The sequence below is a fragment of the Microtus pennsylvanicus genome, chromosome X (genome assembly GCF_037038515.1).
Source record: "Microtus pennsylvanicus isolate mMicPen1 chromosome X, mMicPen1.hap1, whole genome shotgun sequence".
In the NCBI taxonomy this organism is placed as follows: domain Eukaryota; kingdom Metazoa; phylum Chordata; class Mammalia; order Rodentia; family Cricetidae; genus Microtus; species Microtus pennsylvanicus.
The window spans coordinates 30,006,310-30,078,398 of NC_134601.1; the positions used below are offsets into that span (position 1 = coordinate 30,006,310).

The 72,089-nt window shown below is 41.1% G+C and overlaps 2 protein-coding genes and 1 non-coding gene across 4 annotated transcripts; 1 reads left to right on the forward strand and 2 right to left on the reverse strand.

The window, feature by feature from the left end:
* Nucleotides 1-1,622: 1,622 nt before the first annotated feature.
* Nucleotides 1,623-20,300, forward strand: Plp1 (proteolipid protein 1). 2 transcript variants are annotated; one of them, XM_075956641.1, is made up of 9 exons: nucleotides 1,623-1,688; nucleotides 2,796-2,943; nucleotides 5,034-5,180; nucleotides 13,537-13,723; nucleotides 14,431-14,692; nucleotides 15,743-15,911; nucleotides 16,372-16,445; nucleotides 17,260-17,325; nucleotides 18,225-20,300. In XM_075956641.1, the coding sequence occupies exons 3-9, from the start codon at nucleotides 5,177-5,179 to the stop codon at nucleotides 18,294-18,296; spliced, it is 834 nt and encodes a 277-aa protein (XP_075812756.1). In that variant the 5' UTR covers nucleotides 1,623-1,688; nucleotides 2,796-2,943; nucleotides 5,034-5,176; the 3' UTR covers nucleotides 18,297-20,300. The 2 variants fall into 2 exon arrangements, with proteins under 2 accessions (XP_075812756.1, XP_075812757.1); XM_075956642.1 differs by having other exon boundaries at nucleotides 1,626-1,688; nucleotides 14,431-14,587.
* A 5,686-nt stretch (nucleotides 20,301-25,986) lies between these two features.
* LOC142841842 (U6 spliceosomal RNA) lies at nucleotides 25,987-26,093 on the reverse strand. The gene has a single exon (XR_012909108.1). It is a non-coding gene; the product is annotated as a U6 spliceosomal RNA (small nuclear RNA).
* Nucleotides 26,094-46,533: 20,440 nt separating this feature from the next.
* Rab9b (RAB9B, member RAS oncogene family) lies at nucleotides 46,534-54,845 on the reverse strand. The gene is made up of 3 exons (XM_075957881.1): nucleotides 54,663-54,845; nucleotides 49,409-49,478; nucleotides 46,534-48,342 (listed from the first exon to the last, which is right to left on the reverse strand). The coding sequence occupies exon 3, from the start codon at nucleotides 48,298-48,300 to the stop codon at nucleotides 47,695-47,697; it is 606 nt and encodes a 201-aa protein (XP_075813996.1). The 5' UTR covers nucleotides 48,301-48,342; nucleotides 49,409-49,478; nucleotides 54,663-54,845; the 3' UTR covers nucleotides 46,534-47,694.
* Between the last annotated feature and the right edge of the window lie 17,244 nt (nucleotides 54,846-72,089).

Sequence of the window (72,089 nt, forward strand, 5' to 3'; positions counted from 1 at the left end):
GGGGCACTTGTCCTAAGCTCCAGCAGCATAGCATGCACTTACCTGAGGCATTTAGTTCTCAGCAGGGAAGACTGAGGTTTCCCCTGTTTCATTCTGGCTATTGACCTGGTTTCCCGGGAAAGGTCCATTAGCTTCAAGGTTGGACAGTCTGCTCTGTAGCACCCCAACTTGGAGCTGCAGCGTCACAGCTCAGACCCTTCAGCTGGCACTGCAGATGGGTTTGACCACGTTCCTCTCTGAAAGGTCCAGAACATTTTCTTTATTGCTTTTGTTGTAACCGGAAGGGGTTGACTCATCTCTGTAGAGACTGTCCAGGGATGTTGTAGCTAGAAGAGGTCTAGGCAGCTGCTAGATCCCATCCCTCGGGGGACAGATGCAGCCTTTAGTGAAACCCGGAGGGAGGCAGAAGACTTTGTGCTTCTGGCAAGCTACCTCCTGGGTGAAGGGCTTCTTGGTTAGCATGGGCACATGTTTTCCCCCATGGAAAGCAGACCTAGGCAGCCACTCCTAACCCCTGCCCTAAGAGGGTTTCCTGAAGACCTCAACTCACCATGCCATCCTCATAAGCTGTGTATCAGAATCCAGCAGGCAGAAGGGTGTAGGCAGGGTGAATGTCAAGTGGGACAGTGGAGGGCCAGCTGTACCACTGTGCTAAGGGCTCCTGAAAGCAGCAGAAGACACCTGAATGGCCTATGGACTGTTGTCTGACGGAGTTTGCAGATGAAACTTTCAATAAAGTAGACATAAAATGTACGTAATTATCAACTACAGCCATGATAAAGCACATGGAATAAAAAGGCTTCTCTTCAGCTCCAGATTTCCACCCCTTTCTCAAGGCTAGGTACACCCTTCCAGAAATAGACATCCCTATTGGGAATGGTTTCCTTTTTGTTTCTGGCTTAGTCTGAATTTTAACCGTAATGACTCTTCTTTTTCCGACTTCATATTTTAGTCATACCCAGAGTAGCAAAAATAATAAGATAAACATGCATGTTTTTATGCAGGTGTAATAGTTTCAAGTTTTGGCTGATGTTATTTTATCGAATGTTGCTACTACACTTTTCTGGAGTGGGCACAGCTCGGGGATTGTGACATTTGGCCATGAAGATTTCTAAAATAAAGACTCTTTAAAAAGCATCCCTGCACTTTAATCCCAGTACTCGGTGGCAGAGGCAGCACATCTCTGTGAGTTCAAGGCCAGCCTGGTCTACAAGAACTAGTTTCAGGACAGGCTCCAAAGCCACAGAGAAACCCTGTCTTGAAAAAACAAACAAACAAAAAAAGCATCCCTACAGCTGGGGATGCAACTTGGTAGTGTTTGCCTAGAATCTCAAGGCTCTGAATCAACCCTGAAGCAACACACACACACTCACACTCAGTCCTGCTGTTACAGCCACACCTAACAAGCACCCAACAGTCTTTCTGTCATATGGCCCCCTCCTGACTCCCACTTCCTTCAAATCCAACAAGATATATAAAAACCACTGCATTTCGAACATTCTCTTTGTACGTTGCTTTGAGGAGTATGAAGGTTAGAAGCTTGGGCCATAGCAGCTAGAAGCCCGCCCATCCTCCCCCTTGCTATTCTTGTTCAGGAAAGAGGCTCTGTATTCAAACATTCTTTCAGAGCCGAACAATTGTCCCAGCATGTTCCAAGCAATGAATCTGGATAGAGGTATCTTCTAAAGGTAGTTTTGTCTCTTGCCTATTAGGGGGCTCTGGGAAAGCTGCTTTTGTGTTCCCCCATTACTCAACTGGAAAAAAATAAAATATGTTCCTTAGAGTTCGGTGAGCATTGATAACTACAGAAATAATTTTAATTCTGCTGCTGTTATAACTCGGTGCATCTTCTTTATAGGGGCTGCTCCAGTAAAGATGGCCAAGTTTTCAGGATTCTAAGTGGGTCATGTGGACAGCTGCTTTTTCCACACTGCTACTGGCTTCTTGGCATTCTTCGGGTGCTCTTTTCCTGAGTTTGTCTGAATATTTTGGCCTTTAAGCTGCTTTCTTTACCCTATGCCAAGCTATTAGCATGTCTCCCTTGTAAATACCCACACAATTTACCAGTCACTCCTGTCTGTCCTTGCATTGCTCTTTGAATTACCAGAAAAAAAGAGTAGCATCCTCCACCCCTGCCCCCTGTCCCCCACACCCTGCATGATCAAAGAATGTGACATCTCTGGTCCTCAGCCCTCACTTCTCTTGGCCAGAAAGGCATAGCCAAGCCAGTTGGCATAAAGTTGGGTGTGGAAAGTTCTATCTGCATATGCACAGGACTTGATACATTGCCTGCCATTCTGCTAGATTTCTGTGCCAGGACTGGGGGGAAAAACAGTTAAAAGCGGCCACTCATCTTCCAAATGTGGCCTATAATGACATGGTCTTGGGTAGGACAAGAAAAGACTCATTTCTAGATTCTCAAATAGCACCAGATGAGATCAGGAACTCTCTGGTACTGTGCCTTCTCTGTTTTCTTTTCCGTCTTCTCGGTGGACACGGAGAAGTGTCCCACCAGATTAGGTACTTGTGTGCTTATAAGGTTTTCAGGGAGAATGCCTTAGCTCAGCAGAGCAAAGAAAAGTTGCCTTCTTTCTGACCTTCAAGATCTGGTACTATGTGACAATACAGGAGAGAATGGAGGTAGTAGCCAAATATTTTATAGATAATTGAAGACAGTCACACAATTAAACCAAGCCATGGTCAAGGAGGGCCAGATTCCCTAGTGGCACTACAAGAACAGTGTGAAACACGGTGTTTACTAGTTTAATACAATCCTGCTTTGTTCTTCCTCACAGGTCCCCAAAGCTGGCCGCCGACTACGACCATGAAGGCTGCTGGTGCCCTCTGGAGGAATTTTTGTGCATTGCAGAAGCCCAGCTGGAATGGAGAACATTTTGTTCCACTTACTTAGAAGACCCAGTAAAAGCAGAACCGCAGGAATAGGTAGGGTAGATGGAGTTTATGGGGCTGGGAGCTTCTTTGAGACCTGAAAGAAATCCTCTAAGGATTGTATGGAGGACTTAGAACAAGGATGCAGAGGGAGTGTCCAAGCAGAGTGTCAGTCATATGGACAGAGCCACTACAACACACTAGATCTGAAGGAACTGGGAACCTTAGGGCACTGGGAAGGAGTGTGACATAATCACCTGGCTGAGTGCCTTTCCTAGCCATTGGCATAAGAGCAAGGCAGAGACGGGAAGATCTGCCCCTGGGAAGGAGGTAGAGAGGGGGTGACAAGAGAAAGAGATGAACTGAACTGTAAGACAGTAGAGATGGTAGACGAAGAAAAGAGGCCTCCGGAGAATATAATGGATAAGGTGGTGTCTGGGAGTTTACTGGGGAATTACTTTCTTCTGAGGATATAGTCAGTCCCAGAGATGCTGTTGAGAATAGATAGGTGTAGAAGAGGACTCAGACTGAGCGATTTCCCCTGTACATAGATCTGCCTTGGCTATTTGAGCTACAAAGAATTTTGTTTCTTATGCCGTACATCAGAATGCCCAAGTTTAGGGTCAGTTACTTTTGCTATCATTCCCCTCCTCCAGGGCCATTACTACAACTGCACTGCCGTGGCAGGCAGAGTCTTTGTCTGGACGGCATGCCTCGAAAGGCATGGGCTTGAGACCCTCAACAATCAGCCATGGCCTTGGTCTGGTCTGCCCTGGGAAGCCGCTACTTTACTGTTCTTCAAGAGGAATATACAAGGCATATACAAGCATCCCTTCACATCGGGGCTTGTGTAAGAGCAAAAGATTTGTTCTGGAGCCAGTATTGTATACTGTGTGGTTCTGGACTCCAGTGTAACTAGCCAGAAACACGGAAAATCACAACCACAAAAGACGTTCATAACACACAATATTTGATCTCTTTCTCCCAAGAAAATTTTAGGTTCTGCATGGCTTTCCCTCTCTGCTGTCTCTTATGACAAGACAGAAGACCAGGTTCAGGAGGACATCCTTATTTCTTAGGAGGATAGAGAGGACAGTCTCTGCTCTTGTTATAATCTGACGACTTGCCCTGGAGCCACTCAGAAAAAGACCCTTGCTTCTAGATCAAGAGGGTTGTGACTGGCTGTGGCTTTTTAACTGAGAGAGAAAATTGACGAAGAACCCACATCAGCACTTAAGGCTCACCTTATCTAGAAAGTTTTCTCTAACTTTCTATTTGGCAGTCGGGTCCCTTCACAGTCTCCAGAGACCACTCTTACCAGTGTGGACGTTTCATATATTACTCCTGTTTTCACTATTTGATCTTTTTATATAGACGTTTCTCTGAGGCAAGGACTGTATTTTTTCTCCACCCCCCACACCCGATTGCTGCACCCCTTGCCTCCCTGTGCCTTGTCTTCACTTCCACACGAGAACGCTACATTTCCTGGGCAGAATTTTGACTAGCAGATTCCCAGATTACGATAGTGTCTTGTTAGTTCTCCTTAGAAATCACCTACAACTTCAGTCTGACCTTTGTCTTTCTGAGAACTTGGTACAGATCTTGCCCTCTCCTTTGTGTCTCTGTTATCAAGCTATATAATCATTATAATTTAGGAGGAGGAGGAATGCTTTCTGCTAACAAACAGAGGGACGGGAAAGGTTCTGGGGTCAAGGGCAGCTAGGAGTAAGGATTGTTTGGGGCATATTTGGTCTCGGAGCATATAGGTCTTTCATCCAGACCGCATCGTCAGGGCTACTATTTCACACAGCTTCAGCGTGCTCGATTGAGGTCTGGCATATCAGACAGACCCAAGGATCAGTTGGAGTATTGCAGGACCCCTCCATTTAATTCCCACCTCCAATTCACATTTCTAGATGTCTTTGTAGCAAAATGAAATTCTAGAGAATCTTTAGAAAAAAAGAAAAAAAATATGAAACAACTGGAAGTAAAAGGCAGAAAGAGAAGATGGAGCCCTTAAAGAAGGGAGTATCCTAAAGGAGGAGGGGACAAGGGGAGGAGAAGGGGAGGAGGAGAGGAGGAGGAAAGCAAGCCTGTCTCTTTAAGGGGCTTGGCTGTCAATCAGAGAGCCCTTTTCATTTCAGGAGGAGAGGACAAAGATACTCAGAGAGAAAGAGTAAAGGACAGAAGAAGGAGACTGGAGAGACCAGGATCCTTCCAGCTGAACAAAGTCAGTCGCAAAGCAGACTAGCCAGCAGGCTACAATTGGAGTCGGAGTGCCAAAGACATGGGTGAGTCTCAAAAACTTTAGTAGCAAAGATGCAGGCACGGGAATTCAAAAGAGAATTTTCAATTTTGGGGCTCTGGGTTTCTAGTGGTTTAAATAAGTTGTGTTTTGGCACTTGTTTTCTGTTTTAATTCTTTAACATTTAATTGTATTAATTCCTTCTCTGCTGTACTGAGCATAATGCTTTATTGTCAACAAATTCCATCAGTACACATGAAGTCCCACAGATGTTTGGAGAGAATGCCCAGCAGGATGGATGCGACCATGTTGCTTCTTAACCTTTCACTTCCCTTCTGCTTTCTCCTTTCCACGGATCTTAAGGACCTGGTTATGGTGGGGTTATCTGGAACCCCTGGTTCCACTGGAGGCAACTTGAACATTGACTAATCCTCAGATGTATCAAATACGCACTTCCGCTATACAAACTTCAGAGCCTGTTTGGCATCAATGGAATGGAGGAATAGGGAAAATTGAACTCAGGCATGGCAGTGCCTATGGTGGGCATTCCAGGTTCAGAAAATGAAAATACAGTCCACAATAGTTTTACCATTGTCAATAGATATGGATTATCTGTTGTCTATGTCTAATCTATATCTATCAGGAATAGATATGGATTGTATGTGTATGTATGTGTGTGTGCGCGCACGCGTGTGAGTGTGTGTGTGTATTTTCATGCAGCTCAACATTTCTAGTAAGTATCATGGACTTAGCCTGAATCCCTGCTGTAACAAGAAGGTTTCTGTCTCAGGGCTCTTGTTGGCTGAGCCCGGAGGGCTTTTCTATGTTCCATAAGTATGGAAGCTGTGAAGTTCTGGTGTCCAGCAGTGTCTATTCAGAGAAAGGTGTGTGCAACATAAGGGTCTTTGCCTAGGCAAGATGCTGCAAATAATGTACATTTTGCTCATGTTTGGGAAAGATAAAAGTAGCATCTTGAACACATCCTGAATGAAAAGAGGTTCAATTGCCCAGTGTGGTCACCATGCAACATAGTAGCCAGTAAATTGATAGGATCCACAGACGTAGTTTTTCAGTTAGACTGAACTGTTGTTAACCTTGGTTTTTTCCCCATCTCAAGTCACTGAGGGAGCTGTTAGCAGCGTATATGTTGGTAGAATAGTTAAAGAGGGTGGCATACTAGACTAGAAGTCCAAATAGCTCAGTCTCTAATGAACTCCACAAAATTGGGCATGTCACCATGAATCACCACCTCATCATCTGGAAGACAGGGGCAACAATAACTGTTTTGTCTGCTTGCAGGGTGGAAGATGGAGTAAGAATGCTATGGCAGTCCTGTCGATGTAGACAAGTTCTGTATCCATTGTAAATTCTCATGACACCACCTCTTATGTAACAATGCATATCTAGGCTGGTGCTTCCTCTTTCCAAGGTTGTTGGGCTTTCTTTGTGCACACCCAGTATGTTTGCGTAAGAACCATTTGATCACCCGAATGCAGCAAGGTGAGAAGAATTGTGGGAAGAAGTCAATTTCTGCTCTGGACCAGCAACCCTATCTGTTGTGAGTGCAGCTGATTGAGTAAGTTGTTCCCTCCAAATAGAGAGGTAGTGCAAGTTGAATCTTACTTCCTTGGGAGATAAAGCCTTGAAGAAAAGACAAGAAGAAAGAAAATGACAGAAGCTAGATGATTTCCACCAGAGGAAGGTCAGCACGCATGTGCGCGCGCACACACACACAAGGTGTCACTAAGGATATATATTTAGGTAAACAATACATGTACTAGGGATACATGATGGGGTAGCAATTGCCTCCACAGTCACTCAATAACACAGTATCTGAGGCAGTGTGACTATTCAACCATATCTGACAAGACAGTGACGTGCTATTGCTTCGGCTGTGGAGTACACTGCTGTTTAACTATTGCGGTAGGCAAATCAAATCATAGAATCTGGAATTGAAAGGAACATTGGAACTTATCTGAGGTGAAGCCATACCTATAACACCCTAGGAAGCTGAGGCAGGAGGATCACTAGAAATGGCCAGCTAGACAACATAGTGAAACTCATTCAGAAAAAGTTATGAGAGCCAGCCCTCAATGCAGAATTTATTTCTTTGACAATAAATTAAACATATATAAGTCTCTGCTTAATCACCACCAGAAACAGGCAGCTTATTACCTCAACCACAAAATTTCTTAGGATTGGAAATGACAAGGGCTGAATTCAGTAGTGTCTGAACAAAAGGTTTACAGACAGTGTAGCGGCTTATTAAAACCTTGTTCAGACTTGGCAGGGAGATGCTTCAGATGAGTCTTTGGAATAACTATGGAAATGAAAAAGAGCCATAGTGGATATTTTCTGCTCAATAACAATGCCATCACTGAGCAGCAAAACATCCACTTCCTCAAGCTTGCTGTCATCTGAGAACAGTGGCTGTTACCCTGGCAACCAGACTGCAATGCTTCCTTCCCTCCAAGAGTGGCTTGGAAGTACAAAATGTGGAGGAGGCAGAGCGGAGGCTGAGTTCTGCCAGGTACTTGAAGACTATCTGAATCCCATGAAGGCATCACAGAGTGCCCGCAGATTTTGACTGGCATGCTAACTGACTCCTCCTAGAGACTGAAATGATAAAGGGTAGCTAGCCTTCACCGCACCGCTTCTTATCTGGTTCTGCCTAGCCAGGAGCTCTTGAAAAGCTACAGAGATTAAGCCATTGCCCTGCTTTGAGGGGCTTCACCTTGGCCCTCAGCCAGGACACCAAGAAATCTAGTTCACATCCTGACAATAGTGTTCTCTCGGAGCTCTCAGTAGTAACATCTTTAACCTAGGGAGGGGGTAGGAACATCTTCAGGCCCCACCCAAACCAGTGACGCATTTTTCCCTGTCCTTTGGTGTGTGTGTCTGTGTGTATGTATGTGTGTGTGTGTGTGTGTGTGTGTGCGTGTGCGTGAGAGAGAGAGAGAGAGAGAGAGAGAGAGAGAGATTGATTATATAGCTTTGAAAGTCATCCCTTGGTTACAGTTCTTTAGTCTTAAAAGAAAAAGAAAAATACCATCTCTGCCCATGGAACTTTAGGTTTAGAAAAGCTCATGTCAGGGCCGTAAGCTGATAAGGAAAGGTCATACGCCATGGTCACTGAACAGAACTTTCTCATCTTTTCCCATTCACAGACCCTACCCAATGTCAAAGTTACATCAAAGGTTCAGCAAGCAAGTCTTTCCTTAGCCTTTGCCAAATACTTAAGAGTAATCTGTCAATGACCTCAGAACTCTTTGCTGTGCAAAGCTTTGAAAAAGAGCCAATGGCATCCCAAAGAAGAGGGTGAGGTTCTGCAGGTCAGCTTCACACTTGAACCAAGGAAAGTGGGAGATCTAGTAGCATACGGTATGGCTACATTTGTCTCTAGTGACAGATCGTTCTTCATTTCCCCACAACTGGACAAGATAGAGACTCTGTGTGTGTGTGTGTGTGTGTGTGTGTGTGTGTGTGTGTGCGTGTGTGTGTGTGTGTGTGCGTGTGTGTGTGTGTGTGTTAGTTTCTGAAAAAGAACATTAGAAGTAAGGTGGACCAAATGCGGTTCCTGGTGGTTGTAGTGGTAGTTACCACTAGTAGAAGCAGCGGTGATAATAATACCTGTTCGATAAGGAGGTTGGAGTTCTTTTTTTTTTTTATTTAACTTTGTCTGTATGACTTGACTATCAAGCAGGCTTGCAATCTCATGTCCCAGTGCTTATTGAGCTTTTGACTGTGCTATAAATGCTAATATCATGCAGGAAAGACAAAGTCATAAGCAAGGCTTTGTCCTAACAAGATGAGACCAGAAGCAGAAGTCTTTTCTCTGTCGCCTCCTAATAATTGTTGTTTTACTTCTAGAACCAAAAGCAAAAGTCTTTGTCTCTGTCGTCTCCTAATAATTGTTGTTTTACTTCTAGAACCCTACCCACTGATCGCCATCTATCCCTAGTACCAGTCACAGCTGTTCTAGCATCTTGGCCATGTTAATGGCTATAGGCTCTGATCAAGGAAGCCTCTGTTTGTGGGTTGAAGTTAAGGGGTGGATTCTGGGAGGAGGGGAAGACTGCAGTGCAGATTAGAGACTTAGGGAGATGGGACCAGTTTCTCACTCAAAGAGCTTGCCTGTTGTTTAAGCTCTATTGTACAGGGTTCTTCTATCTCACCCTTTGTCAGCTGGATTCAAGAGACAAGCTGGGAATTGTGCAGGCTACAATTGGTCTCTTTCTACCATTCCTTTCTATGAAAGCCCTTCCTCTCCTCCCTTTGATGAGTTCCCAGATTCACACTGAATTTCCATCATGGAGCTGGTCCTTGAGGTGTGCCCCGGGCATGGGAAAGGAGGGAGTGCTTTAGAGCACTTGGCTCCTACTTAAAGAATCAGAATCAGGACAGTCACTGGGATGGGCCTTAATCTGAGAGTCACAATAGTACTGTTGATCTCTGACAGAGAACACTGATGAGAAGGGACGTTCTATTACAGATTGCTCATGCTTGCTTGTTTGGGGGATTTGGAGATGAATATAACCCATTATTAACTAATGTCTTTACTTATATTTTCTCCACAGGATTTGGTTACATTCATTTTAACACTAGATAATAGGTAGCTTTGGTTTTCATTTAAGAAATTAATTTGATCTCCCAAACAAGAGTGGAAGCTTTCTGAGAAAAGGGACTTGGACTCTTAGTTTCTTCCTATTTCTTGAAGCATCTGTGTTACTAGTAATGCATTTAATGTTAGTGTCCTCAAGCCGCCCCAACACAAAGGAAAAGAAAGCATCATTAATTTTCTCCGTGATCAGTCATCAAAATGAGACATTTAAATCTCATTGAGTAGCAGTTGTATTATGTAATTCTTTGATACTGACTCCACTACATCACAAATTATACTTAGCTGGGAAATGACAGGATGCCTTTTAACATTCAAAACCCTCTTGACCCTGAGGTATTCTGAAACAGAGAGCTTATGGTTTTAGGCTGTTGCTCACATGTTCCCAAGTTCATTTCTTGGATTGAGAAAAATCGAAATGAACCCAGTGGACTTTTATTCAGAACGCTTTGATGAAAAGACAGTCTCTTATATGTTCTGAGTTTTTTCTTGTTGGAATTCAAATTTTGACTTTTGTTTGGGCAGATTAGCTGAGATTCTTCACTTCCGCTGAACTTGAATGCCCTTAGAACAAATATTTCATCTGAATTTTGAGGACTTTAACATCTGGTGCTTGTTTTGATGTTGTGAACTAGTTTATAACCTAACAGCAGTACATCTATCTCAGGGCATTTGTGTTGGATTCCACATTAGAGAGAGACTTTGCTAAAGTCTATATCCTTGTTTCCTGCTTTGAACATCAGTAGAGCAGAAAGGGGGTGTTACATTATTATCTGAGATCTAAGAAAACAAAGAAAAATGGGTGTAAAAAGATACAGTATCAGGTGGTGATTTCGAGTAGCTCCCAAAGTTTTCTCACCCAGTAAAAACATGGAATGTGACATTTTCTGGTTATTTTGATGACCACCAAATGATCAGGATGAGAAATCATTCTTTGTTTCATCACTTGATGATAAGAGGGGGAAACGATCTTAGTGTAGAGGATATAGAGGGGCATGGGCTAAAGCATTGAGTACATTTCTCTGTTTGCCTGGCAAGAGCTTGTATTCCTGATCACACCTGCCTCACCATTAGGCCATGCCCTGGTGAAAAAGCTGGGGTGAGTGAATGGGCACAGGATGACCACTTGCCAGGGTAGATAGCTCTCCTTACCCTGGGCTAAATAAACAGTCCTGCCATTGTTTACTGGATCTGACCCCCCTCCCCACCCCCAGACATGCAGGGCCTTGCAGAATACCAATGAGGCTCCTGAGATCTCAGGAGGAAACAAGGCTTCATTGTTTAGGGAAGTGATGGAGGGCTGTGTCCAAGGCTTGACCCTTTGCTGGAGAGAGAGGGAACAGTAGGGTCACTGACCTCCCCTCCCCCACCTCAGGCTTTAGAGACCTTCTTTACTAGAAGAGTCTAAGAGTCTGAGGGTGGAGAGGAGTTCAGAGGGCAGAGAATGAAAATGTTGGGGCTGTTTACTTCCAAGTGCTTTTCTTAACTTACTGGATACATGTAGTATCTTAACCTAATGATAAAAAGAAGATTCAATTTCTGGAATGTCTCCCCCAAGACAGTGGTGGGTTTCAGCTGTTTTGCTTTTCTTTGGCGTACTCACGCATGCATTGTACACACCTGTGCAAGTGTGCACGTGCACACATATCATAAGACAGTGGTGGGTTTCAGCTGTTTTGCTTTTCTTTGGCGTACTCACGCATGCATTGTACACACCTGTGCAAGTGTGCACGTGCACACATATCATAAGACAGTAGTGCACATCCTCTCTTGCAAAGTTCACATTGAGTAAACTTAGCATCTCCTCACAGCGGCAGAGCTACAAATTGATTGTCTCTCATAGAGGGCTTGAGATTGGAGAAAGCAAAAGGAACCCAGTTCAGCTACATATTTTGGCTTGGGCTTCTGAGCCTTACCTCTTTGAAGTCCAGGATAGGCTGTCTTTTCAGTGAATGGTGGGTAATAGGGCTCACTTATTCTGTGATTCTGATAAAGAGACAAATGCCTCCCTCCCAGCTTTTTCATGATACACATAATTTGATCTTTCAACACCTGTTGACATTATTCAACTTAGCTGTGGAAATCACAGCATTTTTAAGTATTTTTAATAAAAACTGATTAAGGGAATCAGGCAATGAACTTTTATTTCCCCTGGTGCCCTATTGTAGATAATTGAACTTGGTGTGGAGAAATACATGAATATAAAAGTTCAAACTTTAGAAAATTATTTTCATTCTATAATGGGGTAAGAAGTTACAACATACTTATCACAGACTAGTACTTTCTCAGACACATGTCCTGATTGTATGTACACTTAATATAGGAATAGATGCATAAAAATCAACTGGCCTATATATGTGTATATGCACACATTATTAAATATATGTATGTATGTATATTTTATATATCATACACATATGCATATATTGAATTTATACTATGTCTGTATACACTATCAATTAAAGGCCTTAAATTTTCATTTTTCTACTTCTTGCATATCTGGTCAAGAGGCCAGAGGGAACCACACGTCCCTCTGTCTAGTCAGTCATCTGCTTGGCACTTGGTCAGTTTTATTTCATATAACACCAGAACTTGGAACATAGCTACTTCCAGAGTCTGTGACTACTTTATGTACCTTTCTTGTTTCTCAGCAGCACTGGCAAGGGCTGAGAGCTCCCTGGTCTGGGATCTCAGGTATTCTTACCACCTTAAGACACCTGTGTTCCCAGGCCCTGTGTGTTCCCGTGGCCCAAGTTCCATGCCAGAAAGCTTCTGCGGCTATTACAGAAAGTCTCTTTGTGGCCTTACCAACAGAATCTCAGTGTGATCTTGAGGGTACAGGAACTGGACAAGCTGTGGTGGAGCAAACAGGCAAAGCATTGAAAAAATAATCAAGCCTTTATTAAAATATATTTTTGTAGAATAGGGCATCAAATACTCCAAAACTGAAGTTACAGGCAGTTGTGAGCTGTCTGACATGGATTCTGTAGAACACCAAGCACTCTTAACCACCAAGCCATCTTTCCAGCCCCAAGTCTGCAATCTTATTGTTATTATTTTCATTATTATTGTGTGCAAAAGCACCCTTCCCTGTCCTGTGCCAGTTTCTTTCTTCTCTGGGTTACTCCCTTCTATCTAGACCTAGAAATATACATGTGTGGGAACATCCAGAAACATGCGCTTTTCATTCTGCCGTCCACCTGGAATGCTCTTGCGGTTCAGATTGTGTCTGAAAATATTGACATCTATGGTTGGCACTCTTTCCTTTCAAATTCTAGATATATTTACTCTCAGGAGCCATTTACTTGGTTTCCTGGAATTGTTGGTGGAAAATATTATACCTATTTCATTCATTTTTTCTTCAGTAAAGTGGGGATTCCAATCTGGCAGTTTGTACCTTTCTGTTTTCATATCCCATGGACAGCGCTGCGCACATTTATTCCATAGTTGGTGACTAATGAAGCAAAGTCAACAGACTCCAAAAGAAAGAAAAGAGGGGTCAATCTTTTCACCTCCCTGGATTGTTACTTGAATTATTTGATTTCCTTTAAAAGCCCATATGGTCTGTGTTCTGAAGGTAAGGGTTCATTTTTAAGAATGAGACAAAATAATGATTCTGGGTCAGTCTCACATTCCAAAAGCTGAAAGCTGCAGGTTCACCTTTAGAACTCCCCAGATAAGCACTCTGTGTGCTTGGCAGCATGGGCTGCTCGGCCCAGGGCTGGGTGTGAGTGCATGAGTTACCTGTTATGCATACCTGACTCCGCCTCTCCTTCTTCCCTAGGCTTGTTAGAGTGCTGTGCAAGATGTCTGGTGGGGGCCCCCTTTGCTTCCCTGGTGGCCACTGGATTGTGTTTCTTTGGAGTGGCACTGTTCTGTGGATGTGGACATGAAGCTCTCACTGGTACAGAGAAGCTAATTGAGACCTATTTCTCCAAAAACTACCAGGACTATGAGTATCTCATTAATGTGTAAGTACTTTCTCACTCCCAGACCCATGTCTTTTCTTCCCCTCACCCTGTCTTGGAGGTACCAAACTCATCAGCATCTTAGTAACTAGGAGGGCACCAATGTAGAGCCAGCTGGAATTCCTGACCATCCCTCTGCATACAGATTCTCCCACGCCATGTTGGAAGCTTGTAGTGAGGGGACAATGTCAGGTTCAGAAAAGAGGTCTGCCTCCTCTCGCTCCCCTGTGTTTGCTCACACAGGGTCCTATTTCTGCTCGGTATGTTTAGTGTTGCTGGAATCATCTCCACAGTGGCAGGTGGAGGTCCAGTGATGGGGCAGAGTGGAGCCCTGGTCTTGGTCGGACACTGTTTTCGTGCACTCAGGCTTAGTGATGTCACCCCTACGCCTAGAGTTCGTCATGCATCTCCCGGCTTGTCTAGCTTATCTCTCCTTTGGAGTAGCACTTGGGGAGGGTCGGCGAGGAGGGGCAAACATGGTTCTCTAGGATGCAGGCTAACAAGGAATAGAAAAGGGGAAGAGAAGCACGTGCTTTTGCCCACCTACTCTCTGGCTCCATTTACTTCAACGAGGAAAAGGTGAAGGAACACAAGTGAAACCTAGTGGTTTCTCTCAAAAATGTCCAGCTACCTAGGCATCTACCTTACTAACGGACAAGACCTGTGCCCTCTGAATACAGTTGTCTGGCCTTTTCTGTCTGTCAATGCAGGATTCATGCTTTCCAGTATGTCATCTATGGAACTGCCTCTTTCTTCTTCCTTTATGGGGCCCTCCTGCTGGCTGAGGGCTTCTACACCACCGGCGCAGTCAGGCAGATCTTTGGCGACTACAAGACCACCATCTGCGGCAAGGGCCTGAGCGCAACGGTAACAGGGGGCCAGAAGGGGAGGGGTTCCAGAGGCCAACATCAAGCTCATTCTTTGGAGCGGGTGTGTCATTGTTTGGGAAAATGGCTAGGACATCCCGACAAGGTGATCATCCTCAGGATTTTGTGGCAATAACAAGGGGCGGGAGACAATTGGGCGTGACTCTGTGGCCTCATCCCCACCCAAGGTTGGGTCCTCTCCAGAGGCCTGGCTTTTGAGTGAGGAAGCGATGGCTACAGCCGAACGATATGGTCAGGAAGAACGTGGTGCCTGGCCGGCTTAGCCTCACCTTTCAAAGGTTCCCTAGAAAATTTTATCTCAAACTGAAAAGCATGAATTTTGTAGGATGTTTTATACAATAAGACCATTTCTAACCAATCTGTTGGTATCCCTTTATTTTGTTCCTAGCAGGGACTACAAGAGTGGACCGGATATATAAGAATCTAAAATGCTAGACTTGGAATTGAGACTTAGACACGTAATCTGAAATGGAGGGTGAACCATAGAAATGAAAGAATTGACTTGAAGTCACAGTGTTCTGGGATCCTATACTATTGAGGGTCCCAGAGAGGGTTAGGCTCCATCAGGATATTTCACACTTACTTTTGGCCTAGCCATGTTTTAGAAAGACATGCCTTGTTTTTTTCAAGAGTTAAAGATCTTTTGGGGTCTGAACATGTGTGTGGTATGCTGATGACCTTTTGTGACCAGCAGCTAGCTTAGAATGGTTTTAGCTCTGAAATTTAAATCTCCCATTGGCATTGTTCCGTGACTAGGGAACAAAACTCTTGTGGCAAAGAATGTCTTGTAAGCTCAGCCTAAGGCACAAAACGGCACAACTTTCTTTCAGGACTTTTTTATTTTTACTTCTTTACACCTTCTCTGCCCTCCAAATTCCTTGAAGCCCCTCTAACCCAGGGATCCGCCTCACTCCAACTCCCACCCACTCCCCCTACCCATCGTTACACTCTGGGCCAGTTCTCTAAGAGACACTGCCAATGACACTTGGCAGAACTGCCTTGCTCACTAATTTCATTTGAGGGGGAGTCCTGGAATCTGACTTCGTTGGCACTGCCACGCCAGGATCTCCCAGTTTGTGTTTCAGGATCTGCAAGCTGGTGCTGATTTGTAACTACCCTATGTCGATTGTTTTAGTTTGTGGGCATCACCTATGCCCTGACTGTTGTGTGGCTCCTGGTGTTTGCCTGCTCTGCTGTGCCTGTGTACATTTACTTCAACACCTGGACCACCTGCCAGTCTATTGCCTTCCCTAGCAAGACTTCTGCCAGTATAGGCACTCTCTGCGCTGATGCCAGAATGTACGGTGAGTTGGATGGGGGACTTTAGATTCCCTGGCATCTATAGAAGTACTTGTTTTGTGCTCAGGTGAGGAGGATGGTGATTCTGGAAATCTCCTGAGATGATAAATGAATGCATCTTAGTTTATTAATCTCTTTCCACTGAAACTGAGGTTCCCCCACCCCAGAAAGGGAACATGGAAGCTTTGGCAGTGTTCATTCGTTCGTTGGTTTCTTGGGTGTCCTTACTCGTTTTCTCTGACTGATTGCTGCTACCAACCCCCAAAACAGCACATTACAATCCTATAAGATTTCAGCATTATCAATACCACCTTTGCCTTTATGGAAATTTTAGGGAGCAGGACCACACTTAACTGTCGATATCAGGCTTACTGCCAGGATAGGGAAGTCAGAGAGGCTCTGGAGCAGGCCTCCTCATGGCCTCTAGCCCTGTGAAGTTCACTCTGGTTCATCTTTGCACCTTAGGTGTTCTCCCATGGAATGCTTTCCCTGGCAAGGTTTGTGGCTCCAACCTTCTGTCCATCTGCAAAACAGCTGAGGTAAGTGAATGATTCAGGTTATTTTGAAATAGATTGGCTAATAACACAGAATTTCTGGCCTATAACAGAAGTTTCTCCACATGACCATCAATTTCAAGGATTATAATATCTCCTTGTTGAACTTTGAATAAGCAGATTTCCCGTCTACAAAATAAAGGCTAAGTATGCCTGAGTCAGTGAGCATACTGATTAAAAGTAAAAGTACCTATTTTCCCAAGAACTGCATTAGAAATCTTACTTTCTCAGACTCCCCTCATTAAAAGAAAAATATATAGCTTTAGTAAAATTTCCCAAATGAAAATCTTCATTTTGGTTAAAAACTTAACAAGAGAATGGGTCATGCATAAAGACATACATGGGCTCTATAAAATATGTTCAGTGTGGAACTCCTTAATCTCCATTGAGAGGTGAAATCAGTACAGTTGAAGAAGAGAAAATGCTCCATCGAGAACAGATATATGCCGCGGAAGCAAGGGAATGAGAGCAAATCCTGGGGAAGAAGTCAGAAAAACAACATCTTTGAAAGGGAAGTACTGACTTTAGGATGTGGTATCCTGGGCACAACTGTAGGAAATGCGTTACTTCTGTGGGATCATTAATCTCGTTTCTGAGTCTTTGGGATGCTGCAGGTGTGAGATGCGCTGACAGACAGGCAAATGGGAGGTTGATGCTTAGGGAAGTGAAAACTTAGAGACACAAATTAACATACAGGCAAGATGTCAACCCGTCCAGAAGACTTCATTCACTATTATAGTGGATCACGCTTTTATTTTCTGATATAAGAAATAATTCTCTCACACTCATTTCCCCGCAGTTCCAAATGACCTTCCACCTGTTTATTGCTGCATTTGTGGGTGCTGCAGCCACACTCGTCTCCCTGGTAAGTTGTTCTAAAATAATATTAGAAAATAAGTGCTCCAGGGATAGCTTGAGTGCTATTAGGCTAAGGCTAGAAGAGATACTCCTTCCAACTTTGAAATTGGAGGGAAGCTCTGAGAAGGGACAGCAAGGTATGGGGCTCCATATTTCTACCACGGGTTGTCCAGACACTGGCAGAGTATGGAACCATCTCTCAAAGGATTTGCTGTATCCCGGGATCCTGTATAGTCTAAACATCTTCTGTAGTCGCTAGTGGATTTAATTACTCGGGGAAACTGGAAGGACCTCCTCACGTTAGAATTGTTATGACTTGCTGCAGTCCTGTGCCCCGGGTCCTGCAGGTAGTGTCGACTACAGTGCCAATGAAGTCTGCTCATTGCTAAGGCACTAACGGGCAAGGTGATTTACCTCGAGTCTCTGAGGTAGCAGTTAGCTACAAGGAGGATCTCCCAGAATTCTCCTCAGTACCTGGAGGATTTCACTTCTAGTCTGTAATATCAGTTGATGCATAAAACACAGGACGGCTCTGCTGCACGAAGTAGCTGTGCGTGGATAGCAAACACTATGGCTCCAAGTCCCTTAGACATGCTGATGTGACAGCATAGGCCCAGCTAGGGTCCTTAAGGAAAGGTCAGTGGTTAGCAGAACTGAGCTGTGGAATACGTCTTTATTGATTAGGTTATCTGTGAATGGACTATTGTTTAAGTGTCTATAGAAGACTTCTATTCACATATGTAGAAAAAGCCAAGGATATGGTTTTTAGGGGCTTTTTTTTCCAGACCATATCCTTTGATTTAGTTGTGGTTTTACTTCCACTCTCTCCCTCGTTCACAAAAGGTTTTGAGCAGGGAGACTTCCTCTTTCTGCTCTCACTTGTCTTCTCTCTTCTGTTCCCCACAGCTCACCTTCATGATCGCTGCCACTTACAACTTCGCCGTCCTTAAACTCATGGGCCGAGGCACCAAGTTCTGAGCTCCTGTAGAAACTCCCCTGTCTAATTGCGAGGCTCTAACCACACAGCCTACAGTGTTGTGTCTCCTGTCTTAACTCTGCCTTTGCCACTGATTGGCCCTCTTCTTACTTGATGAGTATAACAAGAAAGGAGAGTCTTGCAGTGATTAATCTCTCTCTGGACTCTCCCTTTTCTGTACCTCTTTTACTCATTTTGCTCCACAGCTGGTTCCTGCTAGAAGTGGAGAGTGCCTGAGAAGGCGCTTCTCCAGCTGCAAGTCACAGAGGAACGAAAGCTCTAATTCAATTTGGGAGCATCTCCTAAAGACCAAGATGTACTTCCTTCACAAAGGGCATTTCCATTGAGAAAAACAAAGCGGAAAGAAAGATTCTCAGGGAGAGAGCAGGAATGCCCTTGGTCTCCTTGCCATCAATAGGAGCCAGCTATATTCTCCTTGATGCCCCAAACCAAGAACTCACCCTTATCTTCCTATTTCCATTGAAGACAGAAGCAAAGGAAAGAATGCTAGCAAAGCAATAGCACTTGCCCAAATCTGCCTCCTGCAGCTGGGAGACAGGGGTCAAAGCAAGGATCTTTCACCCTTAGAAAGAGAGCTCTGACCCCAATGGCAGTGGACTATGTAAGCCCTAATTCAACCAACCTTACGGCATCAGGGAGCACAGTGTAGACAAAGGGGCAAAGTCTGTCCTTACACCACATTAGGAAGAGAAACAGTGCTGTCAGGCTCTGCTCACTCCCTTCTCCTTGATAACAGCTACCATGACAACCCTGTGGTTTCCAAGGAGCTGAGAACAGAAGGAAACTAGCTTTCATGAAATAAGACTGTGACCTAAAGAGCAGCAGTTGGCGGAGGCTAAAGGTGTAGCTTAAGATGGCTCTCGGCTAGATGCAAGATAGTTAACTCTTTGGATAGAATATCTTTTTTTTTTCTGTCGGTTAATTGTGTCCTCTGGCCTCTGGCATATCTTCACAATGGTGCTCTTTTCCTGGGGTTTTAGCTATTCACTAGAGCAGGTGATTTGAAGATCTTGATTAGTCAGAAGGATTCATGTCTTACCTTTTCCAATTCTTTAGCTCTTGTTGGGAGTTAGATCAGAAAGATCTGGAGAATGAGTTTTGATTGCAGTTCTTTTTGAAAAAAGAAACCTGGACAGTAAGCATCACAAAAAAATATTTCAAATTGTCTAGTCCCATGAATTTATTTGGATTTTCCACAAGCATTATGCCATTTGTAGAAATCGGCTTGGTAAATTTGAATCTCAATTTGAATAAGCTGTCCAGTATTTTCTTTTCTAACAAATGACAAATGACTTTACTTGCAAATGGCATCTTGGCATTTTGAGAATTAGGCTTAGCGTAGAAGTTATTGTCTCTTGGTATATATAGGTCACATAATAGATTGTACTAGCTGCCAGCTGTTCATTTGGTAAACTTCCATGGAGATCTGGAGACATGGAGAGGACAGACAGAAAGAACTAGAAACCTCAACTCCCAGATTTCAAGTATCTGGGATTTGTTAACTTTGGGATTAAAATTAAAAAAAAAAAACTCCGATCTATTTTCATTGAAGGAAAGGTTATTATAGATCTTTCATTACAGACTTCTGTCGTCCTTATTCCCCAAAGTGGTTTCTGCCATGTTGAAGAACTTGATAAGAAGACAGTGAAGACTTGTTCTTGGGCCAGTATGTAAGATAACTAGGGTATACAAGAGTGAGGAGAGGGGAAAGGATCTGTGAGAAACCAATCAAGATCAAGGAAAGTGGAATAATCTCTATCTTTTATTTTGTTTTGATTTAATAACATAACCAGCTGTTCCCTACAAACCTCACATGCATGCACACACACACGTACAAAGAGAGTTAATCAACTGCAAGTGTTTCCTTCAATTCTGATAGAGAATTTTGATTTTAACAACATAAAGAATAAACTTTTAGAAACTCATCTTACAAAATGTATTTTATAAAATTAAAGAAAATAAAATTAAGAATGTTCTCAATCAAACATGTTGTCCTTTGAATTGTTCTGTTTGACCTCGCTAACAAGGAACTTAGTTATAGCTAAGGTGCTCGTGTATATTTCAGGCCACATAGGTTGTTCTTGCACTACTTCTATGAAAAATGTAAGTTACTTCTTTTTATACCTAAAGACACTAGGAAATGGATGCAAACAGTTTGCCCAAAGAAACCCAATAAATGCTTGTCTGAACTTGAATATTGTTCTTTGAGACAGGGTTTCACTATGATCCATCTGTTCCTGTCCTGGAACTCTCGGTGCAGACCAGGCTGGCCTTGAACTCATAGAGATCTGCCTGCCTTAAGTGCTAGGATTTAGGCGTGTACTACCCTACTGGACTGAATTCAGGTCTCTATAACAGTTCATTTTGTTTTGCTTGTTTGTTTAACGCTTTATTTTTCTCTTGGGTTTCAGAGTGTTCTGCTTATGCGGAGTCAGTAAGATTTACTTTCCCAGTGTCATTGTGGTGCCCCAACACCTGGTGTATTTAGTGTTAAATTATTTTTTATCTTTTCTCAAAATTGTTTAGCTATTCCAATAGAGATACCATGGTGCTTCCCACATGAGTAATACATAGTTTCACTTGGGAACTACTAAATGAAAGGTTTGAAGTTGAATGTTTATAGAGCTGGGGAGATAAAACGAGGACAATATCAATTAAATGCGCTGTAGCAGTTGAGAATTCAAACAAATTAATGGTACCCACTACCCTGGGGAGCTTAGGCCATAGCTCACCTAACATAACATGGACAGCACTCTGATGACCAGCCGGAAGAAACCTAACTTAAAATTCGCTGTAGGTTTGTCTTGTACATGTGGCTGATAAGGAACATGAGAAAGGAGACTTTGGCTGTAGGCAACATGTTAGTCATCCGTTAAGGAGCTCTATTCAAAAGTAGTTCAATTGCAGCCCCTGATTTCTGCTTCGGCACAATTAATATTCTCCAAGTAAGTCTGGTTGAATGAATTTAAGACAAAGAATAAAAAAAAATACGTGATTTATTTTTAGACACTAGAAACAAGGGCACAGCACCACGTTTGGGAGAACCAACTGAGGGTGCTACGGAGTGAATGTATTTTTGCCTCAGAGGAGCAAAAGCCAGTTCCCAAGAAAGCTGTGTTCTCCATCTGTCCTTATTTAGTTCTGCCCTCTGGGATGGAACTATAGATGGAGTTTGCAGGCTCTCAGAAGCTGAGAGCATCTCTAGTTTATCAATTGAGCCCATTGTTCTTAGCTGCTCTCCCACACACCATAGACCTTCATTCTCTGAAATGAAAGAGCTCTCTTTGTACTCAGATCAGCTAAAAATTAAAATACAGCAGTATAAACAAGAAACATTTTCTTACAACACCGGGGTCAGTATTGAGTGCATTCTTACTGTGTGTGGAAGCCGCCCCTTTCTTTCAAAGAGACATGCTTTCATTCTCTATACATTCATTGAGAAAACAACTTTTTGCTAAACCCTGGGAAGTTCATGTTTGGGGGCTTTGTGGGTAGAAGGATCATACCGACATGGTCTTACACTCAAGGATCCCTCTCACCTTCATGCATAGCAGAAGGGTCTCCCAGAGTGGAGGAAGGGAGCATGAAAAATCAATCTGGTTGGTTGACTGCGATGAGTATCTGATTCCCGCCTTCAGTATGTGGGAGAGGCAGTGGTTAAGGGTCATGACTTCATGTGGCTTCAGTTTTCTGGGACCTTGATAAAAAAACAAAACTTCAATTTAGAGTTCTTGACAACTTGTGACTTGCTTTATGTCACCCTGCTTCTTGCCTTACATGTGACAGCATTTATGCATACACTGGCACAATGCCTGTTCTTCCTCCCCCTCACTTAGTCGTTTGAGGAGTCAGAGGGCACGTGGATCAGTATTTATGTGAACACGAGCTATTCAGCCTGCCTCTTTCTCTCAGTCAAGGCTAAATATGAGAAGCCAAGGAAGAAAGGGGTCACATAAAATAAGGTAGAAATGCCAGTACATGTGTAGAGAAAAGGTTTGGTATGGTACTCAGCATTGAAAGCTGTTTAATAGCCTTGAACTGTTTTGCTCACCAACATGAAAAGTGTCCAGCTTAATTGACTGTGTATGTATTATGGGAAGCACTGTCTTGAAAACACCAGCAAAGAAAACCACAAAGTTGTAGTCTAAGGGCTGCAGTATTGAAAACAATCTAATCCATACATGAAAATTCACAGCTTGTTTGAGTCCTAATGCATGAATGAACTCACATGCAGAACAACTTTTTAAAATGAAGGGCAATATGACTGGTCCACATTAACACAAAATGAGAATGTCACATAAGTATCATCCTATATCAAGAACTAATGACGGGGCTGGAGAGATGGCTCAGTGGTTAAGAGCATTGCCTGCTTCACCAAAGGTCCTGAGTTCAATTCCAGGCAACCACATGGTGGCTCACAACCATCTGGAATGAGGTCTGGTGCCCTCTTCTGGCCTGCAGACATACACACAGACAGAATATTGTATACATAATAAATAAACAAGAAAAAGAACTAATGAACAAACGTTGTCCTCTAACCTCCATAGGCATGCTGTGCCACCTGCATATACCCACATGCACACATTATTCACATAAGCATGTGAATAATTATATATTCACATGTAATATGAAAATAATACAATTATTAATTTTTATAATAATATAAATGATTGGGAATGTAAAATGCAATATTGTAATGTAAAAATTGAAAAGAAAACAAAAAAGTTAAAAGGGGCTCAGAACAATAACTTGGCAAGTGAAAGCATTAAGTGTACAAGCCAAATGATCCCAGTTTGATCCCTGGTTCCCACATTAGGTGGAAGACGACAGACAACTGACCCCACAAAGTTGCCCTCTGACTTACCCGTGTGCACCATGTCACATAAGTGTGCGTACTCTGACATACATCATGTGTGCACGTGTGCGCTCACATGCACGCACCACACACACACCACACACAATAATAGCAAAGTTTAAAACTAAGAATTGCCGGGTGGTGGTGGCTCATGCCTTTAATCCCAGCACTCAGGAAACAAAGGCAGGAGGATCTCTGTGAGTTCGAGGCCAGCCTGGTCTACAAGAGAGAGTTCCAGGACAGGCTGCAAAGCTACAGAGAAACTGTCTCGAAAAAAACAAAACAAAAAACCCAAAGAATTTCTACTTATAGGAAGACCACATTGCCAGATTCAAGTGGCTCTGCTAATTATTGATAGAAAGAACCTAACATATTATTTTTTAAACAAGTTTGTCATTTCAGTGTTCTGTATTTCTTGCGTGAAAACATAAATCATTCTGTAGAGCAAGTCCCTCATGATCTTTTTCTTCATCTCACTTGGGAAACACGAGTAAATCTCAAAGGAAGCTGTTGGGTGGGTGCTTACTGAATTTGTGTGTATGTATGTGTGTTTGTTTTAATAGCTGCAGTGATTTTAGACAGTTTTGATATTTTTCTCAGCCTAAACAATTTTAGTCATACTCTGACATAGTAATATTTTGATGGTTATTTGTCTCCGTGTCAAAGAAAACACAAACTGTCTAAAGATAATTATAACCCAGTCCATAGGCAACCAGTTCCAAGTCTAAGAACTGCCCTTGACCAAGTACTCGGTAAGATTCCATGCACAGTGTATCACACCTTAGTAAGGCAGAAGCTAGTTCTTGCTGGACTGTGTGTTTGTTTCAGTTATTTCTACTCCCATACAGGGATGGTGCTCTTATCCCAGCTCAACCTACTAATAACTTCTCCCTAGAACAGAGAACAGCTGTATCAGACATTTGTCAGTGTGTTACTTTTCTCTGGCAGGGTTAAAACACCCTGACCAAGGCGACTTACAGAAGGGGGGGGGAGGTATTTGGGGCTTAGGTTCCAGAGGTTTAGAGTTTGTAATGATGGGGACGGCGTGGCAATAGGCAGCGAGCATAGCAAGCGAAACAGAAAGCTGAGAGCTCAGATCGTTGGCCACAAGCATGGAGCAGAGGAGTGGTCTGGAAGTAGAGCGAGGCCATAGAATCTCAAAGCTCCTTATTGGTGACCTTCTCAAGCAAGGCTGTGGCACCCACGGCTCCCCAAACAGCACGGCCAGCTGGAAACCAAATGTGCAAGTACCGGAGCCTGTGGGGGACATTACTCATCCAAACCACGGCAGTTATAAAGTAGAAAAGCAGTGACTGTAGCTCAGTTCCTTCCAAAACTACTGAGAGAAGCAAAGAACTGCTGTCGGCTCATTTTTCTCAGCAATCTTCAAACATCCTTTGAACTGTGCCACCCCACTAAACATGACTTTGCTGCTTTACAGTGTGCTGTGTGGATAAGCAGCTGAACAGAAACCAAATTTTAGCAATATATATACCAGGATGACTTACATATACATTAAAATTTTGGGTTGTCTGGGTGTAATCTTATAAGATGCATTGAAATAATATCTCACTAATCTTTCCGATAGTAACAGCATATCCATATACGGCTATACTAACATTTAATATATACTCTTTTAAAGTGTGAGATAAATGTGAAATTGTTTATTAAATATGTTCTCTTTGGTAGTTATAGAATGTACTCTTAAACATGTTATTATTAGTATTTTAGTGAGGTCAGTATGACTGATTATGCTTCATTAACTATGAAACAATGCTTTATTATTCAAGAAGGCTGAGTTCATTTTAAACTGACATTTATCTTGAATGGTGTTATAGCTGAAAATGAAACCCTATAAAAATTCATGTATCTAAATAGATGCATGTTCTCAGAAAATTGTGTCACTGAATTTTCAGTCTTACTGCACATTTTAAAGATATTTTGCTGAACTTTGATTTATTAAATTTCATTCTCACCGGGCGGTGGTGGTGCATGCCTTTAACCCCAGCACTCAGGAGGCAGAGGCAGGCGGATCTCTGTGAGTTTGAGGCCAGCCTGATCTACGAGAACTAGTTCCAGAACAGGCTCCAAAGCTACTGAGAAACCCTATCTCGAAAAACCAATAATAATAATAATAATAACAATAACAATAATAATAAAAATATGATGATGATGATGATTCATTCTCCCTAACATCTAATCAGTGAAAGACCCTCAGAGTGGTCCTTCCCTTAGGAGGAGACCCCTAACCCAAGGAACACTGGCTGCAATTAGCAAGAGGTTTATTGGGTGGGCACAGGTACCTGTGGGCGGCAAAGTCCTTTCGGAGGACTTGCGTGCCTGCAGGCTGGGAGAAGGTCTTTTTATAGGAAAAGGGTGGCAAAAGCAGGCATATAGAAGCAATGCATGGTTACAGGGATCTCATTGGTCAGTTCAAATGAGGCGATGGGTTCATTTAGCGGACAAGTTTCCCGGAGACATGAAGGTCTGATAATAATAGCAGACTTGGCCCTATCTAGGGTACATGTAGTTTTTCCCAGAACTGTTCGTTCCCCTCCTAGGCCTGGTGTCTGACCACAGATATCCTGTTTTGGCCGCCTAGGAGTACCGACTTTACCTTGAACTTACATTTGTTTGTGTGAAAGCCTTGCAAAATGGCATTACAGCAGCTAAGCTGGGGTCTTTCATCAGTGACTCATAAAATAAAAAAGTAATAGTCAGTTTACTTCTCATATTCCTTGTGCTTCTAGAAAACTTTTGAAATTAATATACAAAGTATTAGATACCATTATGGCATTTTCAAGCAAAATCTTTTTAGAAAACTGTCAAACACTATGAATTTGCATGTCATTCTTGGGCAGGGACCATTTTAATCTTCTCTGTATTATTCCAGTTTTAGTATATGTGCTGTCAAAGTGAGCACCAGAGTAAAATATTTATACAAATAAGTTTAAACTGTTGTTATGGCTAAGTTTTAGGTGCGTAACTGGGAATCAGTCTACCAGAAGACCCAGAGCTATACCACCCTTGGGCATATACCCAAAGGATGCCCAATCCTACCACAAGGATACCTACTCAGCTATGCTCATAGATACTTTATTCATAATAGCCAGAACCTGAAAACAACCTAGATGCCCCTCAACCGAGAAATAGATAAAGACAATGTGGTACATTTACACAATGGAGTACTACTCAGGTGTTAAAAACAAGAACACCAGGAAATTTGAAGGCAAATGGATGGAACTAGAAAAAATCATCCTGAGTGAGGTAGGACAAACATGGCATCCACTCACTCATAAGAGAATATTAACTGTAAAGTAAATTAACTATACTGCCATCCACAGACCCAAAGCACTAGGTAACAAGGAGGGTTCATGGTGGGGGGGATGCAGATTTCCCTGGGAAGAGGAAATAGAAGGCATTTTGTGAGTGGACTTAGGGTAGGTGGGGATGGAAACATGAGTGATCAGGTTGGGGGGGGATGATGAGAGAGACTGCTGGGGGGACATTTCAGGGTCAGGTGCAGGGGAATCTCCCAGGAGTCTACAAGGAGGACCCCAGCTTAGAAGCTTAGACTCTTAGCAATAGCGAATAAGTAGCCTGACCTGTCTATCTCCTGGGACTAGATTGGTGCCAAGCCCAAATTGTCACCAGAGAGGCATCATCTAGCAACTGATGGAAACATGCAAACCACAGCCAAACATTAGTCAGAGTTTGGGAATCCTGCAGAGGAGGAGAAAGGCTTGTAGGAGCCAGAGCGGTCAAGAACACTATGGGAAGGCTCACACTATCAACTAACCTGGGCTCACAGGGGCTCACAGCGACTGAACTGATAACCAGGGAGCCTGCATGGGGCTCTGCTAGGAACTCTTTGCACATTTGTTACCACTGTGTAGCTTGGTCCTCTCGTGGGAATCCTAAAAGTGAGAACAGGTGCTATCTCTGACTCTTGTACAGGTTTTGAGGACACTACTCATACTGGGTCACCTTGTCCAGCCTTAATAAATGGGGAGGTGCTTAGTCTTAACTGCAACTTGATATGCCATGTTTTATTGATACTCAGGGAGATCAGCTCTTTCTTGGATGGAGACAGAAGTGGGGGGATTAAGGAGAGAGGAAACAGGGAGAAGGAATGGGGTGAAAGCTATTGAGGAAGGGAAAGGCTGTGGCTGGATTGTAAAAATCAATAGATGAGGGAACCTGAAATGATCCTATCCTATAGCCATACTGATGAATATTTTGCATATCACCATAGAACCTTCATCTGGCGATGGATGGAGATAGAGACAGAGACCCACACTGGAGTACTGGACTGAGCTCCCAAAGTCCCAATGAGGAATAGAAGGAGGGAGAAGATGAGCAAGGAAGTCAGGACCAAGAGGGGTGCACCCACCCACGGAGACAGTGGGGCTGATCTATTGGGAGCTCACTAAGGCCAGCTGGACTGAGACTGAAAAAGCAGGGGATAAAACCGGACTCTCTGAATATGGCAGACAATGAGGGCTGCTGAGAAGCCAAGGGCAATGGCACTGGGTTTTGATCCTACTTCATGTTCTGGCTGTGTGGGAGCCTAGCCAGTTTGGATGTTCACCTTCCTAGACCAGGATGGAGGGGGGAGGACTTTGGACTTTCCACAGGGCAGGGAACCCTGACTGCTCTTCAGACTTGAGAGGGAGGGGGAGAGGAGTGGGGGGAGAGGGAGAGGAGTGGGGGGACGGGGAGAGGAGGGGGGGAGGAGTGGGAGGCTGGGAGGAGGTGGAAATTGTTTTTTTCTCAATAAAACAAAAAGAAAGTTAAAAAAATAAATAAAAATAAAATTCACACACTTAGCAAAGAAATGCTCTATTACTTTTTTTTAAGTTAGGACAAATAGGGGATAGAGAGAGGGCTTGGTGGTTAAAAGCACCAGTTATTCTTAAAGATAGCCTGGGTTCAGTTTCCAGCACCCACGGGATAGCTTACTACAGCCCTTAACTACAGTTCCAGGAGATCTGGTTCCCTCTTCTGGCCTCCTTGGCACCAGGCACGCAGATAGTGTACAGATATACATGCAAGACAAAACATTTATACACATAAACACATAAAATAAAAATAAAAAAGTCTCTTTTAAAAAGTTGGGCAAATAGGTAACTCAGTTTTCAGCAACACACTTAAAGTTAGTAAAAAACTTTTCAAATAACCATTTTTTGTTTTATGTTTAAAACATTAATTTTTTACTTGTATTTGTGAGTGCTTGCTTGTATGTTTGCATACCATATGCATGCCTGGTGCCAGCAGAAGCCAGAAGAGGGCATCAGATTCCTTGGAACTGGAGTTAGAGATGTAAGCCACCATGCAGATGCTGGGAACCATACCTAAATCATTTATAAGAACAGTAAGTACTCCTAACTGCTGAGCTATCTCTCTAGACCCAAAGTATCTGGTTTCTTTAAAGTTATTTATTTTTATTTTCTGTGTATGGGTGTTTTGACTGCACATATATATGTGCTGTGTGTAGGAGGAGGGCCTGCTTGTTTGTCCTGGCTGCCCAGCTAGCTTAGCCCCAAAATAACCACACAGAAATTGTATTCATTAAAACATTGCTTGGCCCATTAGCTCTAACTTCTTATTGGCTAACTCTTTTATTAATTTAACCCATTTCTATTAATCTATACATCGTCATGTGACTGTGACTTACTGGGTAAAATTCCCAGCGTCTGTCTCCTGTGGCTACATGGCTTCTTCCTGACTTCTCCCTTCTTCCTCCCAGAATTCAGTTCTGTCCTCCCCGCCTACCTACATTCTGCCCCACCAACAGGCCAAGGCGGTTTCTTTATTCATTAATGGTAATCTCAGCACACAGAGGGGACTCCCACATCAGCTGTATGTGCCTGGTGGCCACCGAGGGCATCTGATTTTCTGGAACTGGAGTTACAGACAGTTTTGAGGCAACATATGGGTATTGGGAATTGAACCTGGGTCCTCTGGAAGAGCAGACAGTGCTCTTAACTATATTTCTCCAGCCCTAATATCTGCTTTTAAATACTCTATTTATGACATATGTCTATTGAAAAGAATTTATCTTTTCCCTTACTAAAAATGATCTTACCTTGATGACTGGAGTGAAAATACCAGTCTTTATAGTTGATATTAATAAAACAATTTTCGGATCATCTAAAACTAATATAAATACTACTTATAATGTATCACTGTTACAACTTCTGTAGAGTGCACACATCTCACATGAGGAACCACAATGTATCAAAACATTTGAACCGTTTCAAGTATGAAAAATACCTTTCTAGCCAAGTATACAAGCACACATATGTAATTAGAGCACTCTAAAAGCAGAAGTAGGAGTATCTCAAGTTAAAGATAATCTTGGTCTATTTAGCAAGTTCCAGACCAGCCTGGAATACATAGCAAAACCTATGTTTAAGGAAAGAAAGGAAAGAAACTAGGAAGGAATGAACGAAAGAACAAACGAACGGAAGAAAAGAATTCCACCTCTTTCCAACATCACTACTGCAATGCTTATAATTCTAATCCACTGATTGAGACCACATTTTAAAACTTCACTGAGTTTAATAACACACTTAACTGGAGAGGGAGGGGGAGAAGAGTGGGAGGAGGAGGAGAAGGGTGGGAGGAGGGGGAGGGAAATGGGAGGCTGGGATGAGGTGGAAACTTGTTTTTTTTCTTCCTTTTCTCAATAAAAAAAGAAAAAAATAAAAATAAATTTTTACTTTAAACATTCACAGAAGAGAATCATGCAGCAAGCCTAGTGTTACCCTTACTTAGCTTCAGTAACCATCAACATTCAGTAGCACTTTAAAATGAATTTGTATTTTAATATTGTCTGTGCACTCAGCTATGCGTTACCTATTCAGTCTACTAATGGTCTTAGATTTTCAAATGGACCCAGAGACTCATCTTCATTTTATTTTCCCAGCCTCCAAAGGACTGGGGAGCAAAGCTTAGAGCCTTAGATACCTTCCTGGTTTAAGCCAGACTAACAAGTATCATCGTACTATAATGGGTCCACAGTGACTCTTATGCAATTTCTCTGTTTCGTGATAGCAGTGACTTACAGGAAGGGTTATTTTCAGATGTAACCGTACACTCCAGAGGCTTTGCGCACTGTGGTTTTGCAGATCACTCATACTCACCAAGGGGCAGCACAGGGGATGCACTCTCCAGTCTCCATAACAAAAAGGCTGTGCTTTGACTGGTAGGGTTCACTATGCACGCATCACACCTGCTGACAGAGTTGTGCTTTGGAAATTGAGAGAGGGCACATCCATTGCTTTAGTAACAATCTGTTTCTGAGCATGGTTCAGGCTAATTTTAACCAGGCTATTTTGTCAGGTTCTTTTTCATTCTATTTCTCTTATCCTTTCTGTGATGGTGCTCAGGATGGTCAGAAGTGAAAGAAGACAGTTACAGATCCCTTCTTCCTTAGCCTTGATTCAAGCTCTGTAGTTCAGGACCCCTGAAAGTATTGGGCTTAGATGCGGTTGCCTGTGAGTTAATAAATGGACTCAAGCTTTGTGAATCAATTTCTGTCAACCAGATGAGTGTGATTGATATTCCAGCCCTAATAAAGAATTTCAGGAATTTTGTTCACTTTGTTGTATCAACATGGAAGGAATTCTGTCTGGGAAACATGTCTGAAATATTTGCAAAATGGAGTTTAAAGACTAGATACACCATATCTTTACTTACGACTGACAAAGGCTTTTAGTATTGTTCATACCATTCTGCTTAGAGTAAAAGTTAAGCTAATTCCCAAAGCTATTTTCAATATCTCGGACAACTTGAATTGTTTTAGGGAATATCAGGAAACATGATACATATTAGATTTTAATACAATTCTATTTTAAAGTCATATAGTTTAGATAAAATAAAACAATTGATGATGTTCAATTTTAAAATATTTACATATTATAGTTTTAAAATATTTGCATATTGCAGTTACCACAAGCATGGATCCATTGTAGGCTCTGTCTCAGGTTTTCTACCTCTGCTTTTCTGAGCTTACACATGAGTATAATGTCCGCAAGACTCAGTTTTACCATTATTTTTCATAGCCATGACCCCTCCACCATTATGTTTGGGATCCTATTCTCCCAGCCTGAATTAGTACTAGGATTGTCCTTATTCTAACTAACATTCATATATATTTCTCTAGTCTCCGTGTTGTATGGTTCAGACTTGTTGATGGGGGCTGCTCGTTGTTTCCCAGCCACTTAGACCTGAAATAATCACTCAGAAATTATATTATTTGCAATACTGTTTGGCCAATAGCTTAAGCGTATTTCTAGCTAGTTCTTACATCCTAAATCAACCCATTTCTATTAATCTGTGTATGGTCACCTGGCTGTGGCTTATCGGGTAAAGTTCCATCTGGTGTCTATCTCTGGCGGGGCTGCATGGCTTCTCCCTGACTCCGCCTACTCTCTCCTCCTCTATCTGCTTGGAACTCCTGCCTTGCTCTATTCCGCTAAGCCACTGGCCGAAACAGATTTATTCATTAACCAATAAAAGCAAAACATAGACAGAAAGACTTCCCACACCACAGACTAGTCCTTACCCACTGGTCTTACCACTTGTCTAAATATCTTATTCCTCTTAAGTGCTTCCTAATGACCCCTGCTAACCTGCCTGAAAGTCTATAAATTTGGGTTATGGTTGGACCTGGCTCCTGCCATCTATCCATATGACTGGATGTGACTGAATCTGTTTTGCCAGATAATCCTGGGATATGACTGATAACCCAGCATAAATAACAGCAAATGCTTTATGACCTCTACTATATACTGTTATTATTCTTATGACTTTGCAGATTTTCCTCATGATAAGCCAGGGGTGAGTATTATTATTATCATCATCATTCTGATTTTAATAATAAGCAAAGCATATTACCTCAAATTGAAAAAAAATGACACAACTATTACATAAACTAGGTAACTAGGTACTCAGGAGAGAGAGAGAGAGAGATTTTTTTTACTACACAACTTCTTAATGATTTTTCACAACATAAGGAAACACCATGGGGCACAGGGTGTTAAAATGAAATGGGGCTGGAAGGATTGCTTCTTTGGTAAAATGCTTGCCACACAAGTTCAAGCCTCAGAACCCACACTAAAAGAAAGATAGGAGCCAAGCTGGTCTGTAATCTCAGTACTGGAAAAACAGAGACAGGGGAATTACGGGAACTCACCTCCCAGCCAATTTAGTCGAGTCAGCAAACTTCGGGTTCATAAAGAGACTTTGTTTGAAAAAAAGTCAGTTGAAATGACTGAGGAAGACATCTGATGCTGGCATCTGGCTTGCACGTACATGTGTGCAACTGTGCATGCACACCTGCATATGTGCACACAGAGAGACACATTCACAAACAGTCTGGGTCTGCAGAGATGCCTTGCCAGTTAAAAGTGCTTGCTGTGAAATTATGAAGACTAGGGTTTGGATGGTAGCATCCACATAACAAGCCAGATGTCCTGCAGAAACCTGTAATTCCTGCTCCAAGGGAGCCTCTGCAGACATGAACACGTACACACTGAGAGACACATACACACTAATGAATAAATTAAATAAATAAATAGTATAACAAAAATTTCCTGTTTGTAGTGAGAAAAAGCCCAACAAGGGCAAACTGAGATTTGTACGAATAGAATGCTAAGGGCTAGAGAGATGGCACAGCAGGTAGGAGCACTGGCTGTTTCTGCAGAGGAAGGTGTTTGATTCCCAGCTCCCGCATGGTGACTGACAGCCATATGTAAGTCCAGTTCCAGGGGACCCAGTGTTCTGGTCTGGTCTCCGTGGGTGCTGCACCCATATAGCGCATAGATACATACAGGCAAAACACCCATACGCATGAAATAAAAACAAATCATTAAAAAATAAAATTAAGAATGGGATGCTGAGGGTCAGCAAGTACTAATTAGTACTTGGATTACTCAGTCCTCAGTGAAAAAAGAATGTCATAACATAAATGCCACTGTGCAGACAAGAAGAAACGTTACTGCCTTGTGTGTGAAAGAAAATTAAATAGTCGCCCTGGAATGGCATCCTCTTCTCTTTAGGACTCTTCCCAATCACAACTGTGCTAATCGGAAATGTAGAGCTTCTGTTACTCCTCAGAGATAAGAAGGACTAAGATACAGGAAGTTTCTACACAGAAACAAAACCTGATTTAGCTTTTGCTTTACTGGGAATTGACTTCTTAAGTTGTTCTTTGCAGTTAGATGTGACAAACTATTAGTGTGTGACAGATTAGTTTATAATGAGTTTATGGGAACAACACACACACACACACACACAAAATTGACCCCTTTTAAATGTCCAGTTCAGTGGATATTAGTATGTGCACGTGCCCACAATCAATTGTAGAACATTTCAGCCCCCCTCTAAGAAACCCCATATCCATTACCAGCCGCTGCTCATTATCTCACGCGACCCTCTCAGTCCAAGGCAAGCACTAATCTACTTTCTGTCCCCATGGATCTGTCTATTCTAAACAGCTCATATAAATAACAAGACATCATATTGTGATCTTTTGTGACTATTTCTCCCTTGGCATATTTTTGAGGTTTATCCATGTCACACATTTATATCAGTAGTTTATTGTCAAGGAATGCACCCCGAATCTTCTAAACAGTTTATATTCTGCTGTATGGACATGCCACCATTTTGTTTCTTCATTTGATGTATACTTGTGATTTTCCCAATTGCTCACTGTGGTGAGTAATGCAATAAACATTCCTGCACAAGGTTTTGTGAGAAAGTACTTTCTGTTCTCTTGGATTTTGTCCTAGCTTTATTTCTTTGCTGTGATAATACACCCTAACCAAAGCAGCTTGGGGGGGGGGGGAGTGTGCTGGCTAGTTTTATGTCAACTTCACACAAACTACAGTCATCAGAGGAGGGAGCCTCAACTGAAAAAAATCTGTCCCTAAGATCTGACTGTAGCAAGCCTGTAGGGCATTTTCTTAATTAGTGATCTGTGGATGAGGGCCCAGGCTGAGTAAGCCACAGGGAGCAAGTAAATAAGCAGCATTTTCTATGACCTCTGCATCAGATCCTGCCTCCAGTTTCCTGCCCTGTTTGAACTCCTGTCCTGACTTCCTCCAATGATGGACTATGATATGGAAGTTTAAACCAAACAAACCTTTTCCTCCGCAACTTACTTTTTGGTCATGATGTTTCATCACCCTAACTAAGACAGGGAGGAAAAGTTTAATTGACTTGTGATTCCAAACTTCAAGACGATGAAAATGTCATCATTTTCTGGAAGTCAAGGCAGAAACTCAAACAGCTAGTCACGCTACATCCACATTTCAGAGCAGAGAGATAATAAGTGCATCCTTTCTTGCCTGATATATCCTGGCTGTCCTGGAACTTGCTCTGTAGACCAGGCTGGCCTCAAACTCAGAGATCCACCTGCCTCTACTAGAGTGCTGGGATAGCATGTGCCACCACTGCCTGGTGTGCTTTCTTCACTCTTAAACAGTTAGGCTCCCAGACATGATATTGTGGGCAGCACCAATTCAGGGACTGGGATTTTCTGCATCACATATCAATCAAGACATGCCTACGGTCTAACCTCCCTCTTCTGTCTTCTCAGGTGATTCTAGACTGTGGTGAGTTGACAGTAAGAACTAACCATCACCACCTGGTCTACAAGAGCTAGTGCCAGGACAGGCTCCAAAACCACAGAGAAACCCTGTCTCGAAAAAAGAAAAAAAAAAACTAACCATCACAGACACATGCCCAAGAGTAGAACTGCACAGGTATGTGCTCATTTTATGCTTAACGTTTTGAGAAACCATCAAGCTGTTTTTCTTCCACATTCTATAAGAAGATTCCAATTTCTCCATTTTCTCATTAACACTTACTATTTGAATTTTTTAGTGAAGTAACCTCTTTAAGGTTTTGACTACATTTTTCTGATGACTAATGTTGGACTTGAAGGTGTCCATGCATGTGCTTATTGGACGTTTGTATATCTTTAAGAAATGTCTCATACTTATTCATTAGTTTGTTTATTTTTAAGCTGGGTCATGAATCTGTTTTGCCATGATTTTTTAAACTTTCCATTTTTGCTAAGAAACAGATTCTTTTCTCATATAAATTGTACTGATTATGGCTTTCCCTCCCTCTACTCTTCCCAAATCCTTTACCTCCTCTTCCCTCTGGATCCATTCCACTTCTGTCTCTGACTATAAAAGAACTAGCTTCTAAGAGATAACAAGCAAATAGAACCAAATAAAATAAAATAAGAAAAAACAAAAACCATCACTTCAAGGCTGCACAAGGCAACCCAACAGATGAAAAGAGCCCAAGAGAAAGCACAAGAATCAGAGACCCACTCCTTCACACACTCAGGCGTCCCACATGAACGCTAAGCTGATAGCTATAACATATATGCAGAGGTCTTGGTGCAGACCTGTGTCAGCCCTGTGCTTGCTGCTTTAGTTTCTTGAGCTCATGACTCACCAATTATATTTTACATATAGTACTGTAGCATAAAAATGGTTTTTAAATATTCTTTTTCACTTTATACGTTCCCTTTACATTTGTTTAGGTCATCTTTAATTCCTGTCAACAAAGTTTTGTACTTTTTAGCATATAAGTCTTTTTTTCTTTTTTGTTAAATTTTCAACTATTTCCCTCTTTAGGTGCTGTTATAAATGGAATTAAGGACTGGAGAGATAGTACAGCAATTAAGAGAACTTCCTGCCCTTCCAGAGGACCTGAATTTGATTCCCAGCACCCACATGGCTCATAACCACCTGTCACTCCAGTTTTAGGGGATATAACACTCTCTTCTGGCCTCCACGGGTAATAAGATGAAAGAGTGGGCCACAAGAGACATCTTTTTACTGTAGATGGGTTTTCTTGTGAGATTCCTAGAAAATTTTAAGTTTGGACTGGAAACGTGGCTTAGATGATACAGTGATTGTACACATACAGCTCTGCTTTCAAAGTCCAGTTTTACATAAATTGGACATGGTTGTACATGCATGTAATCCCAGAACTCATGAAATGGAGTCAAGAGGATCAGTAGTTCAAGGTCATTCTTACTAGGTAGTGAGTTCAAGACCAGTCTGGGTTGCACAATGAGACCTGAAGCAAAAAATAAAAGGAAAGTTCAAATTAAAGGTTTAAAGTTAAGAAAGGAGAAAGATCGTTATATGCTTTAACCATCTTCCTTACTATTTAACACGCTTTTTGAAATATCTCTTTGTAAAAGAAACATTGCGTCTATGTTGTTAGCTGTGCTGAGATTATTGACTTCATTTTTATATTGTATATTTGTTTGTTTATTTATTTATGTTTTACTTAAAATTTTTTCATACACTCAGCTCTCAAGAGGCTTCAATCTGATTCTAGCACGAGTGGGTCCTTTCCATCTATCTACATGTTTCCTGAATTTTCCATCTTTCTGTCTTGCCCCAATAAGATTATTGTCGTGGAATTTCATTTGTATTTTAATAAATAAAGCCTGTCTGACGATCAGAGAGTAAAACAGCCCCACTGATCAGCCTTACAGACACACCTTTAACCCCAGTAGCCACACTAGTTGCCATAGAAACTGAGCGGTGCAAGCCACACTATCTTGCCATAGAAACCAAGCAGGAGTGGTGCACACCCTTAATCCCAGCCCTAGACAGGAGTATAAAACAGGAGAAAACAGCTCTCAGACACAGTCTCCTTCTGAGATTCCTGGAGGCAGTACTGCCATTTTTGGACTGAGGTTGACGTAAGAGCCAGTGACTGGTTGCTTTGCCTTTCTGGTCTTTAGGTTGAACCCCAATATCTGCCTCTGAGTTTTTAATTATTCATGCTACAGATTATATAGAGGAAATCAAAGTGAATTGGAAATGAAAGAAAATAAACTTTACTTTTCAGGAAAACGGAAATGTGGTTGTTGCGATACGTACTTTATCCACATATACCATACATGGAATGTTCACTTTCCATACTACAGAATAGGTCTAAAAACAATCTCTCTTATTGTTTCTTTAATAATTCAGAAAGCAATTTTGGCCCTTACAACATCCAGGGGCCAACATCATGACCATTAATTCTCTTCATAATAATGAAATATAAAAATCCCAGCAAAGTAGACCATCAAATAAGCCTGTTCTCACTCTATAACTAAAAGGTATGGCAAGAAAAAGGAGCACCATGCGTAGATACAGTACCTTGCATACTTCATTCAAGGTGTAAAATATCTACTAAGACAAAGATCCCTAACAGTCTCGTCCATAGCATGCAGCGCCCCTGGAGGCTGGGGGTTGTAAGAGCAATCAATGCAGTGGCAGACTCACGCCACGCCAAGCCAGAACCGCCTCTTCCTGGATAATGCCTTTTACTAACATCAGTGGGGAGCAGGTGATAGACATTATTTTTCAGGTTTTTTTTAAAAGAAGTTTTACTATTTAGCTCAGCCTGGTCCTATGCTCATTATCTGTCCGCCTCAACTTCCTTAAGAGCTAAGATTTCAAGCATGCATTACCATACCTGGTTCAGATTAATATCTTCAAGGATAAGAAAATTGATCTCTCATGCCTATCATTTTTGTTAATCCTCGCACCAACTGGGTAATAAGGACAGCACTTTCTCAGTTGAAAATGGTTATATAATTATCATAAGATAAATGACCCATTGAATGTCAGGATTGGACTTGAGCTGGGGAGACTGTGTCTCTACAACACTGAAAATACTAAATATAAATGAGCTGTGTATTTTAAGTATTTAATGCTTCTTGTGAGCTTCGCCTCAACAAAAAGTATAAAACAATTCTTACAAATCAGAAGAAAAAAAGACCAATTGTGACTGTTTACAGTTTAAGTCATTTGTTTTTTTGTTTTTTTTTCTCCATCATGGCAGCTTTATTTTGCTTTTATTACTCAGATGAAATAAATCCAGTGTAACTTTCCCTGCCTTAGTTTAGAAGTATTTTATCTTTTTTATTTATTTATTTATTTATTTATTTATTTATTTATTTATTTATTTAAGATTTCTGCCTCCTCCCCGCCACCGCCTCCCATTTTTCTCCCCCTCCCCCAATCAAGTCTCCCTCCCTCCTCAGTCCGAAGAGCAATCAGGGTTCCAATGTTCCTTTCAATTCCAGATTCTATGATTTGACTTGCCTACCGCAATAGTTAAACAGCAGTGCACTCCACAGCCGAAGCAATAGCACGTCACTGTCTTGTCAGATATGGTTGAATAGTCACACTGCCTCAGATACTGTGTTATTGAGTGACTGTGGAGGCAATTGCTACCCCATCATGTATCCCTAGTACATGTATTGTTTACCTAAATATATATCCTTAGTGACACCTTGTATGTGTGCGCGCGCGCTCATGTGTGCTGACCTTCCTCTGGAGGAAATCATCTGGCTTCTGTCATTTTCTTTCTTCTTGTCTTTTCTTCAAGGCTTTATCTCCCAAGGAAGTAAGATTTAACTTGCACTACCTCTCTATTTGGAGGGAACAACTTACTCAATCAGCTGCACTCACAACAGATAGGGTTGCCGGTCCAGAGCAGAAATTGACTTCTTCCCACAATTCTTCTCACCTTGCTGCATTCGGGTGATCAAATGGTTCTTACGCAAACATACTGGGTGTGCACAAAGAAAGCCCAACAACCTTGGAAAGAGGAAGCACCAGCCTAGATATGCATTGTTACATAAGAGGTGGTGTCATGAGAATTTACAATGGATACAGAACTTGTCTACATCGACAGGACTGCCATAGCATTCTTACTCCATCTTCCACCCTGCAAGCAGACAAAACAGTTATTGTTGCCCCTGTCTTCCAGATGATGAGGTGGTGATTCATGGTGACATGCCCAATTTTGTGGAGTTCATTAGAGACTGAGCTATTTGGACTTCTAGTCTAGTATGCCACCCTCTTTAACTATTCTACCAACATATACGCTGCTAACAGCTCCCTCAGTGACTTGAGATGGGAAAAAACCAAGGTTAACAACAGTTCAGTCTAACTGAAAAACTACCTCTGTGGATCCTATCAATTTACTGGCTACTATGTTGCATGGTGACTACACTGGGCAATTGAACCTCTTTTCATTCAGGATGTGTTCAAGATGCTACTTTTATCTTTCCCAAACATGAGCAAAATGTACATTATTTGCAGCATCTTGCCTAGGCAAAGACCCTTATGTTGCACACACCTTTCTCTGAATAGACACTGCTGGACACCAGAACTTCACAGTATGTGCAGTAGGATCAAAAACCCAGCGCCATTGTTCTTGAGTTCTCAGTAGTCCTCATTGTCCGCTATGTTCAGTGAGTCCGGTTTTATCCCAGGCTTTTTTAGACCCAGGCCAGTTGGCCTTGGTGAGTTCCCAGTAGAACATCCCCATTGTCTCAGTGTGGGGGTGCACCCCTCGCGGTCCTGAGTTCCTTGCTCGTGCTCTCTCCTTCTGCTCCTGATTTGGACCTTGAGATTTCTGTCCGGTGCTCCAATGTGGGTCTCTGTCTCTGTCTCCTTTCATCACCTGATGAAGGTTAATATTCAGGAGGATGACTATATGTTTGTCTTTGGATTCACCTTCTTATTTAGCTTCTCTAGGATCGTGAATTATAGGCTCAATGTCCTTTATTTATGGCTAGAAACCAAATATGAGTGAGTACATCCCATGTTCCTCTTTTTGGGTCTGGCTTACCTCACTCAGGATAGTGTTTTCTATTTCCATCCATTTGTATGCAAAATTCAAGAAGTCCTTGTTTTTTACTGCTGAGTAGTACTCTGATATGTATATATTCCATACTTTCTTCATCCATTCTTCCATTGAAGGGCATCTAGGTTGTTTCCAGGTTCTGGCTATTACAAACAATGCTGCTATGAGCATAGTTGAGCATATACTTTTGTTGTATGATAGGGCCACTCTTGGGTATATTCCCAAGAGTGGTATTGCTGGGTCCAGGGGTAGGTAGATCCCGAATTTCCTGAGAAACCGCCACACTGCTTTCCAAAGTGGTTGCACAAGTTTGCATTCCCACCAGCAATGGATGAGTGTACCCCTTTCTCCACAACCAGTTTGAGTCATTTGAACCAAGCCATGGCACTGTAAATGGGAAATGTCTTGGACACAGGCATTTTGTTGGACTATCGGACTAGTCCGGTGCTTCGTCTCCTATATATGAACTAAGGGAAGGGTGGGCTAGCTAGGCACTTTCTACATGCCTTTTTAGTTCTAACAGTCTGGGTTCTAATTTCCATGACAGAACACTGGCAAGTCTTTATTGTCCCCTTGTGGGTGAAAGCTGAAGTTACTCTGACTGTATTTGTGTGAGTTAAGAGCAATCTGTCTATTCCAGCGAAAACTAAACCAGTTCAAACCAGCTGTTTGGTACTTTGCAGTGAAGTATCTAGATGCAAGAGTATTTTGACTACTGCCTGTGCTTTTTATTATGTTGATAATACTAAGACCCACGGCCTTTCTGAAAGAAAATAGTACTTACACGCTCAATACGATCTGGAGCAAAGAAGAAATAAGATAGGAATTTCCCTAGTTCCCACCTACCATAGTTTTCTATTTTACCATAACATAAGCTTTTCAATAATTTTAACATACTTGAAATATACCATCAACAGAATTAATAGGTGAGAAATATGAGAGGAATTACAAAAAAGCAAGGATATGGATATTATCAAGGGTTTAAACCCACAATATAAAAATGACTCCCTCAAATTCCTTAAGAAACAAAAATGAGAACTGAACCTCAGAGATAGAGCATTTGCTTAGTAGGCATGGCATGAATTCCATCCCCAGTGCAAAAACAAGACACAATAAGAAAGAGACAAAATGATGCCCCACATCCCAAATAAGCTAAGAAGTATAATGGTTCATTTACTTAAGAAAAAGAAAAATGATCAGTTTATATCTGCACAGTTATTACTCAGATAATAAATGCAAGTGCAAACATGAGTTTTTACTTTCATTGACAGAAGTGAGTATGGTTTGAGAAGATGATTTGTGTGGGTGTTTGAGAAAAATCAGTCTCTTATTCTACTAATGTTGATGTAATTTGGGACAACTTTCTAATGGACAATTTGTCATTATGTATTAAAAGCCATAAAATATTCATATTCTTTGATCTAGAAGTGTTAACTCTAAGAAATAAGCACAGATATAAAGCTTATTATTAATAACCTTCTTATCCCCTTTAGCTTATAAAAGGACACAATCTGACTACAAGTCTTACAGTGAATTCTTCAAAAAGAAAGCATGAAAACATTAAATACAATCCCTAGAAGAAAACATGCCCAGAAATACTCACTGTGTATTAAGTGAAAAAGATTGCACAGTGTGTGTATTACAATTAATTTTCCCTTTATGTAAATATATTAAAAGCCCACATAACAAAGATAAATTTGCTTATCTTAGAATACTATTATTAGAAATAAATGTTATTTATCCTGCTTGTCTATTTCCTTGGTTTTCTCACTTTATAAAGACAAGGTTCAAAATGTACACTGGTGGCACCATTTTCAACCCAGGAACAAAGAAAGAGATGATTTAAAGCTATCAACACACGTCCATGTATCACTAGGCTGTTAAGCCATATATTACAGGGCAAATGTGTTGTTTCTAAGGCAGCCAGGAACAATGTAATGGACGACAGAGGATCTGAGACTGTCTCTTACTTCCCCACCAGTGCAACACAGGAAGTCATGATCCAAATGTTTATCTCAATCAATATAGCTAATGTCCAATTAAGTTATTTCTTTCGTTAGCCAGTGCTTTCCAATTACTTTTTATCAACCAATTCTAAATAAACAAGATGGCTTGGTTGTCTGGTTAAAATTCGGGAGTGCTGGAGTGAGACTCATTACACATTTTTCAATGGTTGACAGGGCATGAAAGGAATTGACAGATTACCTAAAAATATGCATTTGCACACACAAAGCACATTATTTTTTAAAAGTATTTTTATGTGGCTAAATCAAAATGCTCTGTGTTTCCTTTGAGCAGACAAAACAATTTGTGAAGATGCGCAGTTTACTGCTTCCGTTCCTGTATGACTAAAGATGACAGCTTCTCATATCCACATGTGGAGAAGCTTATTCTCACAGCGAAAAGACTAAGGAACCTCTCACTCTGGAAGGAAAAAAAAAGCCTTGCCCCAAAATCACTGCAACTGCCACTCCAGCTAACTAAAATATGCCATTGATGATCAGTGTGTGTAAACTTCTCAGTATATGTTATTGAATAGCCTTTAGCTTCTAGGTTTCATGTATTTTAAAAATTATTTGTATACATGTATATCTGTTTGTGGGTGTGTGCATGTGACTGCAGATGCCCATAGAAGCCAGAGACTTTCAATAGCCAGGGAACTGGAGTTAAAGGGATTTGTGAGCCTCCTGACTCGGGTGCTGGAAACCTCTGCAAGAGGAGCATGCACTTTTAACTACTGAGTCATCTCTCCAGTCCCTAATATTTCTCTTAAAAATAATGTTTATTCTATTCTGTAAAACATGCCTAGCTCCTGCAATTCTCCTTTTACTCTCTTAAAAAGAGCAGACTAGCCAGGTGAGCGTGGCACAAGCCTTTAATCCCAGCACTCAGGATGCAGAGGCAGGCAGATCTTCGTGAGTTCGAGGCCAGCTCAGTCAACAGAGTGAGTTCCAGGACAGCCAGAAATACACAGAGAAACCCTGTCTTAAACCTCTCCACCCCACACCAAAAGAGTAGGTTAAACAGTAAAGGCTCCATTGGTGTGAAAAGCTAGGGTAATTAAAGATATTTGCTTGGAGGAAGGGAACATTAGTGACTACTCCAAAATATACAGATATTACTATGTCTGCTATGATCCTAATGTTTATGCTCACTCACCCCTAATTCATGTTGAAATCCTAATTTGCCAGATGATAGTATCAGGCAGTAGGGACTTGACGAGGTGATTTGGCTGTGGGGACATTAACTCCATGAATAGGACCAGTGTTTTGATTAAAACGAGACCCCTTCTGCTCGCCACACAATGAGAAGATGCCATTTGTAAATGAGAAATCGCCAGACACAGAATCTGCCAGTATCTTGGTCTTAGACTCGCCAGCCTTCAGAACCGTGCGAAACAAAATTCTGTTGCGTGTAATCCGCTGGCCTTATGGCATTTTGTTGTGTGGACTATGGCAGTGCATCACGGTTTATCTTCCCTGAAATCAAGCATGGGAAAAATCACTCTGTGTCAAATTCTGTCTCTCCATAGCAAGGAAAGAAACATATGAGAGGACTATCTAGATCGGCGACACTGAAAAAAATATTGTTGCAGTATTTCCTTAAGTAGTTAATATTAAACAGATATGCCAATATCAAGTCCCATCATAAAATTATTCAAACAGATACCTCAGTTTCCCAAAGAGTTTTTAATATTCAATTTTAGGATAGAACAGAAACCATATCTTGTATACCCTCCATCTTTCTGGAAAAATCTCAGCTATTGTTCCCCAAATAAGACTTCATATTATGGCTTAAGACATCAAGAGGAGATTTCCCGATAAGCAATGATTAGGGCAGAAAAATGTCAGACAGAAAGGTAGTTTTCCTCTTTGAAAATATCAATTCTGGAAGACAAGATCCTTTCCCCTCCCCTCTTTTTGTTCAGTGATGGGGATCATGCCCAAGGCCTCAAGCATGTTACAAGAACTCTGCTGTAAAAAAAAAATAAGGTAATGAAAAATTTATGACTTTCCATAGTCTCAAAGTCATATCATTGTAGAATTTTAAGTATGATGTAATAATTCTGGAGCAAGAAAAAATGAATAGTTTTGGCTCTGCAAAGGTATAATAACCAAAAGTTTGCTCAATCTGTAGCAGATAGAAGCAACGTGATGAACCATGTATGGTAGAGAGACTTGCATTCGTCATTTCAATGTCACTGAACTGGCAATATGGCTCAGCTGGTAAAGTCACTTGCCACCAAGCCTGATGACCTGAGTTAGAAAGTTGTCCTCTCAAGATTGATAATTACTGTAAAGTTGTTTTTGTTGGTGGTAGTGGTGTGTGTATGTATGTGTGTTTGTGTGCACATGAGCATGTGCACACTCGCATATGTGTGTTTCGAAATACATAAATACAACCTGCAAAAAAAAAAAGTTGTCCTCTGTTCTCTGCACACCTACTATGGTGTGCGCATGCATGCACGCATATAAACAAATAAATGCAATCAAAAAAATCCCTGTCATATGTGTTCTAGCCATTTGATGCTTAGTGTAACATTAATGGCCCAAAGTGTGATGGTCCTGAGAATAGAACATTTTTGGATTAAAAACTATCTTTTGTGTTCTGACCTGTTTTGTCTACATTTTCATATTCTTTTAATGTCTAGGCAACTTATCAGCCAAGAAAATAAAGACAATGTGAATATTCTGTTTATATTTTATAATAGTTTAACATTTAAAATTATGATTAAAAATCAAGTAGATTAAGATCAATGTTCTTCTGGTCCCCAAACTCTCCATGCATGGCAGAAGGGTCTAAAATAAAATAAAATAAAATAAAATAAAATAAAATAAAAGGAATCTCCAACCTCCAGTCTTCTGAGTTTGTTTCTCTATCACTATTGCATGATAAATAGGGAGCACCACTTGGAGTATCACATAAAAAATGATGCAGAGACCACATCAGGGAGCATCTGAGAGAGAGGCTTGGCTGACAGGTATACCTGCTATACTGAAAAGGCAAGAAATAAAACTCGGCAAGGATTGTATTTTGGTTATTCAAAATGCACTTTTTATTCACTTTGACACAGATGATTTTTTAAACAACTGGAACAAAATATCTTATCCACATTTTGAGGTGGTTAGCAGCACCTGCAACAGGAGGATTGTGGAACGCCTCAGGATAAAGTACAGACGGCTGAGGCAGGGACAAAGACACCTGGAATTCACCAATCCACTCAAGACATGGAACCTGAGGCCCCCTGAAAGCCAATATGTGACAAGAAACTAAATATAAATATTTTGTATGGAGTTTTAATGGACTATTGAAAAACAGTATGCTTCCAATTACAAGTACATTATTCCCAAAGTCTAGTGTTCAGTAAAAAACACCTATTGAAAATATTCCACCGCACATTCTACATACAGTCAATTTCAAAACACATATGCACAGTTCCTGGGACCACAGATGTCAGGTTTTGGTGGGGTTTTTTTTTAATCTTACCCAAACTACATGTCAGTACCCACTGAGTGTTACTCATCAAAATGCCACTGTTTTGTCACTTACTGCTAAGTGCTTGACATTGTGATGTAACTTGGTAGCTAAAAAATAAGGCGTATGTATGGCTACGAAGAAAGGGGCTTCAGCTTACCTGCCAATCAAATTAACACTTGCCTCAATGGACAGGATGCCTATGAATTGAATCCCCGTGTACTTTTAGTTTTACTCAAATGACCACATGCCACTCTACAGAGACAAATAGTTTTCGTGAGCTGATGGAGATCTTCATGAAGGCCTGAGATCTACAAATAGAAACTAGTGTAAGCAGAGTGCAAGAAGAAAGAGAAAGGCCCCGGTCTCATGCACTTAAAAACAATTACCATTTGTTAGTTCTGACATACAGAGTTTTTCACCCTAACGTGATTGTTGCAAAATGACTGGAGAACATTGAAACCAGTGTGGCTAGCTATAGGCATAGGCAGGATAGGGACCAATATTTAAGAGTTGTGGGGGTCCCAGCTCTGGCTTTGACTTCTGGCATCTAAATGAATTGGACAATAGGGTCAGGACTATACAATAATTGGAAATACTGAGTAAGTCTGGGTTGAAATGCTGTCCTCCTCTTGTCTATGTGGCCAAAAAGTACCAGAGTTCTTAAAGCACATAAGGTCCCACATGTAAGGCTGATTCCGTGTGTGGCTACAATGGAGAATTCTGGGCTGTCTTCCTGTGAATGCTCCCACCCCATCCCGGGCCTGAATCTCTTTTGGGGGGGTCTTATCTAACTGTCCCTCTCTACAGTGGGTCACAATTTTTATCATACATGTTTTAAGCATAGATTAAAACCTATGCAGCTCAACCCAGAAAAACCAAATGGCACACTCATAATACATTAATATATATTAATTATATAATAATATAATTGGCAGTCGTGGTATTCAAAAATTGTCAAACCATTCTTTGACCATTGTGTCTTTGGAATATTTCTATTAGTGGTTGTTGTTAAAGGCTAATCCCAGAATGGCTTGAGGATTTTTATGGCTCTCTCTATGGTCTTAACTATTGTTTTCAGAGAAATCCAAGCAGAACATGGCACTGACATCGTCTGTAAGTTCAGAACTTAAACCTGGAGGAACCTTATACCAAACATGTAGCCAGTACAGAAATTCTTTTTACAGTATTTTAACAGGTGCTCATCCAGGGACTACTTTTCCTAGGAGGGAGGTCACTATTAAGGCAGTCTATTTCACTTTTGAAGAAATCTAATAATGAGAAATTCATTCTAACCCAATGTTTATAAACCTCTGCTCTGTTGCCAGTTTTAATGTCAGACTTTGGCCAGCGGAATCGTCTGGTGAGACATCAGATCCTTCCCCTACAACGCACAACTGAGCGAAGGAAGCTGGGAGAAAAGCCCATTACTCTCCAATCTTTTCTGGAGCCTTCCTGAGCCAGCATGGTGAACCATAGGATCGTCTAAATTGTAGGCAGAGAGCACTGCACCCAAACTCACATACTAAGTAGCATCACTAAATTGATAAGCTGTCAAGGAAGCAACATCTCTATGCAGCAGCAGCAGACTTAGGAAGGAAAAGCAGGCCAACCAAGTATTTGCAGAGGGGGTTGGCATAGTTAAGCGTAATCCATTCGCTAGTGTCCTGTGACTCAAACACATGGATTAGAACCAAACTCTAGTGTCATTAGCGCAACGCTTACTGGGATGATTTTGCTTAGGTTCATATGAGAAGAAACCATACGTGAGGATTTGAACATGTCAGTGTGTATTTTTATACATCTACATTTCTAATCATCACCACCTTTTATCTAATTCATGCTTAGAAATCATCGCTTCCATTGTTATTTTTGCTGTAATACAGCTCAGAATCTTATTTTTCCCTTTGGTAGAAATGTCATAAATTGCTTGGCAAGAGTCTGGTGGTGGCATCTGCTAGCTACTTAATGGAACACTTTAAGCTCTTTCACTCCTTCATGCGGCTGGGTTCTAGGTTTAAACTGTGATTTAAAAACATGTAAATCTCTCAGGACTAAAATCAGAAATGTCCTGAGACACACAAGAAGGGGGAAATAGCAGAAATCACGCATAAATACACTTGGCTCAATAAAGCTTTTTTTTTAACTGCTCTACAATTTCAATTTGAAAGGTTCTGTTTCAAAAGTAGAACCTTATCTTTTACCCTCACACGCACGTGTGTATGTGTGTGTGTGTGTGTGTGTGTGTGTGTGTGTGTGTGTGTGTGTGTGTGTGAATACCACCAGAGGGCACAGTAGTTCTTACGCTACAGACTAACCAACTTACTGCACACTTTTGAACAGAGTCCCTACATCTAACAGCATGAAGAACTTGCTTTGGAGCTACTGTTCAAATCAACGGTGTGGCCTAGCATGCAATGTTCCAGTTGTTCCTCTACAGCTAAAACCTGCTTAACAGCTTCTTCAAAGGCCACTGTCACATTGGTATCATCTTTGGCACTTGTTTCTAGATAAGGATAATTTCCATTCTCCATGCACCAGGCTTTTGCCTCCTCAGTCGTCACTTGCCTATCCTCTTTGTCTACCTTGTTACCCAGAACCACAAAGGGGAAATGCTCCGGCTCCTTTACATCCGCATAGTAAATGAATTCTTTTTGCCAGTTACCAAGGTTCTCGAAACTCTGCCGGTCATCCACACTGAACGTCAGCAGGCAGCAATCTGCTCCCCGGTAGAATGGTGTTCTAAGGCTCTTGAAACGCTCCTGCCCTGCAGTGTCCCAGATCTGAAGTGTCACAAAGCGTCCATCTACCTCCAGATCTCGATTTAAGAACTCTACCCCAATGGTGTGAAAAGCCTGGGAGTCGAACTTGTTGGTCACATAACGGTTCATAAGGGAGCTTTTCCCAACTCCACCATCACCCAAGAGGATGACCTTTAGGAGAAGGGATTTCCCGCTCATTGTTGCAGCACCAAACAGGGAGAAGTTTGCAAACAAAAGAACCTGCAAATACATGAAAGGGTAGGAAGGAAAATAGTTAAACCGGAGACAAATCTACCTCATAGAAATTTCCCCTGAATTATAAGGCCCCTGATAATGATCTTACATGATCACTACTAAATTTAAAAAAGGGAAAGGAAGAAACCTCTGTTGATAAAATAGGAAAACCTGGCCTAATTTTTTGAGGCTTCTTACCTGGGCAAGGGATGGCTGAAAGCCATGAGTAAGCCAACTCATGGATGGCTCCATATTTGTTCAGGTGTGACACCGTTCTAGGGGAGAGAACCTAGGACAGGTGTGCCACTCAAACGCGTGAGCATATTAGCTTCTAAACGAGATACAAATGCGAAACTTATTTGAGGTTTTAATGTTTGCTTCTGGGGGACCTAACTGTTATTGGAAGGTATATAAGCTGTATTCTTGATTCTCTCAGTCAAGACCTGGGTAGCAATTAGAGAAAGTTGATTTTTTTTCTCTTTTCCATATTCTCTAAGTATTTCGTCCCATTATACTTGCATTGAGATGGATACTCTAATATTTCATATTTTTTTCTTCATGGTACAATGACACTTAAGTTTATGACAGTTGACTAGTATCAATGTAACAGGTATTATCCAAAAGAGCACCTTATGGTATTCTTGAATTTAGTTTTTATTATCACAAAACCAATATATGAAAAATTATGATAAAATCTAAAGCACCAATAATCATCATGTAGCATTTTTCTTTTACCTACATAAAATATTTATACATGGGCAACTTAGAATACATGTTAAAATAAAATATTCTGTTAGGTATTGTCACATTGGGTCTATGCTGGAAACTCAACAATGCTGATATTAATTGGGTAAAGTAATATTTATTATGCAAGAGCCTCAAAAGAAAGAAACCTAAATACTGATCAAAGAAGTGCATGCAAAAGAGATTCTAACAGCAATACACTTAAAAGGTCATTCAAAACCGTAATAGTCCTTAACATTATTTTGGAATTACTTTTAAAATTATAGTCACTTTAACAGAAGAAAATGTAAAATATCAAAATTCATAGCGTGATCTCATGAATACTTACCCAGCTGGGTTTTTCACAATTTCAGCCTTCTCCTTTGTCCTTCTTGTTGATTTATTCTTTTATTAGGGTTCTAAAATCAGAATGGGGAGCAAATTTTTAATAATATATAATGAAATGGAAATGAGTCTATAGAAAAAAATATATTCAATTCAGGGAGAAATCCCATAGCAATCTCAAGTAACCTGTGGGGAATCCTCACAAACACACTTAAAAGTTCAAACTGTTGCTGGGCGATGGTGGCCCACACCTTTAATCCCAGCACTCGGGAGGCAGAGGCAGGCGGATCTCTGTGAGTTCGAGACCAGCCTGGTCTACAGAGCTAGTTCCAGGACAGGCTCCAAAGCCACAGAGAAACCCTGTCTCGAAATACCAAAAAAAAAAATTCAAACTGTTACAGGTGTTTAACGTGATCATTATCTAAATGTGTAACTTCAATTTACCCTAATCTGATTGTACTCTGTGTGGTTTTTTTTTTAAAAAAAACTGTTTTGTGTTGTCTTTCGGCTGAATGCTCTATTCAATGTAAAAGTAAATAAAAGCAAATAGGTGATATTCCAAGAAGTAAAATTTGGTAGCGTGAAAGCAGAGAAGTTTAAGATAAATCAGAGGCAACTTTCCTTCCCTTTCTACCTACCAATAGTCCCACAAAAAAAAAAAAACCACCAGCGCACCCACCCATCTGCCTTGAGGCAGCCTGCAATTGATTCTCATAGTCAGAGAAGAAACCATTAATATGTTTATGGACTTATACTTTCTTAGCTAATTATTTGATTCATAGTTGATGGTATCGGTCTTGAAACCAAGGTTTTGGTTGGTTGGTTTGGAGACAAGTTCTCTCTATGTAGCCCAAGGTGGTCTGGAGCTCACAATGTAGCTTGAGATGGCCTGATTCTTCTGCCTCAATGCTCCTGAGTGATGAGATTACACAATCATGCCTTACTTGAACACAGGTTTTAATATTTAGCTGTCCTTACTACAAACACATTCGCTTAATATTAATAGTTAATTTGGCATATATTAATGAAGCAAAAACTAAAATAGTGGTCCAAAAAGACAAATAATTCCTATGCTTGTTAAGTATGTTTGTTGAGGAATAAAGAAGCTGTTTAAAAAAACAGCTCAGTTGTTTAATTATCTTATGTTGTTTTGCAAAGCTAATCAGGTATTTGTTGACTATCTAAATCAGTAGCTAAAATGGAAGCCACATCTCCTAAATTGCTAAGCTTTATCCTTCTTCTTAGGCTAAATCTACTCTATAGAATCTTAAATTTTCTACCATTTCTGTTTGCTTGATTTTTGTCCACACTTTTCTGCTTTCAAATTTCTGCCTTTTTGGAACTATAGCTCACGTGACAAATATTTCTTGAAATTATAGTGAACCAGATTTGTTAGCACAGTTTTTTTATTCTCCTTTTTGTTTGGCTTTGCTGGAGAAGGCCAAAGGACCTCAGTGGGCTAGGAAAGTCTTCTACCACTGATCTATGGTAACACTTCATACTTTATTTTTAATGTTAGTCTGCAATATAATTTCACAGTTCAAAACTCTTAAACTCTCAAAAAAAAAGCAACATAAGGAATTAAAAATTTGCATAAACTATATATGACTGTTCTAAATGGTAGATACCAAACAAATTTCCTTAAGTATCTAGAAAACAGATGGTAACGCCATTATAACTCACTAACTCATTTTCCTAGCTGTGGATAAACTCTTTAGATAGGCCAAACCCACAGTGAATATGGAAACTAAATGCCCAGCTCCAGGAATAATGATAAGTATTAATGACAATCTGAGAATTCTCTAGTTCGTAATGTGCACACATGGTTCTAGGTACATAAACTATATGGTATGGGGAAAAGAGGCAAAATAAGGTCCTCCTTGCTGCTATACCATTCCTTTGTTTTATGGAGTTATTCTTGTTCTTTAGCGTGTAACAATGCCTGGTGAACATCTGCATGTTGCATGAGTCTCTGTGTTGAAGGGGTCTTCAGGATCTTCTGGTATAACCCTTCTACTGATGTTTGAGAAAGAATTGAGTACCTACCATGTGCTGTACCATTACCAAGGGGATATTCTACATCAGTGATTGTCAACCTTCCTAATGCTGCAGCCTTGGAATATAGTTCCTTACGCTGGGGTGACCCCTCCAATGCCCAATTGTTTGGTTGCTACTTCATAACTGTAATTTTGCTACTATTTAAATCGTAATGTAAATACCTGATATATGCTATATGACCCCTTGAAAGGATCATTTGACCCCCAAAGGGGTTACAACCCACAGGTTGAGAACTGCCACTCCACAGCTCCACATCCTCCCCCATTTCCAATGCCCATTTATTTGCTAAAGATAGAAAGATACACAGTTTAGGCGGGTTTTCTTGCCCTTAATCATGATATCCTGCTGACTTGGCTTCAAATGCCCATTCCGACTCCTCTACTTCTAACTCCATGTTAAAAATTAGAATCCTGCTGTGTTGCCCAGGCTGGCGTCAGGATCGGGGTCTTAGACAATTTGGTAGAATATTTGAATGCACTGAGTTTGACCCTCCGCACCATATAAAACCAGGCATGGTGACAGATATGTATAGCTATAGCACTCAGGAAGTGGATGCAGGAAGATCAGAAGTTCAAGATCATACTCAGCTACAAGAGTTCAAGTCCATTCAGGGACAATAGGACTTGCAGAGAGGAGTGAATGCTTGACAGGTATAGAAAAGAGATAAGGGTGTGCTGGATGTGAGAAAAATCAGAATGCATTCTAGAGCTGTATAAATAGTCAATGATCAAATTTAATAAAAATTATTTGGGAATTTTGAAAAGGAAAATAAAATATTTTCCACTAGTCCTTTATAGTAAAAAAAAACAGAATATGAAAGTCCCCAGCACACAGAAACGGTTAATATTTAAGGAAATGGAAGCAATTATAACCCTTCAATCATTACATATTATATATTTGTATAAAATGATCGTATTATGCCCCCAAAATAGTCCACCTTTTATGTCTCGATAAAACAAGTTATTATTTGCAGTTGATATTATCACACTGCTTGATGTTGTTAACGGACTTCTTTAAAAAAAATGTCTTTCCTTCACAACTGATTTAAAGGTCCTCTGCTTGTGTGTATTTTTGAAGCCTCTTCAGTATGTGGTCCCAGAATACATCATAGAAATAAGCAATAAGTATTTATGATTTAACATATTAGGTAGGTACCCAGAACTAATGCCTTGGAATTTATGACAACAATCCATCCACGATCCTGTAGGACATCCAAAGGTTATCACATACAATGTAACTAAAAATACAAATTATGAATTTATCTGGATTCCTTTCTAGACAGGACTTAACAAATTCCACCTGTTGAAAGTCCATGGAAACTTTCCATTTCCCTATTGCTACACTCACATCTTAAAATATATATTTCCTACATTATCTCTATTCCTACCAAAACAAGAGGAGAATAATGATATCCACTTTGTTTTCAGTGGATGCTGTCATCCCTGTTATTATGTTTGAAGGTGGGGATAATTTATGTTAGTGCATATTCAAATTGAAAAGAGCCATGACAGTATAAAAATCAATTAAATCAAATCCCCTCCCCCAGGAAAAGCCAAATTTGGCCAAACATAGAAAGGAGAAAGCATTAAGCAGAGAGAGGACTTCTTGATAACAACAAATATATCTAACGTGAAGGTGAAATTCAGTGTGGTTCCCATATTATGCTAGATCTGAACCGAATATTCATTTTTCTTTTCTTTCTTTTTTATTTTTTTAATCCCTGGGAATCAAACCTAGGGCACTGTGCCTTAAACACTAATCTACACCTCCAGTCCTTGGACCGTAATATTTATTCTAATTTTGGTTCCATTCAGAGAAATAGCTGGCTTTGACTCAAATGTTGTCTTGGATAACAAGATGAATCAGGAATTCATATAACCAATATTCTTAGCTCCCTATTCTTCAGTGTAGTTGAGATCTTTTGAATCAGCTATGTTTGCACCCACACAGGCTTCTTAAGATTACGGTATTTAGTTGGGGGTGCTTGAGATTGGGAGCAGAGAGAATAAAACAAGGAAAGGTTGAATCTTTTAAAATAACGCATTTTATTATGATGACGGCAGCGCCAGCTCATTTTCCATGGGGTAGAAAGATGCTCACAATCAGTAGCGCAGGTTGTTTAGGAGCAAGTCTTGACAGGGGTGTGTACTGCAGGGCTTGGTGGGGGAAGAAGGGGGGGCAGACAATGGCTGAGAGTGGTCTTCACGGGGGAGGGAACATGCTTGGAGCTATGAGGAAAGCCCATCTTGTGGAGACATGCTGATTAGGGCTATTCAGTTGGCTGTTGAATCCTGAAATATTATTCAGAAATACTGCACCAGAGAAATGGGTGTGGCTTTTTTTAATGTATGTGAAAATCAACACAAGAAAGAAATGATTGATCTTTGAGACCCTCTAATTTAAATGGTGTAGGTTGGTTGCTTCCCATACAACCTGATGCTGAAAAGGGGGCTTGTTTTACTGCGGGGAAGCCCTGTGACGCACTCAATTTACTTTGCAGAGTTCAGTTATCAGCTACACCCATGCTACAAAGTCTAGATGCCATAGCTGTCTGCCACCGGAATGCTATTCCTAACTTCATGCTGGCATTTACATCATATATGCAGCCCAGTGTTCAGCGTGGAAATGCATGTCTAATCTTTCATTCCTCATAACAGTTCTGGGCCAATAAGCCCAAAGACATACTTGATAGGAACTTGGCACTGTCCCCAGGCCACGTCTTCCTTAATAGGGTGCCTGGAAGTAAAGGTTTTCAGGACACTAATAAAAGGTCCTTAGGAGACCAGGAATGCTGGCATAGCCACAAGGGGAACACTGCTTCAGTATTGGGAACTTAGAAAGTGAAACGTCACGCATAGTCCCAACTACCTCAGACCCAGGTCCTCTCACCTCATCCCCAGCTCCTAGAGCCAGTGGACTGTGGCGCATGCGCAGTGAACCACACCCGCTCCCCACGGAGCCCTGCGCCTCTCTGCCCCGCTCTGGTAGCCACTCCAGATTACTCAGCAACGCCCCCCTCCACCGTCCCCTACCTCCGACTACAATCTCAGCAGCTTCTAGGCCCCTTGACTGAGGGGCCAGTGGCCCCGGCGATGACCTAAGTTGCCCTTTCTCCCTCTTCCCCACAGGCCCCCCACCTCCTGGCCTCCCGGGTCCAGCAGCCCTCTCCCCCTCTTCCTATCCCCGTGCAGACACCTTACCCAACACAATGGGAAGGAGAAAGGACAGGGCTACCGATGCCGGGCAGTTCAGTTCTGCGCGCCTCTAGCCTGGCTCCTCAGCGACCAGGTCACAGCTCGCGCTGTCGCCTCGTCCTCAATGGGGCAGCAAGTGCAGCTTGGACCTCGGTGGCCTGACAGCTGCCGCTCGCTCCCGCCGCTGCCGCCGCGCAGCGTCTTCTCGCGCCCGCGCCCGCCAGGGGAGGGGGCGGGGCCCGCGCCGCCTCCCCGTGCCCCCTTCTTGACGCTGGGGACCCACTGTAGCCGCCTCCCGTAGGCTCTTGTGGAGAGTGTTCCCTGGCTGTCTTGCACTTCCTTCTCTTCCTTCATGCTCAGTTATCCAACCCGGATCTCCCTCATCTTTCTTCCCCTCCCAGCTGATTAGAAGCCACGGTGACAATGGACCATCAAATAACTGCTCTCGCGGCTTAGCATCTCTTCTGCCTAGGGCCTAAAGTCTCAGGCAGAGCTAGCTATAGCCTCATTTCCTGCATGACTCTTCTATTTCCCTCACTTACCAAAGGAACACACCGTTAACAAACGGTGTTCTTTTTGTATCTGCGTGTTCTATTTTGTTTTCGTGCCCAGAGGTTAGTACATACACCTTGCTTCAAATAGTTCGGGAAAACACATGAAAACAACACTTTAGTAGGCCCTGTTGGTACCTATTGCTCAAGAAATTCCTATGACGCTTCAAAAGAAAAGCATGATATTTGTAACTCGGTCACAGAAAAGGCATAGCCCTTTACGCCTTGTTATCAATTACTGTTCCAGAGAATCACAGACAGCAGTACTCGAGGTTCCAGGAACTATTACGAGGGTAGAATTCAATGTTCTAAATAATCCCAGCCACCCAGGCCCTCCTGATTTCCTGTGGCCCTCTGATATCTTTGGCTAGTTTGTGATTAACCCACCTCTCTTCGGCCTCAAAAACCGAAGGAAGGCAAAACTATTCAAGTAATTTACCCTGCGTTCCATCTATTTTTCAGTTATATTCATGTCTTAAGCGTCACTGCCTTCTGAACACCCATTCGTCCAGAAATGGTATGGCACTGCCCTCTCCCACCGTGTGCTCCTCACACGCACCATCTCTCCATCTATGCCACTGTCTCCCTATCTCTTCACAAGGCACAACAACCAGTCTCATCAAGACTCTGCTTAAATGCCATTTCGAAAAATAGCCTTTCTTAAAAGGCTTTCTCCACAAGCCCATAACGAAGACAGTGCCTCAATTCACCTCTTATAACCTCTTGTAGCTTGCTGTACTTTTATTTCACATCACAATCATATAATGTGACTTACATGGTTTACAACTGTCTCCTCCACTAAACTATACTGCACTATGGGTTCAGATACTGTGATTAAGTTCACAACTATATCCCTTAAAGCGAGATGCATATTATACACTAAGAAACTATTTATTAAATATGAATGAATGAATGATGTATCATCAATAAACGCTGATATTTTAAAATAAATGGATCTAATAGAATCCCTTGTATGGTTTAAACCCACCTCACTTCTCACAAAAGCACACTACTCTTGGGATGGAAAAAAGTACATACCATCCTCTAAAGTAATTTTTACTGATTCTAATCTTCAAAAAAGAAAATTACTGAAAAAAAATACTTCTACAGCTTGAGTATGGTTCATCCTTCAGTGGTTCATGTGTTGAAATTTGGTCCTCAGTATTAGGGTAGTAGGACCTTTAAGAGGTAGAGCCTGGTAGAATGTCATTAGGTTCCAAGAATGGACCCCTCAGGAATGGATTAATGATGATCTCACAAACTGGACGGGGTCTCTCAGGAGTGATGCTACAAAGTAAGGGCACACCATGGTCTTGTCTCTGATAGGTCATTTTTTGCTTCTTCATCCAGAGACTCATCAAGATACAGGTGGCATTCAATTTCTCTATAATGGTTGATCAAAACAAGCATCTTCACAAGTTTCACAGCCTCAGATATTTTGGTATAGGGGTACAAAATGGATTAAGGTCTAAATATTTGTACATAAATATTTAATCTATATATGTGTAATATTTGTAGATATATACTTTATGTTTACTATGTGTTATTTTATATATACATTATAATACACACACTAAAAACACTCAAACACAGAAATTGTTAAAGAAAGAAAAAGTAAATATTTTGATGTTACAATGTTTATTTTCTGAACTATAATGAAATAGTTTTGTGAAGAGCTCTAAATAAATGTCCTTAGTAGAGTTTCTTCTTCAGGCATAATAACCTAGACTCCTTTGTTCTTTTCCCAGAAATGTTGTTTTCTGACAGTTTCTAACAGTCTTTAAGAATCTTTTGAACCTACATATAATTGTTAAAGGCTTTTTAAAAAAATTCTAGCCTTAGATACTTAGTTCTGTAGTCAGGATCTCATGACTGCTAAAGACATTACACCGGTGGAAAGCCTAAGGGAGAGCAAGCCCTGATGTTAATCCAGAGACTCCTAAATACAAATTCTATATTTAAAAACATTTATATAGATCTTATAAGAAACAAAGAAGTAAATTTTCTTAACCCTGAACTATGCAAGGAATTCTTAGCTATGGTACCAATGATAAGAGATAGTGACTCCTTCAAACTGAAAATAACCTTTATGCTTCCAAAGGCTTATCAAAGCTCCCTCTGAGATAGCAACCTCCACAATACAGAGACTGATTTGTACAGCATCACCAACAAAAGGCTTAAGGCCTGGCCTTGCTGACTACTTTGTATCATGTAATACTGCTTCAATTTTCATATTTGTAAATGTGGGAAATAGTAATACTGTGATAATCATATGGACTTCTCCACACACGCAGAAGCATCTTGGACTTGAGTCCAAAGCATCTTGGACTTGAGTCCAAGGAATCAAGAAATGTTAGTACTACTAACATCATGGAAATATGTCTTGGACATTAAATTTGCTATGCTTTGGGAAAAAAATAAGACACTGTCAAGGGGCTGGGGTGATAAAGTTGATGGAACAAAAGGGCACAAAAGCACGAGTGGCTAGAATCAGATTCCCAGAACCCATGTAAAATGCAAGGCATAGACCATGGCAGTGTGCATCTGTAACCCCAGCAGTGGAAGTCAGAAACAAGCAGCTCCCTGAACTTCATTGACTAGTGCACCCAGCCAAACTGTTAACTCCAGGCTTAGTGAGAGACCCTGTCTCAAAAAGTAGTGTGTAAAGCAACCAAGAAAGATACTTGAGTTCAACCTCTGGCCCTGACACACATATGTGCACACACTCACATTAACAGAGAACTGCACACACACACACACACACACACACACACACACTAATAATAATAATAATAATAATAATATCTTTTAAAGTTTACTTCTTTCTCTTATTTTTATTTTTAAAAAGAAAATAAACATCTTTTTTTCATTTTACATACCAATCCCAGTTCCCACTCCCTCTCCTCCTCCTACCCCATCCCCATCCAATCCTCAGAGAGGGTAAGGCACATTGCTTTGGGGAAGGTCCAAGGCTCTCCCCATTATATCTAGGCTGAGCAAAGTATCCATCCAAAGAGAATAGGTTCCCCCCCCCAAAAAAAAAACAGTACAAGCAGTAGGGATAAATCCTGGTGCCACTGCCAGTGGCCCTGCAGTTTGTTCCAGTCATAAACTGTCACCCACATTTAGAGGGACCAGTTTGGTCCTATGCTGGTTCATTTTCTATTTGGCTGGAGTAGTGAGCTCTCGTTAGCTCAGGGAAACTGTTTCAGTGGGTGTCCCCCTCATGGTCTTGACCTCTTTGCTCATATTCTCACTCCTCCCACTCTTCAACTGGACTTTGGGAGCTCAGCCCAGTGCTCCACTGTGGGTTTCTGCCTCTGTTTCCATCAGTTGCTGAATGAAGGTTCTATGGTGACATTTAAGATAGTCATCAATCTGACTACAGGGTAAGGACAGTTCGGGCACCCTCCCCTTTATTGCTTAGGGTCTAGCTGGGGTCATCCTTGTAGACTCCTGGAAATTTCTCTAGTGACAGATTTCTTGCTAGCCTCAAACAAAATATCTCTTTTCTAGTTCTCCATCTCTGTCCTTCCTCCATCTCAACTATCCTGTTCCCTCAAGTTCTCCTGCCTTCTCCTCTCCTCCTCTCTTTCCATTCCCATGCTTCCAATTGTGTCAGGAGATCTTGTCTATTTCCCCTTCATGGAACTTGCTGAGCATGGTAGCCCATGTCTTTAATCCCAGTATTTGGGAGGCAGGAACAGATGGACCTCTCTGAGTCAGAGGCCAGCCTGGCACATGTACATAATTCAGGCAAGCCAGAGTTACATAGGGAGGCCATGTCTCAAAATAAATAAACAAAAGAACCTGAGGTTTAACTAAATAAATAAATAAGAACAAGTTGGTGAGTTGGGCAGTGATGGCGCACACCTTTAATCCCAGCACTCGGGAGGCAGAGGCAGGCAGATCTCCATGAGTTCGAAGCCAGCCTGGTCTACAAGAGCTAGTTCCAGAACAGGTTCCAGGCTCAAAAGCTACAGAGAAACTCTGACTTGAGAAAATAAAACAAAAAAAGCAAATAAACTGAGTATACTTTTTTTTCCAAAAGCTGTACAACAAATTAAATTCATGATAAGATACCATACCACACCTTTTAGGACAGCTGTAATTAAAATGTCATGTCAGGGCCATGAAGAGGTGGCTTAGTAGAAAAGAATATTTGATGCCTTTCCAGAGGACCTGGGTTCAGTTCCCAGAAGCAAGACAATAGCTTACAACTGTAATTACAGTACCAGGGTAGTGAATGTTTTAAAAACTGCAACGTATCTCTACAATGGAATATTATTAAGTCACAAAAAGGAATAAAGTGGGGCTAAATGGGTCTGGCTTACCTCACTCAGGATAGTGTTTTCTAAGCCAGACCCAAAAAGAGGAACATGGGATGTACTCACTCATATTTGGTTTCTAGCCATAAACAAAGGACATTGAGCCTTAATTAGTGATCCTAGAGAAACTAAATAAGGAGAACCCAAAGACAAACATATAGGCATCCTCCTGAATATTAACCTTCATCAGGCGATGAAAGGAGACTGAGACAGAGACCTACATTGGAGAACCGGACAGAAATCTCAAGGTCCAAATCAGGAGCAGAAGGAGAGAGAGCACAAGCAAGGAACTCAGGACCGCGAGGGGTGCACCCACACACTGAGACAATGGGGATTTTCTACTCGGAACTCACCAAGACCAGCTGGCCTGGGTCTGGAAAAGCCTGGGATAAAACCAGACTCGCTGAACATAGCGGACAATGAGGACTACTGAGCACTCAAGATCAGTGGCGCTGGGTTTTTGATCCTACTGCACGCACTGGCTTTGTGGGAGCCTAGGCAGTTTGGATGCTCACCTTACTAGACCTGGATGGAGGTGGGTGGTCCTTGGACTTCCCACAGGACAGGGAACCCTGATTGCTCTTTGGGCTGACGAGGGAGGGGGAATTAATTGAGGGAGGGGGAGGGAAATGGGAAGCGGTGGTGGGGAAGAGACAGAAATCTTTAATAAATAAATAAATTTTAAAAAAAGTGGGGCTAAATGCTATAAATGAGTGAACTTAAAAACATTCTACTAAGTGAAAGAAGCCAGTCATAAAAATTTAATCTTATATTATTCATATGAAGTGCTCACAATAAGGAAATGTACAGAAACAGAAATAGATTATTAATTACATAGTACTAAAGAATAGATTGAGATATTGAAGTTTAATGCTAATGTGTATGAAATTTCTTTTGAAGATGGTTAAAGTCATTGTTATGGTAATTGCACAATTCAGAAAGCATTCAAAAACCCATTTAATCGTAGGCTATATTAAAATGTCAACATTATGGTATGTGATTTATAGCTCAATAAAGTTAGACCTAAAAATACTAGGAAGAGAATAAAAGATGCAGAAAATGAATCTTTAGCAAAATCTTTAATAAAAAAATAGCAAAATACACCTAAATAATATCCTAGAGACTTCTTTAAACTAAACAACTCTTATGATCTCTGCATACGATTAAAACAATAATAGTGTTCTAAGATATATCAACCTATGCTAAAGTTATTTCCTTTCCCAGAGTATCAACATACTCATTTGAATATAAACTTAAAAGTTTTGTTGTACTTCCAGGGAAATTTGAGCACTGGGCTATGTATTTTATGTTATTAATAACTGTAAATTTTCTTTCACTTATCATAAAGATATTGTGGTGGTACTTTAGAAAGAATATTCATCCTTTAAAGGCTTTACTGGAGTGCATATGGATTATGAGATATGACTGACATCTTATGTTTATTTAAAATAATTTGGAGCTGGAATGAGAGACTGGACATGAGTTTAAGCTGCATGATGGCCAGACACACCAACTTACTCTATAGTCTTCTCTTTTGTATGTTTAAAAAGAAAAAAGGAATATTTCTTTCTTTTGACCCATTCCACACTTCTATAACACTTCATATATTTGTTTCTCTAGTACTTTGATTCTCTAGTACTTTAATGTCTAAAAGATGGATATAAGAATCCAAGTCTCATAAAAATGTAATTTTTTTCTCTAGGAGGATAAATTAGGCACAAACATAGTGAGATTGGTTAATATACTTCAATTTCCTTTAAAGATTTTGGAGTCTGAGAAATGAACTACAATGTCTATATCTTGCCCTTCACTAAGGTTCTCTAACCTTTGAAGTCCCACTAAAGTAGAAAACCCATTTTTACCCCATCTCTTTGGAACTCATTTTATAAATTGCTACTCTTGAAATGCATGTTAAAGGTTATCCAATCTAGTGATTCCTAAACTAACTGTATATCAAATTACAGAGAAGACTTAACAAAATTACAAATTCCTAATCTGGGACCTTGAGATCTCTGTGGTGGTGCTCGGAGGTCTATATTTTTAATAAGTTCTCTGGATAATTCTAATATAGCCCATATACATGCATTTAGTAACTAGGAACTCCATGTCTCCTCTTGGCTATTTTGAGAATCCCCTCTAACAATTCCTAGAGTAATGGATATTAAGCTTCTCAATAATGACGTCACAAGAAGCCCACTCTTGGATTTAGAACATGTACTTTAGCAGAAAGTTATTCTTATGAAACAATGAGGTCTGGAACCTCTTAACACCCACACATTTTGGTACTAGTTTTGACCTTAGAGATTGCAGTTAGATTTTGTTTTGTTGAACTTTCTCTTAAGAGAGCACAAGTTTTCCTTGGAGGGTGGTAAGAAGCTTCTAAAAAATAGATTGCTTCCAGCAAGTTTGAAGTTTAAGGGAAAATATTCACAACACACACAGTATTCAGTAACTCTGTTCATGAAGTCATTGCACTTCACCAGAACATTCCTCTTCTATAAAATATGTGATGTATGGTATATGTTATATAATAAATGATTTATAATATATGATATATGTGGATTGTAAGCCTCATTGTGGCTTATTGACTGAGATTCTTCCAGATGTGTTCACAGGAGTGCTATCACTGGGACATATAGTAGTTCAAGTTTTGAATTTTAAGGAAACTCCATTCTGATTACCACAGAGGCCACTTAACTTACCTTCTTATCAGCAGTGTACAAGGATCCAAGTCCCCATCCCTATCCTTAGGTGCACTATCTATTGTTTCTGGATGGCAGCCCTACAGAACAGTGTGAGATGGAATCTCATGGTAGCTTTAATTTGCATTTACATAGCAGTTTAGGAGTCTAGCGAGATGGGAAAGAGGGAACTAGAGTGTGTAATAGGGAGAATAAAAGTAAAGCTCACTTGTTTTTTTTACATGTGAACTTAGATTTAAACACAGCCTCCCCACCTCACCCCCACACAGGCACACCATGAAAGCTAACATAACTGTGTGGAAGAATGGGGACAGTTGAAAGGGGAAACAATACAAGGGAATGAGACTACAAGTAGTAACAAAGGACATATGCATCTATAAAAATGCCACAGTGAAAATTATCAGTTTGTGTAACGGGGGGAGTGGGCTGCTTGTCCTCTTGACTGCCCAGCTAGCTTACACCTGAAATAATTACACAGAAACTTTATTTATTTAAACACTGCCTGGCCCATTTAGCTCTAACCTCTTATTTGCTAATTTTCACATCTTGATTTAACCCATTTTTAATAATCTGTATATCACCATGAGGTTGTGGCTTACTGGGAGATTTAGCATGTCTGACCTGGCGGCTCCATGGCAGCTCTCTGTCTGACTCTGCTTTCTTTCTCCAAGAATTCAGTTTTGTCTTCTCCACCTACCTAAGTTCTGCCCTATTAGGCCAAATAGTTTCACCTTTCTGTTTAAACAAAAAAGAAGTCTTTAACATAGTAAAATTACATATAACAAAACAGTTATCAAGCAAGAATTACAGTTACAATATTTATATCTTTTTTATCTTTTATCATAACAAAGGAAAACTATAACTATCAATTTTCAACTCCATCAAAGACTCCAGAAGGATATAATATTACCTAAGTAAACAGGAAGTGCATTGTAAGCAACTTCCAAAACTCTAGAAATGACAGAGACATCTCACTGCCTGGACAGTCACCTAGCTGTGGCAAGCCGCCAGCAAATACCAAGAAGCTGTGCTAAACTCTGTACTCTTTTTGACTCTCTCTCAGATTTTATGTGGATTTAGTTGATCACATGGGCACCACTCTGTATCAGGAGGAGTGGGCTGCTTGTCCTCTCAACCACCTGGCTAACTTACACCCGAAATAATCACACAGAAACTGTATTTATTTTTAAACACTGCCTGGCGCATTTAGCTCTAACTTCTTATTGGCTAATTCTTACATCTTAATTTAACCCATTTTTGTTAAATTTGTGTGTCACCATGAGGTCGTGGCTTACTGGGAAAGATTCAGCATGTCTGACCTGGCAGCTCCATGGTGGCTCTCTGTCTGACTCTGCTTCCTTTCTCCCAGAATTCAGTTCTGTCTACCCCACCTACCTGAGTTCTGCCCTATCAGGCCAAACAGTTTCTTTATTAATTAACCAATGAAAGCAACACACAAACAAAAGAACCTTCTACACCAATTTATATGCTAACTAAAAACATCAATTATAAAAAAGAAGTCATGTGTACTGAAATACTAACAAATTTTCTTTTAAAGATAGGATTTTTTTTCCCTAATGTGTAAGACAGTATTTCACTTTATTTCTTGTAATAATACTTTAGATTTCTTGTCATGTAATTGTTCTAAATGCTGTAAAACAATGTGTAGGTTATATGAAATTTTGCATGAAGATTAATATTTTATAATATGTGACACATAATGTAAAATATCCATAGCTTGCTAGACTTTTCTTAAAGTATTATTCTCAAAGCCTACAAAAGTTCAGTTTATTTTTCTAGTGACAGAGGTACAGGCATTTAATCTCAGCACTCAGGAGGCAGAGGCAAAAGGATCTCTGTGAGTCTGAGCTCAAGCCTGGCCTACTAAGTGAAATCTGTATCAAAAAATAAAGTCAGTTTATCTTGATAGTAAAGGAGTTAAAATAAGGTTTTTGCTTAGAAATAAAATGTTTTCCCTAACTTTTATATATAACCTGCAAGTTTGTTAACCTAAATAGTATCTTGACAGTTTTAGTTCATTTGCTGCTTTAGATCAATTGAACTCTATTGTATCTGTCACAATGGTGTCTGTTGTGGGAACAGGAGAAGCCAGGTGGTAGCAATCTGTACACCAATGCAATCCTTTCTCAACATAGTTAGACTTTCACATATCCAGGATGTTCTTTTTACCTTCTTTTCCATAGATTATGCATATATAAATCTTTTTAATCATTATTCATATGTACCTGGTTTTTAGGTGGCTTTATTTTATTTTTATAAATTTTTATTTATTATTGGTGTGTGCATGTGTATATGCATACATAAGTGCATGTGTGTGTGCGCGCGTGCGCGCGTGTGTGTGTGCATGTAGGCACATGTGTGCCATGGCATGTGGGGGGTCAAAACACAACTTTTAGGAGTGGTTGCTATAATCTCATTTTTCCTATAGGTTTTCGATATAGTTCAAATTTTTATACGATCATCAGAAACAGAAACATCACAAGAGTATTTTACAAACAAGAATCCAATTTAACACAATGTCTTGAATTTGGAAAGCATGATTAGATAGTGTTGGGTAAAAGGACCAACTGCAGCAGGAAACCAACTTATTTCTGAGCACTCTGACTCTGAACCCAGAGCCAGTGAAAGAAACACACCCTGCATCTGAGACCTGAGGCAGGGAAAGAAACACCTTTAGCCCTGAACCCAGGACCAAAGAAGCGTGCCCTGACTCTGCAACCAGTCCCAAAGAAACACAATTTGTTCCTAGAATTAGAGCCAGTGAAAGAAGTATGCCCTGGCCCTAAGATTAGAGTCAAAAGGCTAAAAAGGACCAGTGAAAGAAACAAAGTTTGGCCCTGAGAACAGAGCCATCTCTGCCCCTGACCAACTAAATCAACCAATCCCTTAGCAGGGAAAACTGACCAATTCCTCTTGTCCCTGGGAAAATTCCACCCCTAAGAAGCCCTATATAAACCTCTCTGCCTGTTCAGTAGGAGGCTTCCTTTTACCCCTCTGGCAGAGGCAGACACTTTCCTGGACTCCTCCTTCTTTGTAGATGGAGACTGCTCATTTGTTCCTGGCCACCCAGACCCAAAAGAATCACACAGAAACTGTATAATTACAACATTACTTAGCCTATTAGCTCACACTTCATATCGGCTAACTCTTATATCTTAAATTAACCCATTTCTATTCATCTGTGCATCGCCATGTGGTTGTGGCCTACAGGTGTCCGGTGTTGGGCATCTGTTTCCCTCGGTGGCTACATTGCTTCTCTTTTACTCCACCTACTCTCTCCTCCTCTATCTGCTTGGAATTCCTGCCTTGCTCTATTCTGCACTGCAATAGGCCTAAAGCAGCTTCTTTATTAACCAATCCCACATCACTTCCCAAATAAATATCTTTCTCAAAAGAGTTTTGGATAATGATCTTCATTCACTGGCTCAGAATAGAAAATGCCTGACTTGGGACTGGAGAGGTGGGTCAGAGGTTAAGAGCATTGCCTGCTCTTTCAGAGGTCCTGAGTTCAATTCCCAGCAACCACATGGTGGTTCACAACCATCTGTAATGAGGTCTTGTGCCCTCTTCTGGCCTGCAGTTATACACACAGACATTGTAAACATAATAAATAATTTAAAAAAAAAAGAAAATACCTGACTGGGACATCCCTTAGGGAACTGAGCTGAAAAACCTTTCTGAGATGCCTGCCCCCTTATGGGGCTAAAAAGGGTGATCAGAACATAAGAACCTTGCTGGGATGTTCCCTAAAAGAGAATGAGCAAGGCTGATCAGAAAAAATAACAACTTTTTGCTGGAGATGGAGGAGATTGCCACATATCTGCAAGGGCTTACCCTTTAGCAGAATGTTAATAAAAGAAGTAATATCTTGGGCCAGAGAAGAAGCAGATAGCTCTGCTAGAACATTCCCTTATAGGAACAGAGCAGAGCTCAGCTGTAGCAGCTCTTCAGGAGAGGAGCAGGATTGCTGTATCCTGCAGTGATGGAGGAGATACTTTCATTGGTTAATAAAGAAACTGCCTTGGCCCATTTGATAGGCCAGCCCTTAGGTGGGTGGAGTAGACAGAACAGAATGCTGGGAAGAAGGGAAGTGAGCTCAGACACCTTGCGGCTCCTCTCCAGGGCAGATGCGATGAAGTTCCAGCCCAAGATGGACATACACTAGAATCCTTTCCGGTAAGCCACCACTTTGTGGTGCTACACAGATTATTAGAAATGGGTTAGTCAAGATGTGAGAGTTAGCCAAGAAGAGGCTGAAACTAATGGGCCAGGCAGTGTTTAAATGAATACAATTTGTGTGTTATTATTTCGGGTGTAAAGCTAGCCATGTGGGAGCCGAGCAGTATGAAAAGCAGGCCTGTCGCAGCTCCATCTACACTGCAGGGAGACCATCCCCCACCGCACCCCAGCATCTAGGTAGCCTGGCTTCCTGACAAGTCAGGACACCTGTCCTCCAGGGCTGAACTGTCCTATGCAGTTCTACCCCTCCAGTGCTGTCCTATTGCAGCTGAGTAGAGCCTGGCTTCCTGACAAGTCAGGATATCTTTGCAACTTCAGAATTGTAATACTCATACTCTCCTAAAGATACTGCTGAAATCATGAGTAATTTCGTAGAAAAACACATTTTTTTTAAAAGACTCAAGATCTACTATAGCAGTGACCTACTTGAAAGATATACTGAAGCAAGAGTGGCACAGATGTTATGGGAGTAATCAACCACTATCTGACTGAATCTAAGACCTGCTCCATGAGACAGAACTCATGGCCACCACTGCTAAACTGGCCAAGAGGCTGAGGCTAGACGTGTCACAGACCTAGGAGAAAACACAAGGTTCAGGGATCTACACAGAAGAGGAGGCAAAGATTATAAGAGCTAGAGGTGCTGGGTAACTCCAAGAACAAAAATGTTTTCCAGACACAGCCAGACTGATGCACATAAGCACTCACGGAGACTGGTAGCACGCTTAAGACCAGCTGCACGAGTTCAAGCCACATGGGGTTTTAACTATACTCAGGGCAGGCCCCCATGCCAAGAAGTAGTTTGGCATCATAAAACAAGCTCGATGGTATTTTTTGTAGATTTTTTTTGTCTCATTTGGTTTGTTTTGGCCATTTTTTGTCTTATTGGTCTTTTGCTTGTCTATTTTGATTTTTATATTTGTGGGATTTTATTATTATATGTGTGTTTCATGTTTTTCATTGTTTGCTTGTTTGATTTTTTAAAAGATGAAAAAAAGAACAAAGTTTCATGAGGAGGGAAATGGAAAGGACTTGAGAGGAATTGTGGGACAAAAAAATATAAGCAAAGTAGAGCATATACGTTTTTTTTTCAATAAAGAATGCAAGTTATAAAGCATATAATGTGTGTCCCACAAATATATTTATCTTCCATAATTATTTATCATTAGCATTCTGGATTTGTAGGCTCTCTGTCCTTCTGTTTATTTCATAAGGTATCAGAAAGCACAGTAATGAAATCAGGAATTACATGCTAATTACCTGGTATTAGCTGGTGCTGGTGCTGGCGCCCAAAGTTAGTCCCTATCCATTACTCTCACGCTCCACTGCTTCCATAAGATACAGAGCTACAGGCCAGTATGGCAAAATGGTCCAGTGAGTAAGGATGCTTTTTGCCAAGCCAGAGGACTTGAGTTCCATCTACCATTCTTTTTTTTCCTTTAGAATTATTTTATGAAATCATAAATGTACAACAGCTTCTTAACTCTACACACACATTTAAATTTTTAAAAGGAAAAACTTTATGCCTTATTACACCCTGATCCTGGCTAATAGCTTTTCAAAACTTTTGAGAAAAATCTTTTAAAAAAATAGGTTTCACATGTCACCTGAAACTTACAAATTTAACATTATCAAAGAAAGAATGCTTCTACACTCTTACAAAGACCACTAGAGAGAAACAACAACTAAAAAGCTAAGAAACTGTCTCAAAGGCATTTTTTTTACAATCCTTCCTCCACAGTAAGGTATAATCCAATCCGTTCACAAAATGTCTCTCTGCATCTGCCGAATCACTGCATATGCATGCATGACTGAGCCATCTACCATTCTTATATATATAGTAAAAGGGAGAACTGATTCCCAAAAATTGCTCTCTGGTCTCCACAAACACCATGGTACACATACAACACACACAGACACACACACACAGAGACACACACACACAGACACACACACTCACGCTTAAACTAATAAATGTAAAAACAAACAATTTTAGCATGCTAGGACAAGTCATAGAGATTTGTAACTTTTTGTGATGTGCACCAGTGGTTTTTTTTGAAGTTGCCAAAGACTTAGAACAATTAAAGGGATTTTTATTAAACAAATCCTCCATTTCTAGTGAGGCTAGCAGGCTGCATAGAATTTGACCATATTCTACTACCAGAGTCTCTTTCCCTGTGGTAGCTTTGAAAATTAAGAGGCTTCAATCACAACCAATGCAGACCTCCTGGGTCAGAAGGCTAAGAACAGGCTTGGGCCTTCTTCAAAGCCTCACTCCTAGAAAAACATAGTTATGTGACTGTCTGGCAATTTCCTGAAAATCTCTTCTCACAGAGCTTTTTTGTTATTCATCTGACCCTGAGCTTGCTAACAGCCTGATACTCTTCCTCTAGGCCTTCCTGTAAAACAGTAAGTAGCAATTGTATAACATTTCAGCTCCCTGTGGCAATGATAACCATTTAAAAAAAACATGAAATCGACCACAAAACAGTAACAGGGAAGCTGAGAAGCGAGGAAAGTCTGAAGGCACCATTGATCATTTCAACAGTCATACAAATAGCAGGTCACAAAAAAATCCAATATACTTTCATTGATTTATAGCAACACCCATAACCCAGACCCAGATAGACAAACATGGTTAGTACTCACTCATAAGTGGATATTGGGAGTAAAGTACAGGATAACCAATCTATAATCCACAGCCACAGAGAGGCTAGATAACGAGGGACCAAAGAGGGATTCCCTGGGAAGGGGAAATAGAAGGGATCTTCTGCATAAACTGAGGGCAGAGGGGAATGGAGGGATGGGATCTCCAGGGAGCCTGTTGGGCAGGCTGGGTGCAGGAGGCAGGTTGTGGGCAGGGTGGAGGGGGAGAGTAATGAAAGACATCTTGATAGAGGGGGCCATTTCAGAGTGATGGAGAAACCTGGTGCCAGGGAAACCCCCAGGAATCCACAAGGATAACCCCAGCTAAGACTCTAATGTCGTCAGAGAGATTCTATCCAGTAACTGATGAACACAGAGGCAGAGATCCACATATAACCACTGCACTGAGATCCAGGAGCCTGGCTGAAGAAAGGGAGGAGAGATTGTACGAGCCAGGGGGGTTCAAAGTCGTGATGAAGGCAGTTCACAGAGACAGCTGACTTGAGCTTGTGGGAGCTCATGGTCTGTAGTGATAGGAGCAGCGGGCTGGACCCGCAGAGAGAGGACTGAAGCTTACAATCCAAATCAGCTGTTCCCTCTTCCATAGTAATGAATTTCTCCTTAATATCAGCCGTTAATGTTTCAATGGTCTCTGGTCCAACAGTCAGGGAGTTTCCATGGGACTGACCTAAGCCCTCCACATGTGTGTGGCAGTTATGTACTTTGGTCTTTTTGTAAGGCTCCTGGCAGTCCCTGGAGCCTAGCTGGCATTTGGGAACCTATTCCGCAGGCTGGATTACCTTGCCCATCTTGACACTAGAGGAGGAGCTCCATCCTGCTACAACTTGATGTGCCATGCTTTGTTTTAGCCCATGGGAGGCCTGCCCTTTCTGAATGGAGATGGAGGAGTGGAAGGGGATGGGATGGGGGTAGAGGGGAAGGCATGAGGGGGGAATGGGATGAATGACACCCAGAGGAGAGGAGGAAGGGGAACTGCAGTCTGTATGTAAAATAAATGAAAAAAATGTTGTTTATATAAAAAAAAGATGTAAGACAGGGCTGCATAGAAGGCCCCTGTTTCAAAAATCTAACAGTTAATGAATAAATACATACATAAATAAGATAGCTTTTGCCAGAAAAAATTAAGTAAATTTAGTGATCTAAAATAAATAAATAAATAAAAACAGAAAAAGAAGAAGAATTTTACTACATAAGGGCATCTGTAAAACCCCACAGGGAGCATCATACTTAATAATAAAACACTAGACACGTTCTACCTAAATTCAGTGACAAACTATGAAGGTCTACCATTAGTACTTAATAGCCCCAGAAACATCCCTGTCTTCACGTGCCCAGTGCTGATGTTACATGTAAACACCACCATGCTTAGCTCTTTACATCATGCTGGGGATCAAATTCAGATCTTCATATTTGAGGGGCAAATAATTAATCAACTGATCTATGTCTTTAGACCAGCCTTAATGGTTTTTGGAAAATAAATTACATCATTAATACCTAAGCTTTTTCCGTAATAAAATTCCTTGGACTCATACGTCAGCCCACCTAGCTTAAGCAACAAGCTCCAGGTTCTACTGAGAGATCTTGTTTCTAAAAACAAGCATGTTAAGGAGGCTGGGAAGTTCCAGATCAAGGTATAGCAAGGCTCGGTTTTTGGTAAGGGTTCTTTTCTTGGCTTGTAGAGAGATGGCTGCTTAGTCACCACCGTGTCCTTACATGGCAGGGAGGGTAGTGGACAGAGTGTGCTCAAAGACTTTGAAATACCAGAACTGTTACCTAGTTTGAGAAAGTGTAAAACTAAGTGTGCTTGGAGGGGAGTACATAATTGGAAATGCAAAAGATGAGAATGTCAAAATAGGAAGGGTCTGTTCATGCAGCGCATCATAAGGCTATGGAAACTTGTCTCTCCTTGTCTTATTATAAAGGCAATAACCCTTTCAGATTGCAGGTCCACTCTTACAACCTCATTTAACCTTATTTACCTCCCAATTCCCTAGCTTTCAAGTGTAATCACATTGTAGATTAGAGTTTATATTCATCAGCTTCCCGTTTCTATAATAAAACACCTTAGATAATCAATCTATAAAGAAAGAGGGTTATTTTGTCTCCTAGTTTGGGGAATTCTAGTTCATGATTTGGACAGACTCATGCTTTTGGACCTGTGGCAAGGGAGCACATTATGGAAGGAATGCATGGTGGAGCAAAGTTGCTTACCTCTTGGTGGACAGGAAGCAAAAGAAAAGTGGTCATGTTGAGTGTGGGGTCCGAGGTGTCTTTCAAGAACATACCCTAAAGGCTCAACTTCTTCCCATTAGATCCAGCTCATAAAGGCTCCATTACTTCCTGCTTGTGTCATAGAAAGAGAAATACATTTTTAAAATATGGGCCTCTGGGGAACACTATGGTCCACATTATAATAGGACTTCTGCAAACTGACTGGGGAGGTGGGCGCACAATTCAGTATGTAATGTCTTCTCTGACGATAGTGTCTTCTGTTTCTTTTCCTACCAGAGTTTCTGTTTCCAGCTCTTTTATTCCTTTCCCCCCATCTCTTTCTATAGTGAACTGTAAATGTTGTATTTGTTCTTGTTCTCAGTGGATGCTCTTTTCTTACTCTGGAGTCTCATTAGATTAATCATCAGTTTATAGGTTCAAGCACATTTCATGGTGAAAATTTTCATATTTACATCTACATTTGGAATTATTATTGTGAGAATGTGTATGTGCATCATATATAACATACATTTAACTGCCTGCCTGAAATATTTACGCCCTATTCACAATCTTCTCTATCCCACTTAGCCAACCCTGTCTTGTTTTTATAGCCAGAAACATATGCATTATACAGTTCTCTTGCTTTGCTTTCCTAATATCTCCTCCAAAACTTAATCTGAAACTCCAACAAATCATTCCAATTGTTTTGTGAAA

What these genes read in the sequence shown, in the direction of transcription:
- Rab9b (XM_075957881.1), bottom strand. Translation starts at nt 48,300, where the DNA reads ATGAGCGGGAAATCCCTTCTCCTAAAGGTCATCCTCTTGGGTGATGGT.
- Plp1 (XM_075956641.1), top strand. An exon ending in GGCTAGGACATCCCGACAAG is followed by an intron (nt 14,693 to 15,742) that starts GTGATCATCCTC and finishes CGATTGTTTTAG; the next exon opens with TTTGTGGGCATCACCTATGC. An exon ending in CAGCCACACTCGTCTCCCTG is followed by an intron (nt 17,326 to 18,224) that starts GTAAGTTGTTCT and finishes TGTTCCCCACAG; the next exon opens with CTCACCTTCATGATCGCTGC.